A 71,710-nucleotide genomic window follows, 5' to 3' on the forward strand; every position below is an offset into this window, starting at 1 on the left:
TTTGAGACAGTCTCTCTATATAGCTTTGGCTGTCCTCCAACTTGTTCTGTAGACCAGGCTGGCCTCAAACTCGGGGATCCACCTGCCGCTGTCTCCCAAGTGCTGGGATTAAAGGTGTACACCAGGCTGTTCATCTTTACACATTGGTAAAGTTAAGCATTAAGTCCATCCTGTCTTGGGTTTTGTTGTTTTAAGTGGAGGACTCTTCATTACTGCCCTAATTTCATTGCTTCTTATGGTTCCATTTACGTAATTATGTCCTCCTGTTTAACTTTGGTGGGTCATATGTGTCTAGAAATTCATTAATTTTTGTAGATTTGTAAATATTGGGGCTGGAGAGATAGCTCAGAGGTTAAGAGCACTGATTGCTCTTCCAGAGGTCCTGAGTTCAATTCCCAGCAACCACATGGTGGCTCACAACTATCTGTAATGAGATCTGGCGCCCTCTTCTGTATACTAAATAAATAAATCTTAAAAAAAATATATTGGATATGCACTTTTTAAAGTATTCTTTAATGACCCTCTGAATTTAAGTAGCATCTATTATAATGTCCTCTTCCATCTCAGATTTCATTACTTTGGGTCTGCTCTTCCTTTTGGTTAGTTTGGCTAAGAGTTCATCGATTTTGCTATAATATAGAATTTACCAGGAGAATTGGAACATGTGATTACAGAAGCTGATGAGAGGTTGGAGCAAAGGCTCGTCAGTTAAGAATGCTGGCTGCTCTTGCAGAGGACCCAGGTTCGATTCCCAACACCCATTTGGTAGCTCACAACCTCCTGTAACTTCGGTTCTAAGGGATCCGATGCCCTCTTCTGACCTCTGCAGCCACCAGGCACACATATGGTAAACAGACATGCATGCAGGTAAAACATCCATACACACAATTAAGAATAAGTAACACTATTTTTTTTTTTTTTTTTAGGAAGCTGATGAAAGTTGAGATACATCTCAACCTGTCTGCCAACTGGAGACCATGGGATGCTTATAAGATGGCTCATTCCACATGCAGAGGTCTCAAAACCCTGGGAAACTTGAGGATTCTTGATGCAAATCTTCGAGTCCACGGCTGGACAGCCTGGAGGTCTGATGTTCAAGGCAGCAGAAAATTTCTACGCGAGATTTCACAGAACAGGTCTATTTACCTTCACTTATTGTTTCTGGGTCTCCAGCCAATTTGATGGCGCTCACCCACATCAGTGACAGATACTCCCCTCTTAGACCACTCCAGCTCACATAGTAATGTTCTCCGAAAGGCACAACTCAAATAATGCCTTATGGGGTGCTAGGAGTTCCTAAATCAAGTTGACATGTAAAATTTTCTGAAATTGAGTCACATGGGTTACGCCAGAGGTCCAAGTTAGGTCTATAGTATTCTGAGCATGTTTTTACACTGATCAATATTTCTGAGACTTCTTCCCATGTAAGCGGCTACAAAAGAGCCTCCTCACTGCCACCTGAGAAAAAGCACACAGATCAAGTCTTAGGAAGTAGGGGCTTTGTCTGTTTCTGCTCATATAGGGCCACCTAGTGGTTCAGCACAAGAGTCGAGGTCAGAATTAAAGATCTGATTTCTCTGGACTTAGAATAATTCAGTTAAGAGGACTTGAGCTTTCTACTTGAACACATAGCCCTTCTTTGCCATGTAGGGAAACTGAGGCTGACAGAAGGCTGATGGCTCGCTCCATCTCACCAAGCAATGCATTCCCAGAGTGAGGTCACCTAACACCACACTCATAGCAGTAGCAAAATGGTAGTTATGAAGTAGCAATGGAAATAATCCTATGGTTGGGGTCACCACAACATGAGGAAGTGTATTAAAGGGTCTCAGTGTTAGGACGGTTGAGAACCACTGCTCCATCTCCTTTCCTTGAGACAGGGTCTCTCAGTGAACCTGGAAGTAGACTGGCAACAAGCAAGCCCTAGGGATCGTCTGGTCTTCATCCCCCACCCAAACGCTGGGGTTACCGGCGTGCACGCAGCCACATATAGCTGTTTCATATAGGTACTAGGGATCTGAATTCGGTCTGCATGCAAGTGTAGCAAGCAATCTTACCTGCTGAGCCATATTTCCAGCCCCCAATTCTACATTTTCATTGGCTGTTTCCCAGTGGCCATTTTTTAGGAGAAGGGAGTGTATCTGCAGAGCCCATATATGGAGACTCTTGTGAACCCACAAAGAGATTGTAATGAACTTTGATTTTAAATGAACATTTTAAAATCTTTTCCAGACGCCGATCCAGAACTTCCTTTTCCCCCTATATCTGACAATTGAGTTCTTTAGCTAGGCACTCTGTTTTGTTTTGTTTTGTTGGTTTTTTGAGACAGGGTTTCTCTGCGTAGCTTTGAGCCTTTCCTGGAACTCACTTGGTAGCCCAGGCTGGCCTCAAACTCCGAGATCTACCTGGCTCTGCCTCCCGAATGCTGGGATTACAGGCTTGTGCCACCACCGCCCGGCTAGCTAGGCACTCTGAAGGGATGCCCCAATACTACCACATCTGACACCCCAAGTTCAGTTATAAGAAGCCAAATCATTCATTGTCCCAATCCCATAATGGTAGTTGGGGTTTCCTTTTCAGAGTTAAGGGATGATAAAAACAGGAAGTAGAAACTGACTAGGCAGTTTAAGGTAGCAATGTAGCCAGTTTCTTTTTTGACTAAAAGTCAGAAATGTCCTTAGAACTCTAAGCAGTTTCATCCTTACCAGAGGCCAATGATGTCATGCTGCAAGCCACAATAAATATATGAAGTGGGATTTCAGCTGATTATGACAAAGCTAACACCTGGAAGAAGCCAAGGGCTTCCAGAGGCCAAGCTGAGGCTCAAGAAGTGTTGGTGATATTGGCTTTTGATTATTAGCCGTTTCTTAATATGAATTTCTTGTGTGCTATTGTAGCTTTTCCATCATTCATTGGGCACAATCTCTCCTCTACTAAAGGAATATTTAGATAACCTTCTGTGCAGAAACGCAGCCAGGATCCTGAATTTCAGGCCTTCCTGTCATTATCGTCATTAGCAGCATCCGGCCAGGACCATCCCCGGAGGGGCTGAAGTATCTTATCAGAGATACCTCTGCACCCTCGAAGAACAGACTTAAGCATCCAGACCATCTGTTTGAGAAGGCCTGGCGGATGTGCTAATTAAGCTTAACTTTCTCCCTTTCCAAAGTCTTATCTCTGGTTTTATATCTACCTTTAACTATTAACTCAGAACGAAAGGGTTTCTACTTACAGGTACATCAAACTGACTCAGGCTGCCCAGCCACTGAGTGAACTCCCCCACCCTGCTAGAAGACCACACTTGCCAAGATAGCTTGGGCAGATAAGGGGCCAGAGGAAAATAAGGCAGTTTTATTTTTACTCGTCACTGATAGACTCCTAACACCTTAGCTAACCACTTCTAAGAATATAGTTGAGCACATAAAATTGCCCTTGCTCAGATATTAACCAAATTTAGCCCTCAGTTGATTCTATTCCCCATTAGTCACTTCCCTTTTGGGTTGCAGATGATGGCTGGCAATTACTGCTCTTTTGTGTGGATCTTACTGCCCCTCCTTCTGACCCTGAGGGAATTCAAGCCTGGTGACCTTGCCTTAGCCAGAGCTTTGCTATTACAGGGGTATATAACTGTAAGCCTCAGAGACTTCGGGGGACAAGATGGAGAAGAGAAAAGAGAATGGAAGAACTAGATGGGTAAGAACTGGAGAGGAACAAACTGAGATGGGGAAGAACTAGATTGAAGGACTAGAAGAGAGTACTGGAGGAACGAGATGGAAGATGAGGAAGAGCCAGATGGGGAAGAACAAGATGAGAAAAAAGGAGATGGGAGAGGAGCTAAGATGGGAAAGAACTAGATGGATGAGGACCTAGATGGGGCAGAACTAAGATGAGAGAATTAGATAGAACATAGAGGGGACAGCAGATAAATGTACAGAGAAATCAGGCAAGAAAGAGGCTAGGCATGAGAGCAGAATAGAAGCTGTGTAGACAGAATTTTATCCTAGAGGAACAAAGTAGACGGACAAAAGAGCTCGGTGTACTTAGACTCTTTTCCCGATAATAATTCCCACCATTCATAGCTTCTCTTCTGGGCCCCTGGGAAGAAGATTATTAAGGCTTGTCCTTAATTATTTTTGAGAATGTCCAAAGTGTTCTGTGAGCTCTGATACCTGATTTGGTTCCTCAGTGAGTCTAGGGCACAGGTTCTCAACCTGTGGATCTCAACCCCAAAAGACCATTGGAAAACACAAATATGTATTTACATTATGATTCATAACAGTAGCAAAATTAAAGTTATGAAATAGCAACAAAAATAATTTTATGCTTGGGGGGGTCACCACAACTTGAGGAACTGTATTAAAGGGTCGAAGCATTAGGAAGGTTGAGGACCACTGCTCTAGGGAAAGCTGGTTAAGACAAAATAAGGAGAGACTTGCAACCATGAGGTTCTAAAGAGACACTGGTGCCCTTTCTTTCAGCTATTTAAACAGGAACACTAAAACAATGAGCTCCAAAAGTACTTTGATCTAGGAGAAGGGGGAAACTAAAAACCTCTGGTGACAGAGCCCCAGAGAGAAAGGTATGTGTGCATGCGTGTTTTTACGTTACTTGTGTGCAGTTGACCTCAGAGGCCAGAAGAGGGCATTGCATCCCATGGATCTGGAGTTACCGGCAGGTGTAAATGGCCCATGAGTAGTGGGAACAAACTCAGGTCCTCTGAAAGGGCAGCGAGAGCTCTTAATTGCTGAATCATCTGTCCAGTCCCTCCCTCCTTTCTGTTTTAGAAAAGGATCTCACATAGCCCAAGCTTGCTTTAAACCTGCTATGTAGCCCAGGAAGACACTGAGCTTCTGATCCTCCCACCTCTACTTGATGAGTGCTGGGATGTATAGGCATGTGCCACTACACCCTGTGTGGTGGTTCATATCGCCAACTTGACAGTCTTTACAATCATCTAAGAGAAAAGATGGGCATGTCTATAGGGGAGTGTCTGGCTTGGGTTAGCCTCTAGGCATGTCTATATAGGGGATTATCTGGATTGGGTTAGCCTCTGGGCATGTCAATAAGGGAGTGTTTGGATTGGGTTAGCCTCTGGGCATGTCTATTGGGGAATATCTGGATTGGTTAGCCTCTGGGTATATCTATAAGGGAATATCTGGATTGGGCTAGGCTCTGGGCATGTCTATAAGGGAATATCTGGATTGGTTAGCCTCTGGGTATGTCTGTAAGGGAATATCTGGATTGGGCTAGGCTCTGGGCATGTCTATAAGGGAATATCTGGATTGATTAGCCTCTGGGTATGTCTATAAGGGAATATCTGGGTTGGGTTAGCCTCTGGGCATGTCTGTGAAGGATTATCCAGATTAGGTTAACTGAAGTGGGAAGACCCATCCTAATTCCTGACCAAATAAAAAAGAGAAATCGGGCAAGTCCTAACATTCATTACTCTGCTTCTTGACTCAAACCTTTACAAATTAGAGCACATCAAACTATGAGCTAAAAATAAGCTCTTTTTTTCTTAAACCACTTGATTAGTTTTTTTAATTTGAAATTAAAATATAATTGCATCATTTTCTCCCTTCCTTTTCTTCCCTCCAGCCCCTTCTGTACCCTACCCTCTTGCTGTCTCCCAAATCCATGGCCTCTTCTTCTTTGTTATTGCTACACATATAAACACATAAATATATAATAAATACAACCTACTCGGTCTGTAGTGTTACTAGTGCAGATGATCGAAAGGCTGACCTCTTGCTATAGGATAACCAACTAGGGGTTAATCCCTGGGGAACTCCCCTTCTCCTTCTCTCAGAAGTCACTGGTTGCTTAGAGTTCTGTGTCTAGGAGTAGGTGCCCATGGGACTTCCCTCTTCCGTGTTAGCATGTATATTGGTGCTGTAATTGTTTAGGCAGCCATAGCATTGACATAGATGAGGCTTGCCTGTCGTTTCTAGGAGGTACAATTTCACATTTCTGCGCAGGGTTGCTTGGACTATCTGGGCCTTTGTGGTTCCATATGAATGTCAGGATAGCCTTTTCTGCTCTGTGAAGAATGTTGTGGAACTTTTTATTGGGATTGCATTGAATATGCAAAGACTTCTGGTAAAATGGTCATTTTCACAATGTTGATTCTACCAATCCCTGAGCATGGGATGCCTTTCCATTGTCTGGTGTCTTTATATATCTCTCTCTTCAGAAATTTAAAGTTTTCATTGTAGAGGTCCTTCATTTCCTCAGTTAGCTTTACTTCTAGATATTTTTTTTCCTTAGAGGTAATTGGGAATGGCAGTGTTTCCATGATCTCTTTCTCTGTATGTATGCTGGTGGTGTTTAGAAAAGCAATTAATTTTTGCAAGTTGATCCTGCCACATTGCTGAAACAACGTGAAACAAGTTGATCATTTCTAGAAGTTTTCCAGTAGAATTTTTGAGACCTCTCGTGTACAATGTTGCATCATATCACCTGCAAATAGAGATAGTCTGACTTCTTTTCCTAGTTGTACTCCTTCAATTTCCTTTTCTTGCATTATTGCTCCAGCTAGTGCTTTAAACAAAATATTGAAAAGCAGTGGGGATAGTAGGCAGCCATGCCTCGCTCCTGATTTTAATGGGATTGCTTCAAGGCTTCCTCCACTTCTAATGATGTTGTTTGGAGTTTCTAATGCATAGCTCTTACACTGAAATTCATTGCCTTTAGCCCTACATTTTCTAGGGCTTTTATCATGAAGGTATGCTGGAACTTGTCAAAGGCCTTTTCTGCATCTATTGAGATTATCTTGTATTTTTGCCTTTAAACCCATTTATATGGTTTATTGCATGTAATGTGTTATGTATATTGAACTATCCCTGCATCTCTGGAATAAAGCCAATTTGGCCATGATCTTTTTGATGTATGTCTGTATTTGTTTTACAAGTATTTTATTGAGGAGTTTCAAATCCATGTTTATTGAGTATGTTGGCCTGTAGATTCCTGATGATGCTGTGTCTTTACCTGGTTTTAATATCATTTGGGCTTCTCTAGAAGAACAAAACTGATAAAAAAAATAATCTATATATGAAAATGGGATTTATTAGGGCAGTTTACAGGTTGTGGTCCAGCTAGTCCAACAATGGCTGTCTCCTGACTGAAAGACGAAGAATCCAGTAGTTGTTCAGTACACAAGGCTGGCTGTTGTAGGGCCTTGGCCCTTGATTTTGGTAGCTGTTGCCTTGCTTGCTGACCTTGACCTAGATGTCCTCCCTATGCTGATTCCCTGCGGGTTTCCACCCTCCTGAATGCTTAAGGGAAGCTACTTGTTTGTGTATCCTGCATATTGGGCGTTAACAGCTTAGTTGCAAGATTGTAAAACATCTGTAGCGAACTTCTGCCCTCCAGGGTTCTCCCATTGTGCTGTAAGCCTGTGTTTAAGGCCTCCTCCCTCCTTCAATAAATGGCATTTGGCATTCTGCTGGGGTGAATGACCCGCTGTCTCTTGTCCAGAACAGGCTGTCTCAGGTCTTCAGGCTACACTGGAATCCTGAAGAAGTAGGTTCTAACACCAGCAAGAAAATGTCTCAGCAGCAGGAGGGATAAACTTACCAGGCAAAGTGAGGGCAAGCAGGCAAAAGGCAAATCTTCCTTCCATGGTTTTATGTGAGCTGTCACCAGAAGGTGTGGGCCAGGCTTAGAGTGGGTCTTCTCCAACAAATGACCCAATCAAGAAATCCTTCACAGGTGTACCCAGACATTTGAGTTTTAGTTCATTCCAGATGTAGTCAAATTGGAAGGCTTTTTATTGCTGTTTCAATCTCTTCATTTGTTGAGTCTGTTTAGGTTGTGGATCTTTTTCTTGGTTTAATTTTGGTAGTTTGGCTGAATCTGGAAATTCATCCATTTCTTTCAGGTTTTACAACTTAGTGGAGTGCAATTTTTTAAAGTATTCCCTTATCATATTCTAAATTTTGTTCGTATCTGTCATGTTTCCATGTTCATTTCTAGTTCTGTTAATTTGAGTCTTTTCTTTCCTTCTTCAGATTAGTTGGGCCAACAGTCTGTTGACTTTATCTTCTTAAAGAACCATCTCTCTTTTCTTTTCTTTTTTTTTTTTTTTTAAGATTTATGTATTTATTATATATACAGTGTTCTGCCTGCATCTATGCTTGCAGGCCAGAAGAGGGCACCAGATCTCATTATAGATGGTTGTGAGCCACCATGTGGTTGCTGGGAATTGAACTCAGGACCTCCAGAAGAACAGCCAGTGCTCTTAACCACTGAGCCGTCTCTCCAACCCAAAGAATCATCTCTTAGAGCTTTTAGAGTTTTTTTTTCCTATGTCATTAATTTCTACTCTGGTTTTTATTATTTCTTGCTATCTTCTAGATTTATGTTTTATTCTTGTTTTTCCACAACTTTAAGATGCATCATTTGTGTTCTTTCTGTTTTTTTTTTTAACGTGGCACTTAGAGTAATAAATTTCCCTCATAGGAGTGCTTTTAATATGTCTCAGAAGTTTTGTTGTATTGTGTTTTCATTTTTATTTAGTACCAGGAAATTTTCTATTTTTTTTTCCTGATTTCTTCTTTGACCTACTCACTAGCCAAGAATGACTTATTTAATCCCCATGAGTCTGTGTGTTTGCTAGAAGTTAGTTTGCTGTCTGTTTTACATTTTATTGAATTATAGTCAGATAAAGATAGACAGAGTTATTTCAATCTTCTTGTAAATTTGTAAAGATTTATTTTGTGTCCCAGGATGTGATCTGTATTAGAGACATTTCTGTCCTGCTGAGTAAAATGTGTATTCTTCGGTGTTTTGGTGAAATTTATCAGAAGAAATAAAGAAGGGAACATTAACCAAGAAGACATTTCTGTCCTAACCATGTATGCACCAAACTCTAGTGTACCCGATTTCATAAAAAGTATACTTCTGAAATGAAAGATGCAGATTAAGAGTAGATTATTTTACTATCAGCCTTCTCCAATACACAAATAATATGGACAAAAAATAAGTAAGTATCAGAATTACAAATGACAAAATACAACAAATGAACAGATATTTACAGAATATTCATTCTTCTCTTCAGCCCAAAATATTGTTTCCTGTATTTTTTTGAGGTTTGGCCTGCTGAATATACATTTTGTTTTTTGGTCTTTGTTTCTTTTTCAAGATAGAGTTTCTCTGTGTAGCCCTGGCTGTCTTGGAATTCACTAGGTAGACCAGGCTGGCCTTGAATACAGAGATCTGCCAGGCTCTGCCTCCTGAATGTTGGGATTAAAGGCTTGTGCCACCACCCCCCTGGCTGAATATAGATTTTTATGACTTTTTTTTTTTTTAATCATGGAAAGTTTTTCTTTCTCCTTTAACTATGGCAGATAGTTTTGCTGAGTTCATGAGTCTAGGTTGGCAGGTGTGGTCTTTTACAACTTGGAGTACATTGTCCCAGACTCTTCTGGCTTTCAAAGTTCCCATTGATGAGTCAGCTGTTATTCTGATGGGCTTTCCTTTGTGTGTGATTAATGTTTTGTTTTGTTTTTTTCTCCTACAGTTTTTCAATACTTTTTCTTTGTTCTGTATATTTGGTATTTTAACTATGATATGCCATGGGATTTTCCTTTCTAGTCTTGTCTGTGTGCTGTTCTGTGTGCTTGTAATGGTATAGATGTGTCTTTCCTTAGTTTGAGGAAGTTTTCATCTATGATCTTGTTGAAGCTCTGTTATATGCCAGTGACCTGGGATTTTTCTACTTCATCTCTTCCTGTAGTTGAAAGGTTTGGTCTTTTCATGATGTCCCACACTTCCTGTATGTTTCTTTCCTGTATTTAAATTTTTTTTTTCATATTCTTTACTTATTTGGTCTAGGCCCTTGTACTGGGTGGTTTTGTGTGTCAACTTGACACAAGCTAATGTCACCAGAGAGGAAGGAACCTCAGCTGAGGAAATGCCTCTTGGAGGTCCAGATGTAAATGGACATTATCTCATTTAGTAATCAATGGGGGTGTGGGTGGTGCCATCCCTGGGCTGTTGGTCCTGGGTTCTATAAGAAGGTGGGCTGAGCAAGCCATGGGAAGCAAGCCAGGAAGAGCTCCCCTCCATGGTCTCTGCCTCAACTCCTGCCTCCAGGTTCCTGCCCTGTGTAAGTTCCTGTCCTGACTTCCTTCACTGATGAACAGCAATGCTGAAGTATAAGCCGAATAAACCCTTTCTTCCCCAACGTGCCTTTTGGTCATGATGTTTTCTTGCAGCAGTAGAAACCCTGACACGACAGCCCTCTACTCACCTTTAAGTCCTGATGTTCTGTCTCTACTTGATTCATTATAGCTCTAAGGCTTTCCCTGAGTTTTCAGTTGGGTTATAGGTTCCTAAATTACATCTTCATTTCAGCTTGAGTTACGTTCAGTGTTTCTGTTTGTTGAACTCCATTGTCAAATCCTGGATTGTCTTCACCATTCCCATCAGCCTTAGATCTGTGTTTTCTTGGGATTCACTCAGGCATTAACTTCCTTTTTAAGTTCATTGACCTGTTTCTTTGTGTCTTTAAACTCCATGAATTCTTTGAAGTTTATGATTATTATTTTAATTTCTGTGCCCTGGGGCTCAGCTCATCTAGTTAATTCTCATTGGAGAACATTCCATAAGACTGGTGGATTGGGGCAGGGGGTACTGCCTTGATCTTTCACATTTTTAAAATTTATTTTTATTTCATGTGTTTATTTCAAAACATTGGTGTTTTGCCTACATGTACCTCTGAGGGAGAGCATCAGAGGCCCTGGAACTGAAATTATAGACTGTTTTGAGCTGCCATGTGGGTGCTAGGAATTGAACCAGGGGCCTCTGGAAGGGAGCTCTTAACTGCTGAGCCATCTCTCCAGCCCCAATCTTTCTTATTTTTGTAATGAGATCTGGGTGTGTGGACTTCTTTAATTCTGTGTCTGATATGGCGGCCCCAATCCCTGGCCCCTGAGATGAGCGTGCCCCACATGCAGACAACGGGGACACTGGAAGGTGTATTGTCCAGCAGGAATCCCTGAGCTCCCCCAATCCCACCTTGACACCACTTCCCACCATCCACTCATGGAATTAATATAATGAGGAGGCCTGAGTTCAGCTCCCCTAGCCGGGGCAACTATGGCTCATTTGATGTCAGTGGTACAGGGATGGTGGCCAGGAAATAAGTCTCTTTTGTCCTGAACACAAAGGCTTTCTTCCTTTTCTGTGTTAGCTGAATGGCACCCAGAAGCACCCCTCCACTCCCCTGTCAATTTGGGTTTTTATCTCTAACACGTACATTTACAGTGGTGGCAAATTATCCCTTATCCTTCCTAGGATGGCACCTCCTCACTTAATTAAAAGCCTCTATTTACATACCCCTCTTAGAAATAACCTCCACCTTTTTCTTAACCGTAGAACTGGACTTAGACATTGAGCCATCTTCTCCTAAAACCCATTCTCATCCTATGCTGCCCTCTGCTCACCCTAGGGTAAGGGACACTCCTAATCCTTCCATAGCCTGCCATCACTCTTCATTCCTTGTCTCTCTGAAAGACCCTTCCTCCTACATAACACAAGAACAAAATTCCATATTGCTAAATCCATGGATAGGCACCCCTCTCCACTCCTCTGTTGACTCCTTGGTTTACCATCAAGGAAGGAGCCTGATACTCTAAACTCTCAACAACCTACTTGGACAGTAGCCTGTTCCAGGGCTTCTGGGACAAGCCCTGCAAAAGGACTTAGCTTCCCTTGACATTTCTCCTAGTTTCCTTGTGCAGTTTGTGGACGACCTTCTCCCCTGCAGCCCAAGTCTCCAGGACAAGCTCTGCCAATCCAGAGTCTCAGTGCTCTGGGTTCCTAGGGCTATCAGGTGTCCAAAAAGAAAGCACCGGTCTGTACCCCAACTGTTTGCTAACTAGGTCTTGTAGATGTAACCATCTTGTTAAATAAGAAACACAGAGCCAATTTCAGAGTTAAAAGCCAAGAGGTCAGAGCAATAGCTGAGAGCTGAAAACCTTACCCTTCTTGCGGAGAGGAAAGACAGAGCAGCATTGAAGGGTAAGGTTTTCAGCTCTCAGCTATTGCTCTGACCTCTTGGCTTTTAACTCTGAAATTGGCTCTGTGTTTCTTATTTAACAAGATGGTTACATCTACAAGGTCTCTTTCTTTCTCTCCAATAAGAGCTGTTCACATGCAGCTTACCAAGATGAAGAGAGACCCCATGGCTTTGCTGGGCCTTTAAATATGGAACCTCTCCTCTCCCCACAGTCTCACCAGAGCCTCTACCCTGAGACTCCTGGATGCCCTTGGACCCTTTTTCTTTTCCTTTCCTCCAATCAAGGACAAGTGCTAGCAGTTCCTCAAAGGCAGGAGATACTTGTTCTCCTGCAGGTTATTTGTTGAAGCAAATGGATACGGTCGCAAGAGGCTGGACCTCATGCTTACAAGACCTGGCTGTCACTGTGCTTCTAAGTCCAGAAGTTAACAAAATTCTGTCCCACAATCTGCTTTATACACTCACTTAGGGATCTCCAAAGTCACTCTCCTGACCCTCATTTTGGGAGTAGATCCTCCACGCCTTTCTTCTGGACCCCAACCTCACCTTTGAACCCTCAGCCCTACACTCCGCAGTACCCTATTTCCTCCTCAGCCACTGCCTCATATCACCCCTCTCATTCCCACTCTGAGACCCTGGGTCTTATTGTGAATCCTTTTGCACACATCCTTAATTACCCCTCCACACAGACTATGATTGGCTCATGATGGCAGTTCCAACATTGCCCCCCTCCCACAGCCAAATATGCCATTATCCAAGGACACCCACTCCTCCACCTCACACACACTCATCGAGGTCAATTCCCTTCCTCCCCTTACCATCTCTCCACAGGCAGAATTGACAGCGGCTTTCACAAGGGCCCTCACTCTGGCCAAAGACAAACAGGTTAACATCTGTACTGACTCCAAGTATGCCTATAACGCTAGCCACTCCAACATCCTAACCTGGAGACAGAGGGAATTCCTAATACAAAAAGGGACACCCTCTGCCATGGCCAATGCTACCATATACAGAGTGTTGCTACCCGCCACAGCCTCCATAGTACACTTCAAGGGACACCAAAGGATAGACAATTTATCTCCCTGGCTAGTAACTTGGGTAAACTGGCCTGGGAAGCTTTTTTTTTTTTTTTTTAAAGATTTAATTATTTATTATGTATATAATGTTCTGTCTGCATGTATTCCTGCAGGCCAGAAGAGGGCACCAGATCTCATTACAGATGGTTGTGAACCACCATGTCGTTGCTGGGAATTGAACTCAGGACTTTTGGAAGAATAACCAGTGCTCTTAACCGCTGAGCCATCTCTCCAGCCCCCTGGAAAGCTATTGTCACACTCTTGGATATCAAGAGGCAAAAAGGATCAGGAGCCCAACCCCCACACCCTATAATAGTAACACACACATTACTCCCCCACCGCCTCTCATGCCAGAGGTTCTTTCACTCCCTATTCTGCTCAGCTAAGCAGACTCTGCTCACACTCTTCACACAATACTTTCTAGTTCAGCAGGAGGATGAGGCTTTTCTTCAGCAGCTCTCCCAGACCTGAGACATCTGCTTGTGTACTGACTGACTCCTAGGCTAACCTCTCAGACCACCATCCTTCTCCACTCACCAGGTGAGAGAGCTCCCACCTGCCATACACTGGCAAACCAACTTCACACAATGCTCCGGGTAGAGACACAAATATGACTTGGTTCTAGCTAGCACTTTTCTGGGATGGATGGATGCTTTTCTTACCTCCAACAAGAGACACCATCTCCCAGCTCCTTCTCTCTGAAATTCTTCCCTGGTTGGCCTTCCAACCTCCACCCAGTCAGACTACAGTCCAGAATTCACTGCAGTGATCACCCAACACCCCTACCTCATTCTTCTTTTTTAATATACCCTGGAAGTTAGCACACCCCTTAGCACCCACAATCCTCTGGAAAGGTGAACCTTTAGGAAAATTCTGATCAAACTCTCCCTAGAACTGAACTTAGACTGGGAAAAGCTTCCTCCATTCCCTGTGAGAATCTGCTCTCTCTCCTCAAAAAAACCTACACACCTCAGCCCCACAAAATTATTCTCCTCACCCCCACAGCTGCTAGACTAGAGAGCTTCCCAGCCTGGATATGCCTACCTCATCTTTAAAGACCTTCCCCCTCATATAGAGCAGCCCCATCTGGAAAACTATGTAAAACTCACTTAGTTCCCTTCTATCCCAGAACAGCCAGGTGGCTGGCCCCAAGGTTTACCTCCCATCTTTCCTGAAGGATTACCAGAATGATGTCCAGTTGATGCTGGGACCTGTCACTGACCACATTCCTTTCAGAGATGCCATTGAGTAGTTGTGGCTTCAGGGAACTTTTATCCAATACACTTCTGACCAAATCCAGTTTTTCTCTATCTGCCTCCGCCCCAACACACACACACACACACACACACACACACACACACACACACACACCAGTGATGTTCTGAAAAACCTGGATTTAACTTGTTTTATGCTTTTTCTTCTGTTAATGGGCTTGCTGTCTATGACCCCCCCCCCCATCAGTAAGGTTGGGGAGAGAATCTCCTTCTGGCCATCTTTCACCTGATTATTGTTACAACCATTAGGGGTTATCTGGTCCCATCCCTACCTCAGAACTCTCAAGTATAAAATACTTCCTCCTTTACTCTCAGTCCAAGCTCTGACCTTACCCAACTGCAATTCCCCCCAACCCCCAACCCCACAAACAAACAGGAGATTCTGGCTACTGAATTCGATTATAGTTAGTAGAGGTAGGAGCCCACCACCAGGCACCTGGGAGGCAAAAATGGCACAAGATCAGTCCTGCAGAAAGAACTGGGGCAGGTCTTCACAGACACCAGAACCTGGCCCCGGGACCCTACCATGCATAGCTTCGATGTTGCGTGTTTCTATAGGAGTCATGACAGAATTCAGAGACAAGTACAGTTAGGGTCTGTGTAGTTGCCAAGAAGTTATAGCACTATCTGAAAGACACTAAACTGCCCTTCCTGTGTGCAAGTTGTCATTTTTCTGTGTAGCCAGGGCTGTCCTGGGACTAGCTCTTCAGACCAGGCAGCCCTCAAATTCAGAGATCCGCCTGCCTTTGCCGCCTGAATACTGGGATTAAAGATGTGAGCCACCATTGCCCAACTAGTCTCATTGAGAACTGACAAATGTCTTTAATCCCAGCACTCGGGAGGCAGAGGTAGGCAGATCTCTGTGAGTTTAAGGCCAGCCTGGTCTACACAGTGAGTTCCAGGGTTATGTAGAGAGACTCTGTCTTTGAAAAAAAAAGGGGGGGGTTGAGACATTTTTTTGCTTATTTGTTTGTTTGTGGGGGGTGAAAGGTGAAAGGGAGGGGAGGGAATGGGGGGTGGGAGAAGCTGCAGTTGGGTAGGGTCAGAGCTTGGACTGAGAGTAAAGGAGGAAGTATTTTATACTTGAGAGTTCTGAGACAGGGATGGGACCAGATAAACCCTAATGGTTGTAACAATAATGTTCCAGACATCCAGTAGAACACAGACCAGAAAAAAGCAAGGAATCGTATGGACAATAGAGTTTAAAGGCCTTACAAATGGGGGAAAACAAAAGTTTGGCCTCAGATGGCTAGCTGATGGCAAGGACCTCCCTCCAAAGGCCACTCTCTCCCTGGAGGTAAAAGCTATAGACGTCTCTGTCTCCATCTATACCTTGGATTCTTAATCTCTCTCTTCGATGATAAAATTCCTATTCAGAAAAACCCAGCTAGCCAAACGCTAACCTACCCCTTGGGTTCTAGTGCTCCCCTCTTTGAAATGCTTGTCCTCATAAATAGTAGCCACAAATGCTCCCTAAGATTTAGCCTGACCTAGGAAAAGACTGTTGGATCTGCCTGAGAGCAAGACGAGTTACATACTTGGGGCCAGGCTTAACTAAAGTCCCTTGAACCAAGGATCCCACATCCAAGCCCTACCTCCAGGCCTGGCCTACACAGACTGTGGCTACAGTCATTGTGTGGCCCCTATACCAACTGCTAATGTCCAACTCAAAAGTCCCTAACGGCACCTATTTTGAATGTGTCTGTGGCCTCTTCTCTTGCCACCCTATCAATTACCCCACGTGCCAAGTTGTATATTTAATTTTAGGTTTTATAATCATCCCTGGGCTAAAATAAACCATCAGCCCACCCCTATCTGAACCAAAGGGATGACATACTACTTCCACTCTTATTGGGAGTACTGGCGCCATTGGACTTCAACAAGTACAACATAGCCAATTTGCTCAACAGATCAAGGTTGATCTGATGCTGGTACAGGACAACATTGAAAAAAATGCCAGACTCAGTTGGACTCCCTGGCAGCCATGGTATTACAAAGTAGATGGGGATTAAGTCTCATTACCACAGAGAAGGGAGGGATCTGTGCTATATTAGGGGAGGGATATTACTTCTTCACAGATTTATCAGGCATCTAAGAATGCCAGACAGCTTAAAAAAAAAAAAAATCACAAGCCAGAGACTCCCCATCAGACTTGTGGAACATGAATAACCCTTTTTATTTTATGAGCCCGTTCTCATGATAGATCTAATTTCCAATCCTTGTGCGTCAAGGAGAAGCCATTACTTCCTCAACCACCATTCAATTCTTCCCGACTGAGGACTACCAACAGGTTACTCAGAGTCCTGGAACCAGATGAGCACGAAGATTCTTGAGTAGCTACTTGCTTCTTCAACAAGGTTCTACCAGGTTTTGGGTTTTTTTGGGGTGGTGGTGGTGGTGGTGGTGGCGGCGGCGGCGGCGGTATTTCAAGAGAGGCTTTCTCTGTGTAACCCTAGCTGTCATGGAACTCACTCGGTAGACCAGGCTGGGCTTGAACTCAGAGATCCGGCTCCTCTGCCATGCTGGAATTAAAGGTGTGTGCCATCACTGCCCAGTTATCAAGGGGCTCTTAAGACAAAGGTTTTTCAGTTGCAACTTAGTTATTTTGTAAAGAAAGGGAATGAAACGTTTTATAAGTACCAATCATCTTATGTTATGACTTCCTTTCATCCAATTTTTAACTTTCTTGGCGAAGGGAATCCAACCCGAGACCCTGCACAGGAAAGACGCTTTTGAGAGCTTCCTATAGTAATTCATCAGCGCTCCCTAACCTTTTAACTACAAGTCCCAGAGAACAACGCGCTACTTTCCTTCTAAACCAAGGGCGGGAATTGGAACTGGCCGAATGTTAAAACGTAATTTTAGCGAGTTTTCATTTTCCGCAGAAACTCAAATGTTCCTCAAAGCAAGCTCGGACACAGAACCAAGCGCGTAACATTACTCCTAAGGGAGACAGACCAAATCTGGCTCGCGGTAGGTATGTAACTACAAGCCGAACTTCCCGCTCCCACTCAATTCTCCCAGCAGTCTCCTTCCGGACGGTGCCATGGCGTCATATTACCATAGCACCTTCTGATTGGCCGACGGAAGGGTGACGGCGCCTGCGCGTTGCGTCTCCGTGAGGGTCGTGGGCAGACGCCATTTTGGCCCCAGAGGTGCTTCTGGGAAGTTGCGCGCGGAGCTTCACTTTGCCGGCCTGTGAGGTACGGCCCTTTCTGATAGCTGGGGTTTCCAGGGCGAAGCGTCTTTGCCTGCCGCTGCCCACGTCTCCGGACTCTGGGACCAGGCAGCAGCGCGGCGCCGCCGAGGGAGGTCACCCCGCCAGGAAGGACGTGACGGGGGCGGCGCGTGTCGCGGACACTCCCCGCCGAGAGCCCGCCTGCCATGGACTCGGAGTACTACGGCGGTGACCAGTCAGGTGGGTCGGGACGGGTAGGACCGCGCTGCGGCTTGGCCTCGCGCCCCAGCCAGGAGGGCAGAGGACCCGGGGGAGCATGTCCCCCCTCCTGCCTCCTCTGGTGTCCCGGCGAGCCGGGGCGGGAGCTGGAGCCTCGGAGAGGGAAGTCTTGAGGGAATCTGTCTTCCCGGTTCACGAAGGATTCTCGCTCAAGTTGTCGCGTCTATCCACCAGGGAAGAGGTCTGTCCTTTTAAGGGGATTGTCAGGAGATGAGTTTTTTCCAGGATCCTAAGGAACTGCTCGATGGGGGGCGGGGATCCTTCCTAGACTCTTGATCGATCAGTTAGGGCTGGTTTAATTTCTCCTTTAATACTGGCTTCCCGGGAAGAAAGCGCAGGCTCTTTAAGTGTACAGACGTATTTTAAAGCAAAGGGAGAGTCCCCGGTACTTAGAGTGACATTCGTGCCTTCTGCACTAAATCGGCTCCACTTATGCTGGGGCACGTTAGGTGTAAAGATGAAGCAGGCAAGGGCCTGCCTGGGTTAAACAGCTGTGTGCTGATTTCTTTTGGATTTTTTTCTGTATCGAAAAAAAAAGTACTGCAGTAGATGGTTAAGAATTAAGCTGTTTTCTGTTTTGACTGCAATTGCTAAGGACCTAACAGTGATGACAAAAAGACTCTGTCATCCTGGACCTCCACTGCTGTTTTGCTTAGAACATTTTTTCACGTTTTCAAAATATTTTTCAGTTCATTGGCATTTTAAAATGAAGTTTAAACAATTCGGTGTAATGTGGTTCGTACGTAGGTCGTGTTAGAAGAAAAATTGAGGTAGTCAAAAGATAGAAGTTCCCTAATACACCATCCTTTTAGTTGTTTTGGTGGTTGTTGATTTGTTTTTGTTTTTTTTGAGACAGTCTAACACTGTAGCCCTGGCTGGCCTGAAACTCACTTTGTAGACCAGGCTGGCCTGGAATCCTCAGAGTCAGAGATCAGCCTGCCTCCACCTCCCTAATGCTAGGATTAAAGGTGTGTTTTTAGCTGTTTTATTTATTTTTATTTTTCATGTCTGGCTTTTTGTTTGTTTGTTTTTCAAGACAGGTTTTCTCTGTTGCAGCCTTGGCTGTCCTGGAACTTGTTCTGTAGGCCAGACTGGCCTCAAAATCACAGAGATCCTCCTGCCTCTGTCTCCACCTCCCCAGCACTGGGATTAGAGGCCTGGGCCATGCCCAGCAATAAACTTTACCCTTTAGGTGAATAGAATATCTCATCAGTATGAAAGTCATCCATTTTTATACTACAGTTTTGGCTTTCTTTTAGTTGACTGTTTCATTTAATTTTTATTTATTTATTTACTTATTTCTTAAACTGCTCAAGTCATGTCTTTCAGTATCCCTAATACCTCTCCGATACTTTTACTTTGTATTTTTGAGGTATTGGTTGAGGTTAGGTGACAGTTCTTATTTAACTATTTATTCTATAAAATTATAGTTTATAATTAATTGCATTTTCAGTATTTCTGGGCTAAAGTTCCTTGTGCTCTCCCTTTATAAATAAGCACTTCCTGTATACCATGTAACAGACAGTATTCTGGCCTCCAGAGATTCAGTTATGGATCAAAAAAAGTCCATAGTAAACAGAATAACTTGTTAAGTCATATAGTACATTAGAGCATGGTCAGTGCCCTGGAAAGATAGACAATAAAAAATTGAAACTCTTATTTAGATGATTTTGACTTGGCATTTAGTGGTTTTTCTAGGCTTTGCCTTTATGAAATATTTTCACTGCCCTATGTGCCGCATTACATGGTAATAGTTGTTGGTATTTATGTGAGTATTCTATTGTTTTCTTCAGAACATTTGCTTCATTAGCTATGCTTCTTCAATAGTAGTAACTTTTGGCTTTTATATTAGGTGTGGTCATCTTAACTGTGGATGTTCATTTTAACTGTAATCATAAACATTATTATAGATATCATCTATCTTACACCCTAAGTGGGGTTTTGTTTTGTGTTTAAGCAGATGATGGTGGTGCTACCCCAGTACAGGACGAGCGGGATTCAGGATCAGATGGTGAGGATGATGTAAATGAGCAGCACTCCGGATCCGACACTGGAAGTATAGACCGGCATTCAGAGGTACAGTGTCTTTGGGGGAGGCTTTTCCTTATGTTTTTATGGTACCTATTTTACTTGGGAGTTTTAGAGATTGCCTCAGCCTTTAGGCTTTCAACCCTGAAAGTAAAGGAAGATTATTTTCAAATGAATAAGGATGGTCTGGTCACAACGGGAAAAGTTGTGGTGGGTCAGATTTTAAATACTGGGCAGTTTTCAACTCTGCCTCTTTATTCAGAGTCTGATCTATTAGTAGGCTTCACCATCCCTAAATAATATCAGACAAGGGCAGTAAGCATTTGCAGTCAACAGTACCACTTGAAATAGTCAGGGAAGATAACATTTATTAAAGTTTGTGTCAGGAATTAGACTTGTTGGATCTTTGGCAAGGTTTAGGGCTGTAACTCAGATGTACTGTTTTGCTGTGTTTGTTTTGTTTTGTTATTGTGTTGCTTGGGATTAAACCCAGAGCTTTGCATCTGCTAGGAAAGTAAACACTACCACTGAGTTACCTTTTTATTTTTCATTATATTCATGTAGGGGTGAGGGCTGGGCACGCCATGGTGTGGAGGTCTGAGGGCAACTTGCAGGAGTTAGTTCTCTCCTTCCACCAAGTGGAATCTGAGGATCGAATTTAGGTTGTGGCAAATGAATGCCTTTACCCATGGAGCCATCTCATACCAACCCTATTTTTACTTTTAAGGCAGAATCTTACTAAATTGCCTGGGTAGAGCCTTGAACTCTCTTTATGTAACCCAAGCTGGTCGTGAACTTTTTGATTCTTCTGCTTTAGTCCGTGTAGCTGGGATTACAGGCATGTACAACTGTACTTATGGCAAAAGTAGTTTTAGAAGCTGTTTTAGTTTAGTAACCAAATAGTGGTGAATTTTATATACATTTTAACATTTGTCCTAAATATTTTTGAAACTACTTAATATACCTTTCTAGTCATATAGCCTCTCAGTATTAACAACAAAAAATTGTACCTTTCCAATAAATCAGTATAAGTCTTCAGTAGATGTACACTAAAATAGGAATGATAAAGGTGGATGTATTTTCTAAGAATTTTATGACTGACATTTTTTGTTACATAAGCATAGAAAATTGTCTAATTTTACGTAGTAGATATGTCTTAGAAATTGTATTGATTCTCATTACAGTCATGTAATTTTTCAGTTTATACATTAACACCATTCATGTATACATTGAACTTAATTTGTTGAGCACTTGCTGTGTGTCATGCTTTTTTTTAAAGGTGCTTTGGACATACACATCACTAAAAGTCAAAAATCTCATTGGGCTTATTTTCTAATAGAAAGAGACATTAAACTATATATGTGTACTTTATATGTATATAACGTGTATGTATACATAAATTGTATAGTTTGTTAGAAAGTGACAAATAGAACAGAATTAGAGCAATGTAGGGTACAAAAGTGGAAGGTAGTCTTCCATGTTGAGTAGGTCCATGTAGGCCTTATTACAAAGGAGATCTATTTAAAGGGAATGGTTGGGGAAGGAGGCCAAGGAAATAGCCAGGTAGGCATGTGTCTCTAGAGGAAGAACATTCCTGCCACTGACCACCAGTGATAGTATGTTTAAAGTCCTCAAGGGACATCAAGAGCAAGTGTAGGGATTGTAATCTCTAAGGGACATGGGAGGTCACAGAGCAAATTACAAGTTCTAGAACGGTTTGTTATTTAGGTATTTTGATGTCATTCAGTGTTTTAGAGACTATTAAATAAGTTAAGTTCTATTTTAAATTAATGACAGGTAAGAATTATTGATAGTATAGGGACTGAGAAGATGGCTCAGTGGTTAAAAGAACCTGCTGCTCTTCTAAAGGACCCAAGTTCAGGTGGCAGTACCCTTGTCAGGTGTGCCTCTAGCTTCAAGGAATCTGGGATCCTTTTCTGGCCTTTACAGGAGTGTATGTGTTCACCTACACACACACACACACACACACACACACACACACACACACACACACACACACACCCCTATCATGTGGTGTTTTAAGTTTCTACCTTGGGGGACAGTATTAACTGTGTCAGCTTAGAACCTGTCAAGGTGGCTATTCTCAACCTCATACTTAGTAGTAAACAGTGACAACTGCTTATCTGTACTAGTACGTATTATCCTAAATAAGTAAATGCACATGGGAAAAACTTGGAAATTAAATCATTTTAAAGAAGAAATTAAGATCAACATGCTACTGTCTCAGAAGTGACCTGTAGAGATTTTGTTTTTGTGATTATTTCTCCTGCATATTAGCCCCCTTCTTGTGCACATAAGTTACTTAAGTACTTTTAAGTTACTTAAGATTTTATGTACATTTTGTGTCTGTATATTATCTCTTTGCTTAAGATTGCATATTAAGTATTTCTCTATGTCATTAAGAAAATCTTACCGAGTGTAATTTTAATGATTTCATAATATGGATATAACAGTACAGTTATCCCTTTGTCCATGGAAATTGATTCCAGGACTCTTTCCCTCATTCCTGCCATCAAGGATGCTCACATTGCTTATTATAAATGATATAAGTGATGGGGATAGCTTAGTGGTGGTGTGTATTCTTGCCATGTGTGAAACCTTGGCTTAGAGTTTCAGCACCAAAAAGTAACATATTTAAAATAGCAAGCCAGGCATGGTGGCTCATGCCTGAAATTCGAGCACTTTGGAAATGAGGAGGATTGCTGTAAGTTTGAAGGTTAGCCTGGGCTACTAGCCAGTTCCCCATCTCAAAAATAATTCTTTCTAAGGAATACTTTTTGTGTAGTAGGCACTTTGTTCTCTATGCTTTCAGTGGTTGCTAGACTACTTTCCATACCTATACAGTTGGAATGCTGTGTTCGGGAAATATGACCGAGCTACATAGTACATATCCACAAGGTACTGTTAGTTTCTTCACTTTTGCAGTGTGTACTCTGGTTGTTGAGTGCTTATTCAGTGATCCTCTAACTGTTGGCATGTAGAGGGTCAAAGCTCCTTTTTTCCTTCACCACACCAGCCTACTGAACTTCCTTGTTTACACTGTTTTGAATAATGCATTGTGGCATATATTGCTTTGTAAAATAATCCCACCTAATTCTGGCTCTTTGGAATGAATAGTTTCTAAGAACAGTGTGATCCCAGAATGACTACTCCTAGCTGTCTCTTTTTGTTATTATTTATGTGTGTTTGCCTGCATGTGTGCCTGAGCACCAGATGCATTCCTAGTACCTGCAGAGCCAGAAGAGTGTATGGAATCCCTTGGAATTGGAGTTCTGAGCCAGTCAAACGCAGGTCCTCTGGTAGAGCACCAGTTCTCTTATCGCTCTAGCCCCTCTCCCTGGATGTAGTCCCTGGTGCTGTCCTACAAACTAACTGGCCTGTAGTGTAGGTAGTGTAGCCTCTGTCTGAATCCCTTCCCAGTGCCTTCTGCCACAATTTCCTCAAGTCTGGTCATATATGAAGTCCATTTCTTTGGAAGTGACCAGGAGTGATTTAGTTTAAGCCTATGTTTTCTCTAGGACTCTGGAACTAGTGGTGGGAAAATTCACCATTTTCACTGGCTGACACCACAGCTATGGAAGCTGAGCTCTCAGCAAGAGGCAGGGATGAGGTAGCTCATTGTCATATTCTTAAGCTGGGGGAAGAGCGAGAAGAGCCCTTGTATTTTCTAACCGTTGTGCCAAAGGTATGACCTTTGATTAAGGATGAGACAGAAGATAGGACCCCTGATCTGGAATGCATTCACCCAGGATTTAGCGTCCACAAAGTCATCTTAAGGCAGGATATCTTACTTTCTCTAGAAAGAAAGCTGTCCCACTGAGGATGGGGGTAGGAGGGCCTGAATATGTAATTGGATGGTCTAGAATAGAATCTCTATGTTAGAATCATAAGCTTTGAGATTGGAAAGAAAGTGGTCTTGGTTCAGGTATTGCAGACTCTGGCCTCTTGCTGAATTTAGGAGTTTCATGTTCTGTTTGCCCTGGAGACCTTTTCCCAGAGACTTTAAATTTGATCCCACTGCTTTCACTGGGGGTTCAGCAAAGTTTAGTGCCTTCTGGAGGTCCTTGTCTACTTCTTTTTCTGGCTCTCAGGACCTTTCCATATTAAAAATGATCTCTACAAACATTTGACAGGAAATAAAGGGTCTGGTGTCATTAATGCTCATGTGCCTCCCCATTCAATGTTGGGCCCCAAACCTTCCTAACCATCGACATTTGAGAGTTGAGGAGAGCATATCAGTAGCAGCAGTTATCAGCCAGTCAGTGGGATTTAATTAGTGGTGACCAGATTGGTCTGACCGCAACATGGAGTGGCCACAGGTTTCTGTGAAAATAGCCTTAGTTACCATCTCCACCATAAGATTTACTTTTTGCTTGATTGAGAGGAGACTGGAGATTCCTGGCTGAAGGTCATTGACCTCACCTGGCCCATTCTGAGGTGTGAATGAGGACACAGGGTAGTTACTGCTGTTTGAAACTCTTGTAGATCCATCTTAATGGTTTTCTGAAAAAACCCAGATATTTTCAAATTATATGCTCCCTGGCAGGTTTGAGTGAACTTTGTATTTGAAACAGTCTCACTATATTGCTAGCCTGGAACTTGCTCTGTAGAACAGTTTGCCCTCAAACCATTGAGATCCATCTGCCTCTTTCCAAGTGCCGGGATTAAAGGTTTGTGCCATCACCAAGCTTAATTTTTTTTTTTTTCCCGAGGCAGGGTTTCTCTGTGTAGTTTTGGTGCCTTTCCTGGATCTCACTCTGTAGATCAGGCTGGCCTCGAACCCACAGAGATCTGACTGGCTCTGCCTCCCAAGTGCTGGGATTAAAGGCATGTGCCATCATCGCCTGGCCCTAAAAATTTATTTTTTAATTTTATGTGTATGAATGTTCAACTTCCATATATGTTTTTGCACCACATGTATGCAGTGCCCTTGGAGGCCAGAAGAGAGCATCAGATCTCCTGAAATTGGAGTTACAGATAGTTGTGAGCCACCGTGTGAGTGCTAGGAACTGAACCTACATCTTCTGGAAGTGCTTTTAACCATTGGGCCATCTCCCTGGCTCCCTTGTGTGGGCCTTTATACAAGTACTGTTCTATGAATTCTATAAAATGTTGTCAAAATGGGTGTCTAGAGAGATGGCTCAGTGATTTAGAGCACTTATTGCTCTTATAGAGGACACAGGTTCTATTCCCTAGGACCCACATGATGGCTCACAGCTGCCTATAACTCCAGTTCCAGGGGATCTGATGCCCTCTTCTAGCTCTGCAGGCACCAGGCGCTCGTGCTGGGATAAAAGGCGTATGCCACCACCGCCTGACTGGTAAAACTTGAAATTTTAAAACATTGCAATTCTCCCTGGGAGCTTACATTGGATTAATAGAATTGTGGTATTTAATAAAGTCTCCCCTTCTTTTTGTTTCCTTTCCCTCCCCTCATATTACAAGTCATTGCTTTACAGCTGTTTTCTTTTCACTTTAAGAATGTTAATTCAGGCTGAGAGGTGACTCAGCAGTTAAAGGCTAAGGCTCACAACTGAAAGGTCGCTTATTTCTGCTATGTACTGTGGACCTAGTCTGTAACAGCGTGATTGTTATTTGAATGCTGAAATGAACAAGATGGTTATGATAGATAACCAATAGCTATTTATAACTGCAGTATGAATGGTTGCAAAGAAAACTTGAGATCCAGACATTTCTAAAGCTTCCTAAGATCATTAAGTGCTCAGTTTTCTGACATTTCTAAGTGGTGATTTTTTGCTTGTTAAAAAGATGACATTTTGGACAGATGTCTCCATGACAGGTAAGGTGACCTGCTGACGTCCACGCAACCTAAGTCAGAAGCTCATTTTTTAGTAAAAGGGGGGGGCGCTGTAGGGCTCTGACACCCCCCCACCCGTTTTGGGTAACTGTTGCCTTGTTTGCTGACCTTGATATCCTCCCTATGCTAATTCCACCCTCCTGAATGCTTAAGGGAAGTTCCTTGTCTTTGTATCCTACATTGGTGTTAGCAGCTTAGATGCAAAATTGTAAAACATCAGAAGTGAACTTCTGCCCTCCGGGGTTCTCCCATTGTGCTGTAAGCCTGCATTTAAGACCTCTTCCCTCCTTGAATAAACGGCAGTGGTGATGGTGTCTTGGGCCTATGAGGATGCTGGACTGAAGTCTTTCAAATTTGTGCAAACAGGAAAATTGCATACTATGTAAATTATCTGACAATAAAGATCTTATAAAAAAATGACATTTCGTCTAGGGATGTACCTCAATTGATAGAGTGCTTGCCTAGAACATTATAATCCCCTCCAGTTCTTAGGAGTACAATTCCTTACTGTATAAACTGGATTGTAATCCCACTTTTCAGGAGGTAGAATCAGGAAGAATTAGAAGTTCAAGGTCATCTAGCTACATAGTAAATTTGAGGCCAGTCTGAGATACTTGGCCCTGGTTGGGGTTGGGGTAGGGGGTAGTGGGTTGTGTTTTAAGAAATTTTGGCCAGGCAGTGGTGGTGTATACATTTAATCCCAGTACACTCAAGAGGGAGAGACAGGCAGATCTCTGTGAGTTCAAAGCCAGCCTTTTCTACAAAGTGAGTTCCAGGACAGCCAGGGCTGTTACACAGAGAAAACCTGTCTCAAAAATCAAAAAAGGAAGAAAGAAACTTTGGTGACAATTTGTAATGTTCTTATACTTGTTTCTGATTTCTATTAAAAGAAAAGTTTAAGTTTTCAGTTTGATTGCTAAAAATAGACCAAAAGTTTAAAGTATTTTAGTAACTTTCAACCCTTTTAGCTATATAATTTTTAATACACTCTTCTCAAATTCTCTAATGTCTTTACCCTCTGCTTGAGTCTGCTTACTAGTTCTTCTCTATTTTCCTTTTGGTTTTGTTTGTTTTGAGACAGGGTCTCACCATGTAGCTCTGGCTAGCCTAGAACTCCACTATTTAGATAATGCTGGCCATAAGCTCACAGAGGTCTGAGTGATTCTGCCTTCCAGGTTCTGAGATAGAAGATGTGCTGTGTGCTTATGTGGCCAGAACTAGCTTTCTTGGCTGGGGCTATTGTTCTCCCCCCCCCCCCTTCATGCCACATAATGGATGAGTGCCCAGGTGTTTATGAAGCTAAAAATGATAAGAGCCAAGTGTGGTGGAGCACACCTTTAATCTTAACACTTGGGAGGCAGAGACAGCAGAAGCATCTCTGAGCTTAAGGCCAGCCTGGTCAACATAGCAAGTTCCAGGACAGCCAGAGCTACATAGTGAAATCCTGTTTCAAAAAAAAAAAAAAAAAAGTAAAATTTTAAAATGATGGGAATTCATGTTTCACAGTTAGTATCCTTGTAATAGTTGCTTATTTTGCAGTGCATATCCCATGTGTTAGGAAATCCAGGTTAGAGGGTAGCAGATACACTTTGGGAGGGCTACCCCGCTCATGTTGTCTCCTAGTGCTTCTGTGTTGCCTGTTAACAGATGTGAGTTAAGTCACATCCTACTTGCTTGGGCCAGTTAGCTTGTCTCTCTGAGGTTTAAATTTTAGGCTTTTTATTTATTTATTTCCCCCCTCTCCCAATCTCCATATGTAGCCCTAGATGGCCTCAAACTCACCACCTACCTCTGCTTCCTGAATTCTGTGATTAAAGGTACATGCTACCATATACAACTAAAACTTAGATTTTTGTTTGTTTGCTTGTTTATTCGGAGCTGAGGACCGAACCCAGGGCCTTGGGCTTGCTAGGCAAGTGCTCTACCACTGAGCTAAATCACCAACCCTGGTTTGTTTGTTTTTTACACGTTGAAGTTTAGGGTTTAGTAGTTAGAGCCATGTCACACTATTGGTGGTACTTCAGGGGAAAGACCCAATTATCTTTATTTTGAAATAACCTGTAGCATGTTAATTTTGACTTAATGTCCTGTGGTGCCAACTGCTACATCTGTGCACTTTAAGACCTAGCTCTCTTGACTCTTTTGGGGGGTGTTGTTGTTGTTGTTATTGGTGGTGGTGGTGGTGGTGTGTGTGTGTAGGTATCTGTAGGTTAGAGGACAAGAGGACAACTTGGAGAAGTCAATTCTCTCCTACCATGTGGATTGTGGGGACCAAACTCAAAAGTTACTAGGCTTGGTAGCAAGTGCCCTTCCCATTGAGCCATACTACTGAGCTTCTCCTTACACTTTTTAGGGCAGAATATTTTATTGGAAATTGAGGTTCTAAAAATAAAGTTGAAGCCGTAGACTACTCTAAATCTTAAAATACTTGTTTTTGGCATGTTTAATTTTTATCTTTTCATCATTTTTATATGATGTATATATCACGCTTGTACCTTGAACCCTGTTTCTCTCTGCGTCTATTGTGTTTTGACTTATGGTGGTCCTCTATAACTGTCTTCAACACTTGGTGCTCAGTTGATGGCCATTTGGGAAGAAGTAGACGGTATGGCCTTCTTGGAGGCAGTATGTCACTGGGGGTAGGTTTTGAGGCTTCATAAGTCTTGTGCCGTTTCGAGTTAGAGCTCTTTGCTTCCTGTTTGTGGGCAGAGATGTGAGCACTCAGGTACCGCTCCAGGTACTTGCATGCATGCCTGCTGAAGATGGTGGTGCTGGAATCACAACAGAAGTAACTAACATATCGTTTGTCTCTCTGAAGTCTTGCTATGTAGCTCTGGCTAGCCTGTTCTTCACTGTATATCCCTGACTAGCCTTGAATGTGTGGCTCTCCTTTACCCCCTTAGTTTTGGGATTTCAAGTATGTTCCACCATGACTGGCTTGGACTTTATTTTGAAAGAGTTATTAAAAAAGAAATCCTAGGGCTGGAGAGATGGCTCAGAGGTTAAGAGTACTGGCTGTTCTTCCAGAGGTCCTGAGTTCAGTTCCCAGCAACCACACGGTGGCTCACAACCATCTACAATGAGAGATCTGGTGCCCTCTTCTGGTCTGCAGGCTGAACACTCACTGTATACATAATAAATAAATAAATCTTAAAAAAAAAAAAAAGGAAATCCTGTTCTTGGTACTGGGTTTCTTTTTGTATTTAAATATACTTATTTATTAAAATTTTTTTCATTTTACATATCAACCCAGTTCCCCCTCCCTCTCCTTCTCCCACCTCCTCCTCTCCCTCCCACTCTGCCCCCATCCACTCCTCAGAGTGGGTAAGGCCTCCCATGGTAGTCAATAAAGTCTGGCATACCAAGTTGAAGGAGAACCTAGCCCCTCCCCATTGTATCAAGGCTGAGCAAGGTATCCCACCACAGGGAATAGGTTCCAAAAAGTCAGTTCATGCACCTGGGATAAGTCCTGGTCCTGCTGCCAGGGACCCCACAAACAGATCAAGCCACACAACTGTCACCCACATTCAGTGGGCCTAGTTCAGTCCCATGCAGGTTCCCGAGCTGTCAGTCCAGAGTCAGTGAGCTCCAACTAGCACCGGTCAGCTGTCTCTGTGGGTTTCCCCATCATGTTCTTGACCCCCTCTTCTTCTTCTTCTTTTTTTTTTGAATGCCAACTGCTGTTTATTGAAGGAGGGAGGAGGTCTTAAATACAGGCTTATACACAGTGGGAGAGCTCCAGAGGGCAAAGGTACTGGGTTTTTATTTGGTAGCATGTGGTATGTAGTTAGGGTATTGTCACACTGTTATATACTAGTTCCATTTAAACTCTTCTTTGTAAGTGTGTAATTCTAGGAAGCTTCTGCAGTAGTAGGTTTCCATATAACTTTTTCAAAAAGCCTTAAGTATGAGTTATCCCTCCCCATATTCCTTCCTCTACCATCCCTTCTCATTCATCCCCGCCCCTTTAATCTTTTTTCCTCTCTTTTTTTTTGACACTGGATCTCTTACTTCATCGCCCAGGCAGGCCTCAAGCTCACATCCCTCCTGCCTCAGCCTGAGTGCTGACAGGTGTACACACATCCTCTGTTTACATGGAAGCCTGTTTTCTTGTTATGAAGAGAAAGTGAACCAACAGGAAACAGCCAGGTGTAATGCTGGCTTTTAGTTTGTTGAGATTTTCATGGGTGAATGAATATATACCATTTGACTATTTGAATAATTAAAGTTTTTATATTAAAGCTTTTTTCCTTAAAATAACGCCAATTTTATAAAACTCGGGATTATACTTTTGTGAAAAACTTGGTTGTATGTTTGCTTATATTTCTATGGGTAACTAGAATTATATGAGGAGTTAAGGCTCTGATTTTAAAAATAGAGACCTCTACATATAGGTGTATGCTTTACAGATTTACTTCTCTTTGGGAACCAGACTATGTCAATCCATTTCACAGACTGGCCTTAAAGTGATCTTTCTTTATTGGTATAGGATGAACAAACACCTTTAAGTATACACATATTCCTACATTTAAAAAAAAAAAATTGCTGAAAAATTTTAAGGTTGCACTACCTTTTTTTTTTTTTGATAGTGCTAATTTTTCCTTATGTTTTCAGAATGAAACTAGTGATCGAGAAGATGGCTTGAACAAGAGACATAATGGAACAGACTCTGAGAATGATAAGCCCTCCAATCTTAATGCCAGTGACTCGGAAAGTGAGGAACTTCACAGGCCAAAGGACAGTGACTCTGAATCTGAGGAGCATGCAGAGTCTCCTGCCAGTGATTCTGAAAATGAAGATGTCGACCAGCATGGGAGCAACTCTGAAAACGAAGAGCTTCTTAATGGGCATGCAAGTGACTCAGAAAAGGAAGAGGCTAGAAAACATGCTGCCAGTGACTCTGAAGCCGAGGACACTCTGCAGCCTCAGGTCAGCGAATCTGACAGCGAAGATCCCCCAAGACCCCAGGCCAGTGACTCAGAAAATGAGGAGCCTCCCAAACCTCGGATCAGCGATTCAGAAAGTGAGGAGCTCCCCAAACCTCGGATCAGCGATTCAGAAAGTGAGGATCCTTCAAGGCCACAGGCCAGTGACTCGGAAAGTGAGGAGCTCCCCAAACCCAGAGTCAGCGACTCGGAAAGTGAGGAGCCTCCAAGGCCACAGGCCAGTGACTCGGAAAGTGAGGAGCTCCCCAAACCCAGAGTCAGCGACTCGGAAAGCGAGGAGCCTCAGAAAGGACCTGCTAGTGATTCGGAAGCTGAGGATGCCTCCAGACACAAAGACAAGCCCGAGTCAGATGATAGTGAGGGAGAGAACAAGAGAGAAGGTTCGGCAGTGCAGAATGAGTCAGCGGGCCGTACAGACAGAAAAAGACTCCACAGCTCGGACAGTGAGGAGGAAGAGCCGAAAAGGCAGAAAATAGATAGTGATGAAGATGAGGAAAAGGAGGGGGATGAGGAGAAAGTAACAAAGCGGAAGGCTGCTGTGCTCTCTGATAGTGAAGACGAAGAAAAAGCATGTAAGGAGTTACATCGGGCTATTATATATTATAGTATATCACTTTCCTTATTGTCTGTATTTGTAACTGAAATGTTGGACCCTTTTCTGGTATATCTTATTAGCATATATTAGTTGTAATGTGAATTTCATCATGGCCTTTTCACATACAAGTATATAGTATATAAATCACACTTAACCTCGTTATCCTGTCTTGTCCCGCTCCCACTGCCCCCTCATATCTTCTTATATTTCTTATGGACATTTTTTGTTTTTGTCCTGTTTTTATAACCAAATGAGTTTTATTAGGTTTGCTTTATAGAAGTCAAGTACCTTACCAGTGGCTCCACCACTGAAGAAAATAGTTCTCCTGAGCTGGGGTTCTCTGTGGCTGCTAATTCACATTTCCCTTGGACAGGAAATGAGTTTCAGAAGGCCTTCTCTTTGTTAAATGTTAAACCTTGTTGAGTACCCACATACATGAGGGTTTGGGGGGGATTCTGTTTAGAGACCATAACTTTGCTACCCCAGACTCCATTTTCACAAGTAATACTTTTTACTTAATACCTTTTTATGCAGCTTGTCTTTTTAGATAAAGAAATACATTTCTCTATAATGACAGTTGTTACAGGAGAAAACACTGTACATACAGTCATATTATTTGATTTATTGAGTTTGTGTTTCTAACATTCCCCCCTCCCTAAAATCTCAAGTTTTCTTGCTTTTTTCTTCTGTATTGCTTTTTCCATTCTGATTTCTCATCTATTTTGTAGACTTTTTCTCCTGTGTGTTGCTGACTCAGCTCTCTGGGAGTGAATTTAATTTATCTGCTTTGTATCCTTTCAGGTTATTGATCATTTTTACCAGAAAAGTTTTGAAATTTTTGTCTGGCATTTTAGCTGCTTCAGTGTGTGTCTTGTATTTCCGTGGTGATTTACGGACCTGTTGATTTGGATATCTTTCTTAGTCTGGGGACGGCAGTCATTTTACTAAACAGTCTGCTCTTGAAGACTCAATCCTGTATCAGTAAGTGAGAAGGGGACGGACTGCTGTAGCAGTGACGTGGTCAGACCACACGAGATCTAGAAAGAAGCTTGAGATTAGCCATCACACGTAGTACACCAGTGGGCAGAGGACTGGGGATGGTACAGCCACTGTGGAGTGTCTGTGAAGTTGGAAATTAGCTAGGGCAAGTGTGGAGGTAGTCAGGGAGGTGAAGGAAGGCAGCATAATAGACAGACGCTGAAGACGTGAGAACGTTCAAAACAAAATCAGAGAAATGGAAGAGTGGGAATTTGAAAAGATGTTGGGTGTTTTGTTTTGTTTTGTTTTTTTAAAGCTAGTAAGGTAAAACCAGAGTACTACTACTGACGGGGTAAAGAAAGACAGAGACATAGGGGCCAGACAGAAACATGAGACTAAGGAAAAGAAGAGATGCTGCTCAACAGTGGTAATAAAAATGCATAAACAAATTAAATGAATATGTAAAGGAGAACAACCAAAATTAAAAATTCAATACAATAAAAAAAATCCTGCTTAAATGTGGAGGAGAAAAAAATTACATGAAAAAAAGAAAAGAAAAAAGTTGCCGTATGGGCATAGTTTCTTTATGGTTCCTTAAAAATTGAAGATTGCCACTTCTGTGCACAGGAGAGGGTCCGTTGAACTTAGTTTATGCTGTGTGTGTGTGTGTGTGTGTGTGTGTGTGTGTGTGTGTGTGTGTGTGTGTGTGTTTTCTGTGATTTGTCTGGGTATCTGATGTCTGCCAGAGTTATCTTCAGTTTTTCATTTTGGTATATCAGAGCCTCTGACTGGCCACACTGAGCTTGGCATACCACAGTCTGTGGACTAGACAGGTTCTCAATCCTTACCAGACTCCCTAAACGGTCCCACCTAGATTGGCTGCCTGTTCTGGCTTGGAATGGGGAAGGCTCCACGTTCCTTGGCAGTGTAGAAAGCAACCGCAGCACTGACATTTTCTGTCATGGTTTTTGTTTGTTTTTCAAGACAGGGTTTCTCTGTGTAACCCTGGCTGTCCTGGAACTCTTTCTTTCTTTCTTTCTTTCTTTCTTTTTTTTTTTTTAAAGATTTATTTATTATGTATACAGTGTTCTGCATGCACACATCCCTGCAGGCCAGCAGAGGGCGCCAGATCTCTCATTGCAGATGGCTGTGAGCCACCATGTGGATGCTAGGGAATTGAACTCAGGACCTCTGGAAGAGCAGTCAGTGCTCTTAACCTCTGAGCCATCTCTTCAGCCCCATGCTGTCCTGGAACTCTTATCAGGCTGACCTAGAACTCAAAACTCAGATCCGCCTGCCTCTGCCTCCCTCATCCTGGGATTAAAGGCGTTCCCCACCACTGCCAGGCCAAGTTCCTGTTTTTAAGGCCTCCTGAGTACTGATCACACTACTGGGCAGATGCAGCTGTGGCTCTCGAGTTCTTGGCTTTCAGGGTTCTTGTCTGGAGCAGGAACAACAGATAAATGGTTCCACATTGGGATCTACTGCTGGCCGCTAGCTCAGAGCTGTCAGACTCTGGGCAACTCTCACAGATCAGCTCTGTTCCTTGTCTTGTCTCGTGCACTTCCTAGACTGATGTAGCCTTCTGCTGCCTGCACCCTTTGGTCCATTATGATCCAGCTCTCCTTTGTACCACTGTCCCTTTGGGCCTCCCTCATGCAGGGGCGACGGCAAGCCAAACAGCAATTCCGAGACCTATGGGTCTTCTTGATTTCAGGCCCCTGGGGTAGCTCAGTTTTTAACAAAGATTCTCTGAAGATTACGCCTGGCTATTGCCCTATGATTCCTGGGTTTCTCTTCCTCTGGAAGAATCATTGTCTTAATAAACCCCAACTGATTTTGGGGCTCATAAGAGCTGTAGATTGCCCTGAGGGTAAGACTACCTGGCTTCCATCTAGTTTACTTTTTGGAAGTATTTGGCTGGCTGCTCTGTATTCTTTGTCTTTGTTCCCATTCCTTCCAGAGTCCTGTCTTACCTTCAAGGATTTCCCAAGCTTTCCTTTATTTCTCTTGTTGAGGTACACTCATTTTTTTCTTATTTAAATCTAGGCTTCACTGGTTTTCACAGAAGCAGCTTTAGGTCCACCGTCTTACCCAGAAGTCTGCTACTACCAGAAGGAACATGGGGAAATTGCAGTTTAGATTGAAGGCAGCACAGCACAGAAAGGATGTCCATTCTGCCCTGCAGACTGTATTCAAGTTTTCTCAGTCCCCAAAGGAAAGGTGCTTACTGACACTCACTTACATTGATGATTTATCACTTAGCCACTCCTTCCTTGGTAAAGTAGCAGAAAATGTATAAAATGACTATCATGTGCCTGTTTATGTGTTTTTGAGCTGAAAATGGAACCCCAGGGCCGTGTGCTTGCTAGGCAAGTGCTCTACTACTGAGCTACACCAATTGTTAGCTATTTGATTTTTTTTCCCAGCGCTCACATTTTCACAGCACATTACAATTAGTAACACATAACAAAATAACGTGAATGATTGTATTTTCTAACAGCGGCAAAGAAGAGTCGAGTTGTCTCTGATGCTGACGACTCTGATAGTGATGTCGTATCAGACAAATCAAGTAAAAGAGAGAAGACAGTAGCATCTGACAGTGAAGAGGACATGGGGAAAGAAGAGTCATCTGTAAAGAAGAGTGAAGAGAAAGATCTGTTTGGGAGCGATAGTGAATCAGGCAATGAAGAAGAGTAAGTGAGAACGGGGTTTCCAGGGCTCTTCAGTAGTAAAGAGGGACTTTATGAGGTGCCAAACTTCAGCTGCCTAAGCACACACTACAACGTAAGTGGGTCTCGGGGTTAGGGTTAGGGTCAGTGCTGAAGTATTATTACACACTACAGCAGGAGTGGGTCTCAAATACTATGTTGACCAGAGGAGATTGAAAGGAATGTTATGGCTCCAATTATGTGACATTTAAGAGCTGGCAAGATTCATGATGCTAGGGTCAGTGATCTTATTACCTCTGGGTCTTGGTGGTGGAGGGCTCATTTGAAAGGGCTGAAAGGGGGTGTGGGTGTGGCTCAGTCAGTAGAGCAAAACACCCTCACCTGTGGGGAAATGGGCTTCTTCGATTAGGGCACTGGTTATATGAGTGTATACATTTGTTAAAGTCTGTTGAACTTTATGCCTAAGGTCTGCTCATTTTACGATCCATAAATAATACCTGGTTTGTAAAAAAACAGTACATATGCAAATATAAGGAAGCTGATGAGTGCTTTTATATTTGGTTTTCTAGAAATCTTATTGCAGACATATTTGGAGAATCTGGTGATGAAGAGGAAGAGGAATTTACAGTAAGTATAAGATGTGACTATTCCTTTTAACTATGAATTGTTTCGTTTCTGTGGGAGTAGTTCTCTAATACTTTCAGTGAAATAGTACAAAGTGAAATAGCCTTACAAAGAATAAAAGTATTTTAGGTTGTAGAATTTGAAGGTGCAGGACCGTGTCTCCTACCCTCTGTGAATAGTACGCTGACCTATGCATACTGAAAGGGAGACACTAAAGCCTGAAAGTGCTCACATGAGTATGGGCTTTTCTAGAACCAAGCAAACTCCCCACACTGGTGGCTAAGGAGGGAGCTTTTGCTACACCCCTTTTGATACCTAATCAGTACTCGTTGTCCTTTGTGGATACATTATTTAATGTGAGCAATCGGAAATTGTTTGCAGGAGATCTAGGTGGCTGTGGTAACTGGGCTAACTCACTGTACCTTTAGGGGTTTAACCAAGAAGATCTGGAGGAAGAGAAGAGTGAAACACAGCTAAAGGAAGCGGAAGATTCCGATTCTGATGATAACATAAAGAGAGGAAAGCAGTGAGTGTTTCTGTTGTTAGTTTTTAGATTTCAACCCCAGAAAGGTCTTGACGGTAGAGACTATTGAGCTTTCCTGTTGCTCATCTAGGTTCCCAGATGTGGAAGAGTGTATTTCTTTTTTTTCTCCCTTCATTTCCTCAAATAGTGTCAGGGAGTTGTTTGCTGTTATTTGCTGTATGCTCAGATGTCTTAAATTATGGATTATATGACACTTCTAATTTATTTCTTATAAGATAAACTCTACTCAAAATAACAATATAAAAATTTTTTCAGGGAGGGGGCAAAAGCTCATTTTGGGTGGCAGAGGAAATAAATCTAAAGTCAATACCAAAATGCTTTTTAATTATACTTGACTTACTTTTGTTAAAATAGTTGTGAACAATGTCCAGAAAAAGATAATGCCATGAATAGGGTGATTTATTCTTTTCAACTGCTCATAGTTGTAAAACTTATACTTTAAGAAATGTATGAAATTCTTTCAGTGATGTGTAAGAATTAAGAAGCAGGATTTGGGTGCTGCTTTTAGAAATTTGGATTTATTAGCATGTGGCAGAATCTCAGGTGTAAGTAATGAGGGCTGTAAAGGTCAGGCACTTAGCAACTTTGTTTTGACTTGTGCTCTTCATTACTAAACAGCAGCAGTTGATTTTTTTTTCATTTTTTTTTCCCTAGTCATGGTTCATAAGACAAAAGCATTCAAATAATCGAACATTTTCTATTCCTAAAAAAGCAGTACACCTCAACTGAATATGCTCCTGACTGAGGACTTGAAATGTTCGTTCTCAAGCTAATAGGTGACAGATGTGAATGTGGTATATGGAAAACTGAGGCCTATTTGTGATTCATATTTATCAGTATTATAGAACAGGAATTGGATATAAAGTGTAAGGCTCATTCACTCTTCTTGTGGTACTAAGTTATGCGTATTTGAGCTTTTTAAAAAAGTAGCACTTTTTTGACTGAAGACTAGACAGTTTGGTGTTCTCAGTTGTAATTAAAGGTGAGTGACTAAAGAGCTTGATTTTGTGTTACTGCCCAGTATGGACTTCCTGTCGGATTTCGAGATGATGTTACAACGAAAAAAGAGCATGTGTGGCAAACGCAGACGAAATCGAGATGGGGGCACTTTTATTAGTGACGCAGATGATGTTGTGAGTGCCATGATTGTGAGGATGAATGAAGCGGCGGAGGTAAGATGTCGCTTCTAGGTTACCTGCTCTTCCTCCACCAAACTGATGACCCCAGGCTGCTGTAAAAGATACCTTGCTTTCTCTAATAAAGTATGTACTTGCTAAATTTTAATCCTGTAAATAATCTTAATTTCCAAAATTTAGCCACATGGTTAGGAAAAAAAATGGTAAGCAAAACTGAATCTTTTTTAAGTGAATGGGAGGTTTGTTGTCATAGCTTCTGGTCCACTACCAAGGTTGATGTCTATTCAAACATAAAAATGCCATAAAGTCATTTGTTGGTTTGCCCCTGATCAAGAGAGTGCAGCAGACTCAGTATACTGGGAAATATATAGCTGTATCCATTTAAATTATTAAAAATTGGCAAATATTTTTAAAAACTTAATTCTGATCCATGAGAATCAGAGATTGATTGCAGAGATGCTTTTGTTTTTGTTTGTTTGTTTTGTTTTGTTTTGAGGCGCTGGGGACTGAACCCAGGCACTTGGCCGCCAAAGGCAAATGCTCTATGACTGAGCTTCAACACCAGCCCCTTACTGAGAAAGCCCATTGTTTTGATGATTTGTCTTGGATTTTTTGAAAACAGTTCAAGGGTGAAGGGAGAAATAGGTAGACGTATAGTTAAATGAAGACCAACCCTGTGTTTGCTTGTTGAAATGAACACTGGATATGCTGTTGTATATTTGTAGAATATAGTATTTTATGATTTTTTAAAAAAGGAGAAATTACCAAGTAATATTTTTGGCAATAGGTCCTACCCTCCTACTCATGGAAAGATAATTCTTGACAATAAAGCAGACTTTCCCAGCTGTATTTTGTTCCTTGAGTGAACTCCAAAACCTTGAAGACTTGTCAGTACTATCAATGAAATTGTCCCTTCCTGTTCTGATAATTAAAAATAATGTAACTATGGGTTTCATTGACTAGACAGATAAGAAGTTTGGCTTTGTGGAAAATAGCTCATCCTTTTCTTTCAGGAAATTATACTTTCTTTGAATAACTAGTTTGAGGTTCAGAATTGTAGTGGTCGTTATAATTGCATATTAAGAGTAATGCTGCTTTATTTTAAACCCTTTTTTTTGGGGGGGGGGTGTTCTGTTTTCTGAATAGGAAGACAGGCAATTGAATAATCAAAAAAAGCCAGCACTGAAAAAATTAACTTTATTGCCTACTGTGGTTATGCACCTTAAAAAGTAAGTATTTTGTTTTCCTGGAAAAAAATTTCCTTTTAATAAAATGATGTTCAAGTTGGATGGTGGTGGTGCATGCACTCCTTTAATCCCAGCACTCTAGAGGCAGAGACAGGTAGATCTCTGAGTTTGAGGCTAGTCTGGTCTACAGAGTGAATTCCTGGGTGACCAAGGCTACACAGAGAAAAATGACAAGAAAAAAGCAACAAATTCTGACCTATAAAATGATATTCAACCTGTACACTGTTGTTTTAGAACTATTGAATAATTATGGCCTTCTGTTGGACCACAGAAAATCGGAGATGAGTAAATTTTCCTCAATTATGTTTATTCATAAGTCTTTGTTTTTTGAGACAAGATCTCTCTATGTAGCCCTAGCTGTCCTGGAACTTCCAGGCTGGCTTCAAACTCAGATATCTGCCCACCTCTGCCTCCTGAGGGCTGGGATTAAAGGCGTGCTGTGCCACCACCCGGTACATGAGTTTTTCTTAAGCCTTAGTGCTTTTTGAACAAACAGAAAACTGGTAATATTAAAGAAAACCTGGAAATTTACTAATTTTATCATTTATAGACAGTTGAGACCTTGTAAACTTTCATGTATTTTTCCCAAGGTAGTAGGAAACAGCAAGCCTTGGGAGCTATTGCTTGCAGCTTGTCTGTGCTGTAGATTTATCTGACCCTGATCATCAGTCATTGCTCTTCCTTAATGGCGCTCTTCCCAAGTCCTTGTTGGGCAATTCTCTATAAAGTCACAGCCTTGTTTTGATAGGTGAAGAAATGCCTTAGTACACTGGGGATCCAACTAGAAAACTTCTCCATCGCCAGATTTTCTAATTCATTCCATTGCACAAAGCAGAATTTATATATGGTATTTGATTGAAATATTGTTCCCCCTGCTAGGAAAACTATATTTTCCATGTTTTCTGTCAGAGAATAGCATAGTTCTGTTTTCCCCACTCTGGAATGAACTATAGGTTGATATTTTTTTTTTCTTTTTCTTTTTCTTTTTCTTTTTCTTTTTCGGAGCTGAGAACCGAACCCAAGGCCTTGTGCTTGCTAGGCAAGTGCTCTACCACTGAGCTAAATCCCCAACCCCGATTTTTTTTTTTTTAGTTGTAATAATTGGGCTTTTTTTTTTTTTTTGAACTATCTGTATCATTGATACCAGTTTTAATCTATTTTGTAAAACCTGCATATCTTAGTGAGTTACCTTTGAAGTGTAAGCTAACTTTCATGATGCTTTTGAAACTAGGAAAGGGGTTGAGTAAATATTGAGTGTATAAATAATTTTTTAAAAGCAGTTTTTTTTTTTGAAACATCACTGTGTAAGTAAAATCAGAGGGTGATAGACTTGGCATTATTATCATGTTCATCATTATTTCAGGCAGGACCTTAAAGAAACATTTATTGACAGTGGCGTGATGTCTGCCATCAAAGAATGGCTCTCACCTCTACCAGATAGGAGCTTGCCTGCACTGAAGATTCGGGAGGAACTGTTGAAGATTCTGCAAGAGGTCAGCACAGATAATCTAATTCATTAAATATCCAATGTGGTTTCTTTTCTGTAGCCAAGACCTGGATTTTGTACTATTTCCTTATAAATTTGTTTAGCTACAGTCTGCCAGAAAGGGGGTTTTGGGAAAAGAGACCATGCGTAATAAAATGAACATAAAAAGAAAAATCTTACAAAATTTGGTTGATGACAGTTTTCAAGGAAAGAGTTCTTAGTGCAGCCATGGGTTTCTTGGAAGAGCAATCTAGTAGTGAGCCGGTAGAGAGGTAATTGAAGTAGAGAGTGTACCAGATTTAGAGACTATAGGCTTGAATGGACCTCTGACCGGGCCCTTTGTGTGATCAGGACACCCTGCTTAATATCTGAAGAAACTTGAAAGAAGCCTGTGTCTCAAGCACTGCGCTAGACGCTCTGTGTTTGCATTGGCTCACTGGTCTTTTGCAACAAACCTGTAAGATAGGGAGTGCCTCCATTTATAGATGAGACTAAGACAAGGTAAATGATTTATCTAAGCTCATACAGCTAGCTGGCTAGGTTCAGGCTTAGGTATGTTGGATTCCAAGGCCTGGGCAGAACTGTTGTCTTCTTAAGTATGCGTAGATGGTATTTCCTTGCATTATTATATTTTACTTCACTAATACTGAAATCTTGACTTTTGATGTCAGCACAAAGGATATTCCATGTCTTTATAGATCCTGAAAATAGAATCTTGTGGTAGTTCTCATAGGAACAAATAAGGCCTTGAAGATCTCTAAATTAGCATGCCTCCTAGCTCCTGAGTAATTAATGTGCATGTATTTTGTTAATGTTGTGCATGTTTTATGTTAATATGCATGTTAATATTGCATGTTTTTGTTCCCCAGCTACCTAGTGTGAGCCAGGAGACCCTGAAGCATAGTGGGATTGGACGAGCAGTGATGTATCTATATAAACACCCCAAGGAATCAAGGTCCAACAAGGATATGGCAGGGAAATTAATCAGTATGTAAAGTTTGCTTTTTATTTGTTTAATGTCTATAAAGGGAGAGATGTGCATATGTAAACTATATTTTTACCAATATTTGTTTAAAATGATTTAGTAAAGTGGAATAGAAGAATTTTAGTGCCTATGTACAGGCACTAACTTTTCTCTCTTAGACTTAAAATGCACTTAAGTTTATTTAAATATGCTTTCTAGTATTAACTACAGAGATTAAAAGCATGTATTCTAGCTCTGCACCAAGAACATGGAGAGAGGAGAATGCAGGCCCTGGAATTAGCCATGCTTAGTTAATAGTCTTGACTCCACCGCCTTCCTGCAGATCCTCAGCTAGTGACTTAATCTCCAAGCTTGGCCTCCACCTCTGTAATAAAGAGATTTTTGTAACTCTTTGTTTTCTTTGGGTTACTATAAAGATTAAATGAGAGGCTATATAGAGAGCACTGCTGTCAAGAAAGCCATTGTTGCTGTGGATAGCCTCCAAGACCTTTTCTTACACTTACCTGTTTATGCCAGAGAAGTCTAGGTCCTAACTGAAGTACATATTGATTATGAACTCTAGGTTTGTTTTCATCCTTCCTGTGCTCTACATTTTAAAAAGGAATGCTCTATAAATGCCTATAATACTGCCCAGTACTAGGGTGTGATTATTTAACAACCCAGGAGAAATGCTATTTTGTAGACTAAGTAATTACTATTTTTCCCTATTGCAGATGAGTGGTCTCGGCCTATATTTGGTCTCACCTCAAACTATAAAGGAATGACAAGAGAGGAAAGGGAGCAGAGGGATCTAGAGCAGATGCCTCAGCGACGGAGACTGAGCAGGTATGAGGGAACAGGTAGGAATGCACACGTGGACTCTCATGTAGTGTGTATGGGAGGACCTTTCTGGGACACAGTGCTGGAGTGCTAGAGATTGGAGTATTCTAGCCATTTGCAGAAAACAACTTTCTCAGCCCCGGTTCCAAAACCCTAGGGGGAAAAACCGGTTCAATTTGTCAGTTTTCTGGATCCTTCCTTGAGGATAGGGTTATCAGTTACAAGTATAGTTAGTTAGTGTAGATCACCCAGAATGAAACCTGCTTCGTGAGTGAGTATTAAGGTGAACAGTATTTTAAAACGGTTACAAGTTCTCAGGCCAGCAAGACAGCTCAGAGGGTAAAGGCAATTGCTGTGCAAGTCTGGCAACCTGCATGATCCCAAGAACCCAGGGAAGTCAGAAAGGAAAGTTTCCCTCTGACCACCACTGCACTCCCTCACATGCACACACATCATGCTTGCTGGGATTCAGCATAAAGGCACTCACCTTGGTATGAATTTAATAGTTGATTGTGCTTTTCCTAGTTGTAAGAATTTAAGATCCTGGTATTTCACTGTTTGTTCTTTTCCCAGCACTGGTGGTCAGACACCACGAAGAGACTTGGAGAAGGTGCTGACAGGAGAGGAAAAGTAAGGGGTTTGCCTTGATTTTCCTTAGCATGTATAGAGGATTTCTGTTTTTTACTTCATTGTAAGAACGATATTAAATTATGTGTTCCCATTGATAAAGGGTGATTTTTTTTTCAATTTAATGTTTATTAAGTAACTACAAAACAATATATTGGGTGCTCTGACGAATTAATAGTTCACTTAACAAGTATTTTGTGGCTGTGGCTGTTGCTAAGTATTAGATTGTTTTTACTCTGAAGCTTAAAGAATACAAAAGAAACTTAAAAATTTCCCGTGTTGTCAAGCATAGTTTTATGAAGGGAGGTAGACCAAGATGTGTAGGTTTGTGTACCGTCCTGGTTTCAGAATGGCGGGTGTGCTGAAGGAGTGTCAGTGTGAGGTGACAGGTGTGCTGAGACAGTACTGGAGATGCAGGTGTGGACCAGCAGGAGCCTAAGATCGAGTTGTGGAAGGTTTGCTTCTCTTCATGATTCAGTAGAAGGTCTTGAGCCACAGTGAGAAACTGTCATATTTGATTAGAAATGCTGGCTCTGAAGGCATCGTTTGGACAGCTAGAGCAGTGGGCCGAAGGCAGTGACACAGCTAAATGGGGTCAGTCGGAGGGTAGCAGAAGGCTGAGAAGACACTGTAGAGGTAGTTGCTTGGAGGTGGAGACATGTTTAGGGAGAATTACAACTGAAGATTCTAACCAAATGTTTAGACCAGAGTATGGAAACAATGATAGTACCATCCACTAAAACTAAGGATAAGTAGATTTGAAGAAATCAGTAGTAAGTTAGTTTTCAAGCTGTTCACTGTGATGTATTTAATGAGATACTCTTCAACACCAGTTTAGGATTTAGCGTATTTGAGTTGGAGAGATGGCTCAAGAGCACTTGCTGTTATTGCAGAGGACCTATAGTTGGTTCCCAGCTCTCACACTGTGGGTCACACTGTTTGTAACTCCAATTCTAAGGGACCTGACTTCCTTTTTTAGTAGTACATGTGCATATAAGAAGGCAAATGTGCCGGGCGGTGGTGGCGCACGCCTGTAATCCCAGCACTCGGGAGGGAGAGGCAGAGGCAGGTGGATCTCTAAGTTCGAGGCCAGCCTGGTCTACAGAGCTAGTCCAGGACAGGCTCCAAAGCTATAGAGAAACCCTGTCTTGAAAAACCAAAAAAAAAAAAAAAAAAAGGCAAATGCTCATACATAGAAATTTAAAAACAAAGTTTTCTTGAGACTAGCCTTGGAAAGGACAGGGCATGATTACATCTGAAGCCGAGGAGAAGCAAGAATTCATATAAAAAGGAAATTGACATCGAAGAGTGAATAGTTCATACACTAGCAGTGTGATGGTGGGATGGCAGAGGATTGAAACATTGCAGCTGAATTTGATGGGCCTGGGTTTTCAAGGGTGAAATCTCACTTAGACTCCTCTGTGGCCAGCTAAATAAGCAGTTTTTCTTCCCTTTTTCAGGGCTCTTAGACCTGGAGATCCTGGCTTCTGTGCCCGTGCTAGAGTTCCAATGCCATCAAACAAGGACTATGTCGTCAGGCCCAAGTGGAATGTAGAAATGGAGTCATCCAGGGTGAGTGAGCAGAGGAAGAGCAAAACCATTTGAATTTCCCCCTTTCTTTATGTTTAATAAGGTGTGTAGCAGTTATGGTTTATTTGATTCACAAGATCTGTTTTGGGATCTCTTAGGTATTCATTCACTTGAAGAATCATGAGAAATAAAATTTACCTGCTTTCTCAAAGCCTTCTCTCTCTTTCTCTCCATCTGCTTGAACATTTGTTGTGAAATTGTCAGAATAGACACTTGCTCTGTCATCAGTGAAGACATTACCCAAATGCTGTTTTTTGGTAATCTTTTTCTCCCATCAAACCACTCTTTCTAGCCTGGTATTCTTAAAAAGGGCCTAAGTCGGTTGGAAAAGCATAAGAGGCGGTTTGCAGAACAGAAGCGGCTCAGCAAAATGCACCGTGCTGTCAAGTTCAGCATTGAAGGCAACAGAATGCCCCTGTAGTCCTGGCCCTGCCAGGGTGTATACAAGAGGTATTCCCAAGGAAGCATGAGCTGTGCATGGGCTTGAATTTGCCAAGAGAATATGTGCTTTCTTAGCCAGAAAAGGCCTGGCCTGAATTCATCTTCTGAATTAATGCTCCTGGGCAGCATCCTGAGACATTAAGGCCTCTGACTCCTTAGGAGTTCACACTGAGGTCCCCATCTATATCAGTATCCTAGAGACTAATATATCATTACTTTCCCAGTAAACATATTTTTCCTGATTGTTACCTATTTTTATGAAAAAGTCTTTAAAAAAATTTTTTTTTGTGACAGGGTTTCTCTGTGTAGTCTTTTTTAGTTTTTCAAGACAGGGTTTCTCTGTATCCCTGGCTGTCCTGGAACTCTCTCTGTAGACCAGGCTGGCCTTGAACTCAAAGAGATCCACCTGCCTCTGCCTCCCGAGTGCTGGGATTAAAGGCATGCGCCACCACTGCCCGGCTCTCTGTGTAGTCTTGACTGTCCTCAAACTCACTCTGTAGACCAGGCAGGCCTTGAGCTTGAAGATCTGTCTGCTTCTGCTTCCTGAGTGCTGGGATTAAAGATGTGCACCACTACTGGCTGGCTGAAAAAAAGCCATTTTATTTGGGCCCAGAATCATAGTCTGCATTACAGGTATACAAACTGCTTAGTGGGTTTTTTTGTGGACAGGAAATGACTTTTTTCCTATAGCATTTATCGAGAATTATTTATATAAAACATTTTGCTGGGCATGTAGATGTACAGGTACCCATCACCTGGCCATAAGCTGCTGACACTGAGGCTGGAGTGACAGCTTGCTGCTGGGTGTAGTATCTGCTGCTGCCTTTTGTGCTTCTCCCTCGGCTTCCTTCAGTCCATTCATGTGCTGCTGCCACTTGACATTGCTGTGATGTGCAATTAACTACAAACAAATACAGGACTTAATTTTATGCAGAGGACATCCTCCTCTATTTGTACTTCCCTTTTTTTTCTGGTTTGTTCCATATCTAAATCAATGTCCATTTCTCCTTGTTATCCCTTTATTAACTTTTTTTTAACCTTATATTTTCTCTCTGTAGCCTCCCTCACTTTAGCTACTTCATTCATATTTCCTTTCTTAGTACTTTTGGTTTTCAAAATTGAAAATGACAGTGTAGCCACAAAAATGTAATAAAAGTGTGTTGGCCAGTCTGCTCTGGAAGTATACTCCATGTTCTAGGGGCTGTGTGCCTATCTGCTGTTGTGGCTGGCTGTGAGCCCATATCCTCACGGGTAGGAGGGCTATTTGTCATTTTTTTCCAGTGTAAGAGAGAGATTCCTTCCTGTATTTCCAGTCATAATTTGCTGGTATTTATCTAGGCGACAAAATATAGCTCCACCAGCCAGACTGACATATCATTTTGTTCATTTCTCATTTATCCACATTAGAGATTTATAATTTTTAAGTGTAATGGTCTCTATGATTTATGTGACTATATACTAATTTGTTTCTGATTTTTAAAACTTCTTTATTTTGAGATACATAATTTTAGCTGGCCCAACATTTGCTGTGTAGAGCACACTGGCCTCAAACTCACAGAGATCCCTATCTGCCTCTGAATGCTGGAGCTATTTACAAAAAAAAAAAAAAAAGTAAAATGGCAGAGGCAATGCATATTTTTGTCTAAAGTTTTAAAATACGGGCATTACAAATAAAATTAATATAACATACTCTCACTATAAGTTACATTTTGGATTATTGTTTTTTGCTCCTTTTTATGCATGCATGAACATTAGCCTTTTAAAGAATTTTCAGTCTGCAATGTGATCATACTCTTATAACTTGAGTTTAAAGGTTTGGTTTTAACTTAACATGGCAAAATTCCATTTGACTCCCATTCTTAGTGACTTAATGTGTTGTCATACTCCCTTCCCCCCCCCCCCCCCCCCCCCCACCCCCCCGTTGATAAAAAACATTATAGCTTTCCTAATGTTCAAAGGAATGTTACAGAACTGATGAAACAGGAAATGAAGATCGTTGGATTTGCGTGTTAGGTACTGGATGTCTGTGATGAACCTTAGAGCATTGAGCAACTTTGCAGGTTACATATATGCAGTGAACAGGAGTAGTCTGGCTCTAGCCTGGTGTGTCTTTGGTGCTGATGCCGAACAGATCATGTAGGGTTCAGGCTGTTAGAGAAGATCCTGGGAGTGAGCAAAGAGAAGTCTAGCTTGGTGTAGGGCTTCAGGGAGTCATGTAGTAGTCAGAGATTGGAGTGGTAAGGCCTCCACCAACTCCTGGTACAAAAATGAAGGGAAGACTAAGGATGTTGTACTGGCAATACAACATTTTCTCATCTGACAGTGAATTTTTATGCTGAGAGTACTAGTGCCAAGTATTGAATAATGTGCAATTGGAATATTCCTAGAAAACTGCAAGACTGCCATAGAAAGCTTGCTCCTTGGCTAGTAAAGAAATAGCTTCATATAGGCCGAGACCACGAATGGACTAAGGCGGCTCACAGTGCACAGCTTCAGGAGAGTCTTTGGCTTGCACCTTCTTTGGTGTTTCTGAGACTATAACTTTGGAGGTGATTTAGTAGTAAATACTTGGGGAGAAGTAAAAGAAAAACACCTGTCACTAATCATTCACCATTTTTTTATTTTTTAATATTCTATGCCAATTCATACATGTATACAATATATCTTCCTAACCCCCCATCCCCTCTCTTATCTTTGTGGATGCCCATACACCTTTCCTGCATTCATATCTTCTCCTTCTGTAGACTTTTGGTTTTGGTTTTTAATTTCCTTGTTTGTGCATGTGCTTTATGTGTATGGGTGTGTGTGCCACATGTTATGGATGTCCGAGTACATCTCTTAGGAATTGGTTCTCTGCTTCTACCACTTAGGTTCTGAGAAGCAAACTCAAGTCATCAGGCTTGGCAGAAAGTGCCTTTACCTGCTGCGCCATCTCACTATCCCCCATTTATATATAGTTTTTGTAAGTCATTGAGTCCAGTTCCTGCTGTCTGCTGGAATGCTGGCTGATCCTATTGGCATAATCTTGGGAAGGTAACCATAGCTGAATGAGCTCATGAATGAGTACAACGCTCATGCCATGTCCACAAGACAGCATTTCACAGCATTCCTCCCTATCTTTTGGCTCTTAACATTCTTTCCACCCCTCTTCCTCTGTGTTCCCTGAGCCTTAGGGGTGTTGATACAGCTCTGTCATTTATGGCTAACAACTGAACAATCACTCATTCTCAGCATTGACTGATTATGCCTCACTACATTAACTACTGCCCACTGCAGAAAGAAGCTTCTCTGACCAAGACTGAGAGCAGGACTAATGTTATGAGTATAACCATGGATGTTTAAAGGCACTTTGACAACATGACAGTGTAGCAACCCACTGGTAATAGATTCTCCTCCTAGGGCAGCGTATGGCCTCCCAAGCTGTGGATTATGGTCAGGTTTAAGTACCACACATAAATTCTCTCAAATGGACTGAGAAAGTGGTTCTGAGAAAGATAGTCATGCCATTTTTGCACCAGTGCACACATCTTGCTTGGCAAGTCAGTGTTGTGGCATTCATTGTTCATTGTATAATACCATGGATGACTATTTCTCCTCTTTCCCCCTGCCCCATAAGCCACTGCAGCCTTCATGGCAATGTAGCCAGCAGGGAAGGTCACTCACTGTCTTAGTCACTGTCCTATGCTGTGAAGAGACACCATGACCATGGCAACTCTTGTGAAAGAAGGCATCTAATTAGGGGCAGGCTTACAGTCTCAGGGGTTAGTCCATTACCATTATAGGAGGGCATGGTGGCACTCATGGCACTGGAGCGTAGCTGAGAGTTAGATCCTAATCCACAGGCAAAGAGAAAGAATCTAGGCCTGGCATGGGCTTTTGAAACCTTGGACGGAACCCACCTGCAGTGACACACTTCTTCCTCCAATAAGGCCATGCCTACCAATCCTTCTAATCCTTTCAAACAGTTCCACTTCCTGGTGACCAGGCATCAAACACATGAACCTGTGGGTACCATTCTCAACATCTGAATGTTTAGCTACGGTTAGCAAGAACTCACACTGGTCTTTGACAACAGTGATAGACTTTTCCAGATTTATTTTATAAAAGCTGTCAGTTCCTTGGGAACCACATATAAGACATGCAATATTCAAAATATTTTTTAAATATATGTTTTTAACAAAGTAAAACAACAACAACAGAAAATCTCAATTAAGCCTTTAACTGTAAAAGCAAGTAGGAGATGTCCTGATAGCAGTAGAGACAGACCACCAGGTAGGTGTAGTTTGCATAGGAGTCTGGATCCTGCTGAAGCAGAGCAGAGATGAATCTAGAACTTCAGCACCTCAAGATTTGCCTGTGTTGGTTAGTTTAAAGTCTTTCTCTAATGACTTTTCTTTGTTTTGTGTTTTTTAGTTCCAGCACTGTTTGAAATCATATGTCAAGTAATTAGCACATATAATCAGATGTCAGTGATGAAATTCTGTCATCTAGAAGTTTCTATGGGCTGTGGCAAAATTAAAAATAAAGCATAGACAACAACCAGTTGTCATCACTGAGAAATCGATAGTTTCTTTCTTTCTAACACTTGCTCTGTTCTGCTGGTCACCAAAGTATGTTCTGCTTATTAAGCTTCAAGCTCTCTGACTGCTAGGTTTACATATTTCAATAATTTGTTCTTCAATTTTCCCCAATCTTAGTTTCAGGCAACCTCCAAGAAAGGTATCAGTCGACTGGATAAACAGATGAGAAAGTTCACAGATATCAGGAAAAAAAGCAGATCTGCACATGCAGTGAAAATCAGCATCGAAGGCAATAAAATGCCATTGTGACCTTGCCTGGGATGCGTCCCCATCTCTAAAAAATGCACAATGGACTATCGAGAAAGAAGATACTTTTCAATGTTTTAGTGTGCTCTACCTGTGGTCATAGGACTGACGTTTTTCTCCGTTGTATTTGAGACCATTTGTTGTCTACTTTGTACAGAAGAGTACTACTCCTGCTTCTAGAAACTGTACGTAATAAAATTTCATTCTGGTTTTGGGGGGTTGTCTCATCATTGTCTTAGAGAAAATCTCTGTGAGGACAAAAGAACAGTCCTTTCTGCTACTTGTGTGTGATATAAAGAGGAATTTGTCTGGGTTTTGTCCCTGGCTCCCAACAAGGAATATTTCAAACTCTTAGGATTCTTGAAGTATCTTTGTTATACTCTTGATTTGGCTTATTGTAGGCCCTTGAGATTGCTCTGTGGTAGAGGCTGGTCACCAGAAATACGCTTGGGGTAGTCACATTGCCTGTTTGATTAGTCAATCATGCTTTTGTAGTGAGGCCCAAGTAAAGAACTCTGGACAAGCCAGGTGCCATGCACACCTGTAATTCCAACATTTGGGAGACTGATGTTGAACTGAGGGTCATGAGTCTGAGGCTAGCCTGGATTACGTGGCAAGACTTAAATGCTCTGGACACTGCAACTGTGTTGATGTGCCAGGAGAGCAAGGGCACAGAAGCTCTGCATTACCTCCATTGACCTGGTTGGCCGAATTTGTATCTTTTTTAGTGAGACTGGTCATAACTACAATTTTTTATTGAAAGACATAGTGCTTTTCTGAGTTGTGTGAATCGTTCAGCAAATTGTTAAACCAAGAAGTTCTTGGGAATGTCCCACTTTATAGCCATCCTGGAATGTTGATGGCTTGAAGATATGACTTGCAGCTCATGTCTGAGGTCAGGGCAGTCTTGTGGAAGAAGCCTGATCCCTAGCACTGTGAATTCTTACATTAATCCTGAGCATTTGGTATCAGAAGTGAATTGTGTAGCACGCTGGAAGTGGAGGCGGGAGGATTGGGAGTTCCCCCACCAGCCTGACACTTAGCAAGACCCTGTTCAAGTAAAGATTATGGTATCCCAGTTGGGGTTGAAGTACACCAAACTTACTTCTTGTTTCTCCTAGTAGGGATTTTTTTTTTTATTTTTTTTTTTTTTTTTAAATCTTGGGAGTTAAACTGTGGAGAGAAAAGGTTAAGAAACTCTTAAAAGAGATGTAGATGTAATTGGAAGTTGCTTAGTTACATATAGCAATTGGGCAAATAGAAAAGGGAGGAACACAGTTTACAGTTTTTTGTTTGGTTTTGAGAATTCTTAAAAATCATGAGAGATTTCTGTAGATCAAGAAAGTTATCAGTAACCCATTAATTACAAAAAACCCCTTTTTCTGATATGAAGTGAGGCCTTGATTTTTTAAAAACAGAGTATTATGGGCCTCAGTGACCTTTGGGCAGTTGAAGGAATGTGGATTTCATGGACTAAAACTCTGCAAGAACCTCTCAAGCCAGGTGTGGTGGTGCACACTTTTAATCCCAGCACTGGGAGGTAGAGGCAGGAGGATCTCTTGAGTTCAAGGCCAACCTGGTCTACTTAGAGAGTTCTAGGACAGCCAGAGTTATACAGAGAAACCGTGTCTTGAACCCCCTCCCCCATTAAAAGGGGGGCTAGAAGAAAGGATTCAGTGATAAAGAGCATTTGCTGTTCTTGCAGAGGATCTATTCCCAACACCCATGTTGAACAGCTCACAATTTCCTGTAATTCCAGCATTAGGGGATCCAGCACCCTCTTCTGGCCTCTGCACCTGCACACATGACTCAGCCCTTAAAGGCAAGGCTCACAACCAGAAAAGTAAAATCTTAAAGCCAGGCCCTATGGTTCATGCTTTTAATCCCAGCACTGGGAGGCAGAGGCAGGTAGATCTCTGAGTTCAGTCCAGCCTGGTCTACATAGAGAGTTCCTGGACAGCCAGAGCTACACAGAGAGACCCTGTCTCAAAAAACCAAAATGGGGTTGGGGGTCGGGAAGAGCCTGTCAAAGCCCATGAGTACTCTGCATAGGAGAGCAGGTGGGCTGATGCAGAAGGACCTCACAAAGCAACTCAGCACTAGGTGGAGGCAGACCACCCCCAGCATTGTTTGATTCCATTAGCTAAAAGTGATAAACAGTATATAATGAACCACAAAACAGTTCTAAACATGAACAGAAGGATTTTGAGAATTATTTTGAGTTTTGGTGTCTTGGGATGAGCTCCACTTACCACAGTGTTAGGTAAGATAAATACAACAAGCAAGTGATGAAACCATACCCTGAAGTTCAAGGGGATGGGAGGTTCTACACTGTTTAAAGAGAAATTACTAAGTTTAAATTATCTCTGTTGTGTGTCTTTTTAGGGGCGTCCCAAGCCTGACCCATTGCCTTTTTAATTCCTATTTACTGAATTTTCAGAATACTGAAATTAGCTCCTATATAATAGACTCTTCAACATTTCCCATCCTGCCACTTTCATTATGTTCTCTATATGATTTCTTTTGCAACCCATGTGAGTAGCTTATAGGCAAGCTTTCCTCTTAAGCTCCAGATATCTAAGCATAACATGGTTTTTAGGGCCTGAATAATGCAGCTCGGTTGGTAGAGTGCTTGCCTGGCATGCACCACGGACACCTGGTTACATAATAAGTACAAAGCCAGCCTGGACAGTTTGTCTCAGGACTGGCCATGTTAACTTTGACCTCTTTTATGGAATGTTGCCTAGTCACTCAGGTTGTTTGTTTGTTTGTTTGTTTGTTTTTTGAAAATATTTTCATTTTGGCAAAAAGATTGTATCTGAACTGTACAGTTTAGGTGCATTGGCTGAATTCATATTGTGAAAGCCATCTCTAGAAATCTTCATTTTAACAAAATTTAGCTGTAGACTGGGCATGGTGGCATGCACCTTTAATCCCAGCACTAAGGAGGCAGAGGCAGGAGGAGTTCTGAGTTCAAAGCCATCTTAGTCTATATAGTGAGCTCCAGGACAGCTAAGTCTGCATAGATCCTGCCTCAAAATGAACAAACAAAACCCTTAGCTTCTTCCAGTTCTTGGCAACTTCATTCTGCTTTCTGCCTCTGATTTAGACTATTCTAGGAACCCACTTTTTAATTTATGTACCATGGTATGCTTATGGAAAATCATGAGTTTATAGAGTTCTTGCCTTCCACTTTTACGTAGATTCTAAGGATGAAACAGGTTACAAGACTTGCAGCAAGCACTTTGGCCACTGAATTATCTTACCGGCCTTTTTAGATATACATGTATAAATGCCTTGTCAGATGCATGATTTACAAATAGTCTCCCCCGTCCTTTTGACTCTTGATCGTTCTTGTTCTTTGGTACAAAAGTAATTTTAATTTTGATGTAACTTATTTCCTATGCTGTGGTATCACCAAATGAGTTATGTAGCTTTATGTGAGGGCTATGTAAAAAAAGTTTTGATCCATTTTTGAGACAATTGTATGTTATGAAAGGGTCTGCTTTTATTCTTAGGAATATGAATTTCCTTACATCATTTGTTGAGAAGATTGTCCCTTCCTCATTGATGGCCTTGGGCCCCTTCTCAAAACTGTCTGTATGAGGGTTTGTTTCTGTAATTTACTTCGTTCCTTTTGATGTTTTGTTCTTTCTAAACTCATGATACTGTTTTGACTACTGGAGCTTCATAGTAAATTCTGAAGTAATATGATCACTATTCACTTTTCAACATTGTATGGATGTGTGCAGGCATAGGCCACAGCTGCATGTGGAAGTCAGAGGATGACTTTTGGGAGTAGATTCTTCTGCCTGAGTTCTGTGGTCATCAGGCTTGCCCAGCAGACACTTACCTGAAGAACCATCTTCTCGTCCCCTCCACTTTTCTATTCCATATTGTTTTGGCTATCTGGGGTTCCTTGAGGTTTTATATGAATTCTGGGTGACTTCTCTGTTTGTAGCCATCAATGGATTTTTAACAGATTGTTTTAAATCTGCCATTTGAAGTAGTACTGAGTTTTAACAATTGTAAGTATTCTGGTCCTCAAGCAGAATATGTCTTTCCATTTGAAGTCTTTGGTTGAATTTATTCCCAAATGTTTTAATTCTTTGTAATGTTATTCTAAATTGAATAATTTTCTTAATTTCCATTTAAGGATCATTGTTCATTAGTATGAGCAAATGGAACAGGTAATTTTATCTCTTCCTTTCTCTTTGGATACCTTACTTCCTCTTCTTGCCTGATGGTTAGAATTTCTAGGAGACCATTGAATACAAGTGATAAAAATGGGCATTCTTGTTTTCTTGGCTTTAAAGAAAAGGCTTTGTCTTTATTCACTGAGTATTGTAGACTTTTGTGTTTTTGACTTTACTTCTACTTTTAATTTATTGAGTTTTTATCATGACAGGATATTGAATTTTGTGAAATGCTTTTTCTGTATCATTTGAAATCATTGTGGATTTTTCTTCATCTTGATACCATGTATTTCACTAATATGTGTGTGTGTGTGTGTGTGTGTGTGTGTGTGTGTGTGTGTGTGTTTTCAGTTATACATATGTATGCATGAGTGCCTGGTGCACAGGTGCACAGGTGGTGTGGAGGTCAGAAGAAACCCCTGATGATCATTCCTCAGGCATCATCCATCTTGTTTTCTGAGTCAGGGCCTCTCACTGTCCTGGAACTCTCCAAATAGGCTTGGCTGGCTGGCCAGTAAGGCCCAGGCATCTACCTTTCTCTGCTTACCTGTGTTGGGATTATAAATGTACACCATCACATATGACTTTTCCTAGATCCTGGGGGCTCGAACACATGTCCTCCTGCTTATAAGGCAATCTACTTTTACCAACTGAGCTCTCGCCCCAACCCATCATCGATTTTTGTTATTGTTATGCCAGATCATCCTAACATTCTGTCAGCAAATCCTTTTTAATTGTGTCATAATACCTAATACTTTTGAAAAAGTTTTATTTCATTTTATATGTGTGGATATCTACTTACATGTATATATGTGTGTTTACTGTATGTGTGCCTGGTGCCCATAGAGACCGTAAGAGGTATTAGAGTTGGAACTAGAGTTAATAAGATGGTTGTCATCTGCTGTGCAGGTGCTGGGAATTGAACCTGGGTCCTCTGCAAGAGCAGCCAGTGTTCTTAACCACTGAGCCATCACCTCTCCAATCCCACATAACCCCTTTAATGTATTGTTGAATTCTGTTTGCTAGTAATTTTTTAATTTTACATTTAGTGTGTATGTGTGATTGTGTAGCAGAGGATAACATAAGTCAGTTTTCATTCTACTTTGTGGGTTCTGAAGATCAAACTCAGGTTACCAGGATTGGTAGTCCATGTTAGGCTTTTTTTGTTGTGATTATGGTTTGGTTTTGTTTTTAAGGATTTTTGTAGCACTTTGACCTGTAGTTTTATTGTGCCTGTTTGGTTTTGGTATCAGGGTAGTGCTGGCCTCATACTTTGGAAATGCTTCCTCCTTTGTAAGTTTTCAGAATAATTTGTCAGAATTAATTTTCATTTGGCCAGGCATGGTAGTGCATGCCTTTAATTCCAATACTTGGGAGGCAGAGGCAGGAGGATCTCTGAGTTCAAGGCCAGCCTAGTCATCCAAGACTCTATGTTGAGAACCTTTCTCAAATAGAAAAAAAACAAAAAAAACAAAACTGTTATTTAGATGGTTGGTAGAATTTACTGTCATGTGGTCCTGGGCTTTCCTTTGTTGGGAAGGTTTTAATAGTAGGTATATTCTTACTAGTTAGAGGGCTGCCTATTTAGATTTATATTTCTTCATGAATCAAAGTTGGTGTTTTTTCTATTTCATCTATTATCCAATGGATATATTGATGATACAGTTTATAGTGCTTCATTTTCATTCTTGGAAAACCTGTCATGATATTCCCACCCCTTTTTAAAGGTACATCACTGTGTGTATATGTGTTCATGTGTGTGCAAGTGGATGAGGTCTCTTCCTTTATCTTTATTTATTGAATACAGAGCCCCTGACTGGCTAGACTAGTTAGTCATGTTGCCCTAGGGATCCCCCATCTCTGTCTCTCACATCCTGGGATTACAGAGAGCCACACCCCTGCCTAGATTTTTCCAGATATCCAGACTCACTATCTACTAAGCCATCTCCCTAGCCCAGGGTCCTCATTGGTTTCTAACTTTAGTTAGTTGAGCTTTTCCCTCCTTTCCTAGCCAATCTAGCTGAAAGTTTGTCAGTTATGTTAGTTATTTGAAAGACCAATTGTTGATTGTGTTATTTTTCCTCTGATCTGTTTGCTTCCTTGCTCTTTTCCTTGTTCCTTGAAGAATAAAATTCGGCTATTGAGAACCTTGCTGCATAGCCATGAATTTCAGCATTGCTTTTGTTGTACCCCAACACCTCTGCTATTTTGTGGGTTGTTTGTTTGTTTGTTTCAGGGAGTGTTCTGATTTCCCTGGTGATTTCTTCTTTCAACTATCAGTTGTTTAAAAATGTCCTATTTAGCTGGGCAATGGTGGTGCATGCCTTTAATCCCAGCACGTGGGAGGCAGAGGCAGGCTGATTTCTGAGTTTGAGGCCAGCCTGCTCTACAGAGTGAGTTCCAGGACAGCCAGGGCTACACAGAGAAACTCTGTTTGGGGTGGGGGTCCTATTTATTTTACACATGTTTGTGGGGTTTGTAGTTTCCCTTAATGTGTTAAGGCTCTTTGTGGCCCTGATGTATCTGGGGAAGTGTTCCATATGCACTTGAGAAAAATGTGTTTTTTTCTTACTGGGTGATGGGCTCTGTATATGTGTTTTGAGGTCCAAATAGTCTATGGTGGTGTTCAAGTTTTGTTTATTCTTGTTTATCTGCCTTACTAGTCTATATGTTACCCTTGAATCGTTGTATTTCTTCCATAGTTCTCTGTCATAGTTTCTTCATACACTTAGCAATTTTAGTTGGCATGTCTTTGTTGATAATTGCTGTGTCTGATTGATGATATAAATATCCTTATTTCATTATGTGATTGCCTTTGTCTCTTGAAGCAGCTTTGACTGAAGTCCTTTTTTTCTGTATCCTGTGTGTTACTTCCCTCTTTGGGTTACTGTAGTTGAATGGGACATGCTTTTCATTCTATCAATTTAGTGTGTTTACTTCTAAAGTGAGTCTCCTGTATAATATATGTAGTTGAACCTTGGGTTTTGAACTTATTCTTCCCAGCTGTATATTCTATTTGGTAATTAAATCCATTGACAAAGTAAAAGTAACTCCTGTAACTATTAAAGGAAAGGGCTCATTCTTGCCATTTTGTTGTTCTCTATTACAGTTATTTGTCCTTCATTTCTTCTTTTACGTGTGTGTGTGTGTGTGTGTGTGTGTGTGTGTTTGATATTTATAGTGGCTCGTTTGATTTATTTTCATTTCTTTTTGTGTATATTATATATGCGGTTTTATGAGGTTTACATGAAACATCCTAAAGTTACAACAATCTATTTTAAACTAATAGCTTCGATCACATACAAAGCTTCTTCTCTTTATAGCTCTATTCCCCTTTTTTACATTATCAATGTCATAAATAGCATAATGTGTGTCCAAGAACAAGTTTATAACTTTCTATGCTTTTCTATTTTAAATACTGTTAAAGAATAAAAAGAATTGTGAACCAAAATTACAATAGTACTAGTTTTTCTGTTTGTGTGTTTATTATTATAGGAAAATTTTATATGCTTATATAGCTTTGAGTTTATGCCTGGTATCCTTTCTTTACAACTTGAAGGATTCCCTTCTGCATTTCTTAAAGGTAGGTCTGGTGGTAATGAACTTCCTCTGCTTTCTTCATTTCTCCCTTACTAAAAATACATATTATTTCATGTGTGTATGATGTATGTATGCAAGGGCACTGCATAGCATATGTAAAAGTCAGAGGACAACTTGTGTAGAATCAGTTCTCTCCCGCCTTTCATGGATTCTAAGCATTGAACTCATTGTTTTAGGCTGGCACAGTTAACACATTACCTACTGAGTCCAGCAGCCCTCTGTTTCACCAGTCAGTCCTCTTACTCCTTTTTGAAGACCAGTTATGGTGTGACAGATGTTCCTGGGGAGATGTAACACACACCCGTCTGCTCACCACAGATAGAGTCCATGACAGACCAAAAATATGGATACCACTGAAATCCAACTTGGTGAACCAGTGAGTTTTATTGGGGTCACAGGAGCAGAAATGACTCAAAGACAGCTGCATGACCAAAGCCCACTCAGCATGGGTGACAGCTCACAAAAGCTGGGAACTCAACAGGTTAGAGAGTGTCCTTACCAATCTAAGTCCCTTCTTCCAGACCGCTCAGCCAGTCTCTACATCCTCCAGACAGCTGGTCTGGTCTAAAGTCTTCTTTGCAGCTTAGCTTGTCTCAGTCATCTTTGCAGCTTGGCTAATCCAAGAGTGACGTTTAGCTGACCTTATTTATGCCTGGAATGAAAGGGCCTAGTAAATCTGGTCAGTCTCAGGGACTTCTTGAAGCTATTTTGAGTTATTTGCTTTCTATTTTAAGGAGCTTCCCTGGGAGATGGACTCTGCCGATCTCAGAGGAAATTGCTACTCAACACCCATAAATCTGGGTCATTTAAATATTTGGTCTGCAGTTGGTGGCTGTTTGTGGAAGGTTAAGAAGTGTGACCTTACTGGAAGTATATTACTGGAGGTAGGCTTTGAGGTTTCAAAGGACTCGTGCCATTTTGAGTTACCACCTTCTGTTTGCTGCTCGTGGTTCAAGATGTGTGCTTTCAGCTGCTCCTCATGCCTGTCACCTGCTGTCCTCACTGTGTCATCATGGATTCCAACCCTCTGAAACCGTAAGCCCAAAATAAACCACCTACAAGTTGCCTTGGTCATGGTGTTTTATCACAATAGAAAAGTAATGTAGAAGTTGGTGCCAGGAGTGGGGTATTACTGTGATAGACTTTGACCATGTGGTTCGGGGAGCAATGTGGAAGCCTTTGGAACTCTGGACTAGAAAAGCCATTGGATGCTGTAAGCAGAGCTTAATGGGCCATTCTAGTAGAAACTTTCAAGAAAGTACTGAAAGTAGTGTGAACTAGCTCACAAGTTCTCAGAGGGGAACAATATAAGCAACTGAGCTGGAAACCATTCTTTCAATATTTGGCAAAGAACATGGTGGCCTTCTGCCCTTTTTGTAAGAACTTGCCTGAGGTTAAATTTAAAAGTAATAGACTAATGTCTTTGACAGAGGAGATTTCAAAACAGCCTAAAAAACTAACTCTGTTTTGTGGTTGTTAGAAATTATTTTTTTGCAGGTCTACAATGAAGAGCAAATAGGGCAGAAAGAAATACAAAATGTAGAGCTTGGAGAGGAAAAGGATACTGGCAAAGTTAATGTTACAGTCAAGGCTTGTTCTGGAAGACAGACTGTAACTGTTAAGGGAGGCCAAATCTGCATTGGAATGGATGCCCTCTTGCAAAGACCCCACTCATCTGAACTTCCAATTTGTGAAAGGAAAAGACCTAAGGAATTAACAAAATGTCAGTGTCAGCCATCGAGTTCTGGCTTAGAGTCATGAAGGACACACATGTAAAGGAGTTGTAGAACCTGCCTCCACAGTTAAGGAGAGCCACTGGGGCCAGGCATGTGGAAGTCAAGTATGAATTGCACTGAAGACCACAAGATGTTAGAGGTGCCCGAGCCAAGGCATATCTGCCAAAGAGAGCTTCGTACAAAAAGTGGAACCCACTCTGAGAAAGAAAGATCTGTCTTAGAGGCAGCAAAGCCAAAAGGGAAGGGCCATTTAAGCCCTTTGACATCAGACACGGAGCTACAGGATATAAGAGGTTGCCCTGCTGTGTTTTGGCCTTCCTTTGGTGCAGTATTTCTTCATATGCTGTGATTCCTCAATTTTGGAATGGTAATATATATTTTGTGCCATTGTATGTTGGAAGAATGTGATTAATTGCTTTTGATTTTGCAGGGGGTTCCAATTAAAAGATTTTCTTGAGTCTCAGAAACTGGACTTTTGAAGTTTGACTAAATGCATTTTGCACTATGATGTGGCCATAAGCCTGTGTGTGCCATGGAGCGGAATGTGGCGATTTGAATGAAATGTTCCTCCAGAAGCTGAAGGCATTTGAATACTTGGTCCACAGTTGGTAGCTGTCTCTAGAGGTTAGGAGGTGTGGCCTTCCTGGAGGAAGTATAGCACTGGGGTGGCCTTTGAGGTTTCAAAAGATGGATGCCATTTTGAGTTAGCTCTCTCTTGTTTCCTATTTGCAGATCAAGAAGTGAGCTCTCAGCTGCTGTTCCTGCCTGCCACCTGCTACCTGAAAAATTTCTGTACCCTGATACTAAGTTTCTCTGCTGACACTGTAATCCAAATCAAACCAAATTAAGAATTAAAAGTCCAGGTTTAATGAGTAAAATGCTTCCAGATGATTTTTTGACCCCCAGAGAGGAGACGGGAAGAAGAGACCCCCCCACACACACAAAAAAAAACCACCACATGGCCGTTCTGTGGGACAGTTTACACTTACCCTGTAAGTGTGGTCTTGAGCATCTCTGGGGGAAGAGCCAAATTTCAGCAGGTTTTCTGAGATGGGGCAGGGTTTGGAGAGAGAGATAGAGATGGGGGAGTGGGGGACTGAGGTGGAGCTTCCACCCGAACATCCCACGCTCTTTGGGTATATGGACGCTGGTTTAAATCTACCTACTTCCTGTGGTAATTGGACGATGCAGGGAGGGGCAGTTGGGAGTCAGTGGGCTCACTCACACTCAGTGGGAGGTATAGGTTTTGAAGCATCTAGTTAACTGCCATCCTGGAAACCTCAGGAATCTGTTTCTTGAGGAAGCAGGGAAGGCAAATTGCTAGAATATAAAATATATTATTAACACCTGCCCTATGACTGCCATTAAGAATCCTGGTTCTACTGACAAAGATGAATGTGCAAGGCTGAAGAGTAGACATGTCCTTCACTAGGATATCTTAGAAAATCAGAGGCTGGAGGGCTCCAGCTGCTGGGTAGACCACGTGCCCTGAATAGGTTCCTGCTTGAGCTGAGAGAGATGGTACCAACATTGGTGTCTGAGGAGCTTGGCAGCCAAAAGGGTGGTAAGGATCATAGTGTAGGGTCCTGTTCATCGGGTTCAAGAGACTTAGGAGCTAGCTGTTTGAGGAGTACTTGGTCCCCCCAGGAGAGTGGGGCAGGCTCAGGGCTAGTTGGGTCCATTGGCATGGGGCCAGGGAGTCAGCTGTCAGCATGTGGATGGAGAAGGGACCTCAGGAGGGAGAGGTAGGGGGAGGTACCTGACTAGTGGAGGAGTCTGGGCCAGGAGGTGGTAATTGAGGAGGAAGGACCTTCATAAAGGATCTCAAACAGGCTTAGGCCTGTTGGAGAGTATGGGGTGGCTTGGAAGCAAGTAAGGGCCATAGGGAGGAGGGAGGGCCAAGACAACCCGAGTTCAATGAAGAGTTCATTGGCCTTCTTAACCTTTCCCGAGGATTGTTGATGGTAGATGTGGAGCTTCCAGGAAATGTTGAGAAACTTCCAACGAGAGCTCCACGACCTTGGCAATGGAGACTGGCTCCTTGTTGATTTGTATGGTCTGTGGCAGGCCAAATAGATGATGTGGTCCAGACGTACTCGAGCCACCACATCTGCTGTTTCCCTGAAAGTGGGGAGGTTTCTATCCATCCTGTAAAGGTGTCAACAAAGGTTGTTGACAACAGAGCTTTTTATGAGTGGGCATGTATCCTCAAAGCTGGTGCAGACGCTGACATATCTGGAGGGACCCCTGTGGGTTGGCCTCAGCACAGGTCTGGCAGGAGGAGTAAACCTGTGAAATTCAAGCTTAAAGATGGGTGAGGTCAAAGAGGGGCTGTAAGAAATGGAACAAAGCTTTGGGCCTATTTGTAAGGTCTGGTGGATGTCTAAAATGATGGACAGTGCCTGGTCCTGAGGGAGCTTGTGGAGTTATTTAAGTAGAACCATCCATCCTTGTCTGCATGGCCCCTTTTTCCAGGAGTTCATCCCTCTCCTCTGATTGGTAACAAGGCTGATAGGAGGGGTCAAAGACAAGGTATGTTCTGTTGGTCCAGAGGAGCTGGAGACCAATTCCTGGGCTACTGAGTCAGCCTTGGCATTGCCTAAGGCCACTGGGTCCTTGGAGGACTGATGTCCCCGGCAGTGAATTTTGGCTACTTCTGCAGGGAGCTGTGGGGCTCCAAGAGCTTGGGTCTGTTAACTATGGGAATGCCCCGGTAGTGAGGAAACCCCTTTTCCTCCATAGTACAGAATGAGTGTGGGCTATTAAAAAAAAGGTATATTTAGAGTCAGTATAGCTATTAGCCCATTGACCCTCGGCTATTTGGAGCGCACTAGTCAAGGTGATTAATTTGACCTTTTGTGAAGAGGTCCCAGTTGACAGGTGGGTCGCTTCAACTGTTTAGTGGAAATGACCACTACATACACCACCTGGCAGTTTCCTTATCTATCTGTAAGAGAACTTATGTCAACAAAGAGGGTGAGTTGGGGGTTTGTGAGGGGTTAGTCTAGGAGACCAGGCTGGCATGAGTGTAAGGCCTCCACAGACTGGGCAGGAGGGAGAGGAGATACCAGAGGAGGGAAGGGACAGGAAGGAGGGTTGCGGGGTTTAGGGCAGGGCTAGAGGCCATGGTAATTTGGGAGGTTTCTAGAAACAGTGAATGAAAGACTTGGTCTAGTGAGGGTCCAAGGAGCAAGAGAGAGAGAGGAGTGACTCGGAAGGTCTGAGAGGCGGCGGATGGAGTATATCATGATTGGCTGGAACAGGGTGGTCTGGAGAGCCTCTCGTGTATGTTCAGCCGCTGCAGCTAGGCCTCTCAAGCATGGCTGCCATCTGCAGATGGTGAGGTCTAGTTGTTTGAACAGAAATGTGATGGCCCAGTGGGAAGGCCCAACCAGTTGGACTAGAACCCCAGTGGCTACTACCAACCTTTCATCTGTATAAAGGTTGGGAGAGGTCTGTAAGAGCTAGGATGGGGGCTGTTAGAAGGGCAGCTCACAGTAAAAAGAAGGGGCAGTGGACAGTGATGGTGGGTGAGGAGCCCCTTGGGAGTCTCTCTGGCTGCATGGTATCGGGACATGGCCATAATGGTAAAGCTAGGGATCCAGTGATGGAAGAATCCCACAGGCCTAAAAATGAGAGAATCTGGTCTGCAGGCTGTAATCCGCTCAGGGCTTGGACTCTGTCAGAGGTGAGGGTCTTAGGCCGTGGGCTGAATTGAACACCTAAATACACCACAGTGGGAGAGCATAGCTGAGCCTTAGGTGGGGAAACACAGTGTCCCAGGGAGCCGAGGTAGTTCAGGTGCAGAGGTGGCCTGTTGGGACAGTGGCAGAGTGGGGGTGGGCTGCAGAGAAGGAGGAGTGTGCTAGGACCAGGGTCAAGGGTGGAAAGATCCTGAGCCAGAGCTGGGCCAAAAAACTGAGGGTTGTCCTGAAAACCCTGGGGGAGAACAGTCCATGTAAACGGTCTGCAGGACGGGTGTCGGGGTCCTCCCAGGTGAAGGCAAAGAGGAGGTATGAGTCAGGGTGTAGAGAGAGGGTAGTGAAGAAGGCATCTTTCCAACACACCCAGAACAGCAGTGGGAGGTGGCAGGAGGAATGTTAGACAGGAGGTTGTAGGGGTTGTTAACCACTGGGTGTGTTGAAATAACTGCCTCATTAATGAGGTGGAGGTCTTGAGCTAAATGGTAAGCTCTGGAGGGCTTACATATGGGAAGAATGGGAGGGTTTTGCAGGGTGAGTTGATAGTAATTAAAAGTCCCTGAGGTAAAAGTCAGATGATAATGGGCTTAAGGCCTTGGCGATAGGTTTTAGAAAAAAACAACAACTGGGGTCTGGAAGGGAAGGGGGAATCCTTAAGGTAAATTAGAACTCGCTGGTGCTAAGTAGCCACTACTGAAGTGGAGGTATTCCATATTTGGGGATCTACTGGATCTGGGAAGGTAGGGACAGGACAGTCTGGAGTAGGAACATGTAAGGCTATTAAGGGGAGAAGAAGGTGGGAATCAGGACAGGTTGTGGCTCCCACTGGGGAGGCTGGGTCAAGGCGGGTATTACTGAACATGGTCTCTTGTAATCAACTTAGAAAGATGACCAGATTTTCATCAACATGCTGCCTAATCTCTCAGAGCTTATCAAAATTAACGACTTTGTCCGAGACCATGGCCATACCCTGGAGAGGCAGCTGCAAGACCATGAGATCTCACCTTTGGTGGCTTTTCTGACCTGCTTGGTAGTCCCAGTAGGGCTCTGCAGCTGGCATTGCCACATCACCCACAGGGACCGTATTGTCCTCTAGGTAGGTTGGGTCTGCATACTGTCTCACTGCTGCCTGACCTCAACCTTGCTCCTGGGGAGTGAGAGTAGAGGCCTGAATGACATAGAGGCCATTAAGACCAGGTATGAGAAGATACCAGAGAAGATTGCCAGGCTGAAGGGGGGAAGCGGGAGAGGGCAGGGGTAGGGTGGGGGCCTTAGACCAGTGTGTGGAAAAGGGTTGCCCCTGGTGTGGCCACGTCTTGGCAAGGTAACCCAAGATCGGGAGGGGTCACTGACCAAAAGTTGATCCAGTCAGGCAGAGAGAAAGTATGGGGAGAGAGAGTGAGCATAGCTTCCCACGGCCATGGTATGTGGTCACAGGAAGACTGGATCACCTCAGCACCAGATGAAATGTTTCCTTTCTCCGTTATTAAGCCTCTCCCCTGATGCAGTAATCCAAATCAAATCAAACTGAATTAAGAATTAAAAGTCCAGGTTTAGTGAGTAAAACACTCCCAGGTGATTTCTCAGCCCTCAAAGAGGAGATGAGGAGAAGACACCAAAAAACCACAAGGCTGTTCTCTGGGAGATGGTTTAAATACCCTGTAGGTGTGGTCTTGAGCATCTCTGGGGGAGGATTTTCTCAGATGGGGCAGGGTTTGGAGAGAGAGAGAGAGAGAGAGAGAGAGAGATGGGGGAGGGGAGCTAAGGTGTAGCTTCCACCCAAACTCTACCTTCAGTCCGCCATTGTGGATTCTAACCCTCTGGAGCTGTAAGCCCCAGATAAACTCTTGCCTTGGTCCTGGTGTTTTATCACATCAACTAACTGAAGCAGACCCCAGTTGTCAGTTAACATAGGTTTTCTTGTGATACAGAATTCCATACTCAAGGTTTGAACATCAGAGAGGGATGATTTCTAATTCTCTGGTGCACATTTTGTGAGCAGTAAGAAGGGTTTTGACTAGAAATAAGAGGGAAATAGAGTGAGTTTTCCCAGAGAAGTTCTATATTAAGACCATCAGAGGCTAGTAGGTAGTAAGCACTGGTCTTGTGGAAGTCAGCCAGTATAGTCATACACAGCTATTCCAAGCCTCTTTGAAAGTCAAGTCAGGGAAGAAGAAAGGCCAAGCCAGAAGAATGAGCTCCTGGCTGCTGTGGAACTTACTGTGTGGACCAGGCTGGCCTCAAACTCACAGAATTGCCTGTTTCTACTCCTTGAGTGCTAGGATTAAAAATGTACCACTACACCTGGCTCTGTCTAATTTTCTTAATTCAGTTTGTTGAGCTGAGCTACAATGTAATATTTCACTTTTGACATTGTGGCAGGTTAGTTTTAATTATCAACTTGACAATCTACAATCACCTGGGAGGGGAGTCTCAATGAGGATTTGTCTGGATTTGTTTGGGCTGTGGCATGCCTCTGGGAAATTATCTGATTATATTAATTGAGACTGGAAGGCCTGTCTACTATGGGCATCACCATTCCCGGGGCCACGGTGGGTCCTAGACTGTAAGAGTGACGGAAGCCAGCAGAGCCCAGGAGGCATGTGTACATTCATTCTCTTTGTTCTTGACTATGAATGCTGCTAGCCATTTCAGGTTCCTGCCTTTACCTCACAGTGATGGGCTGAAACCTGGAATTATGAGCAAAAATAAATGCCCTCTCCCTTAAGCTGCTTTTTGTCAGGGTAATTAATCACAGAAACAGACACAAAACTAGGACAGAAACATATCCTAATTCTGTATGATTCTATTCCTGCATTACAGATGAGGAAAATGGCATAAAGACACCGCTCTTCTACCCATTTAGTTGCAGAGCAAGTGTCGAGACCAAGGTCTGATTCCAGAGCCTTCCTGATTGTGCTCCCTTGGCCACCTTAGTAACTGGATCATTACTACATGAAGTAGAAAGTTGTTTTTTTTTTGTTGTTGTTGTTGTTGTTTTTTATGTTTTGTGCGTGGGTTTTTTGCCTGCCTGTACGTCTGTGTGAGGGTGTTGGATTCTGGAGTTACAGGAAGTGGCCATCTCTCCAGCCCCGTTTTTAAAAATGTATGCCAGCACATCTGTGTCACTTTCCTTTTTGTGTGTTTTGATTGTCAAGACAGGGTTTCTCTGTGAAATAGCCCTGGCTGTCCAGGAACTCACTCTGTATCCAGGCTGGCCCAGAACTCACAGAGATCCTCCTGCCTCTGCCTCTGCCCTGGGATTAAAGGCGTGCACCCCCACCCGTGTTGTAGTTGAAAGTGCGTTCACTTTCATTATTCGAATTTTACATTCCTTGGCCTTGACCTCGAGATCTTTCTTAATAATTGCTATTATTGATTTATTGGTAGAAGAAAGAAAACCCCATGTCTTAGTTAAATACCTGACAAGACCATCTTAAGGGAAGAAGGTTTATTTTGGCTCACAGTCTGAGGGTGCACCATGGGAAGGAATACAGGGAAGCAGGGGCGTATCACATCCACAGTCAAGAAACAGAGAGGTGAATGCTAGTGCTCAGCCCACTCTCTCCTTTGACTTAGTTCAGGACTCTAGCCCAGGGAATGGTTCCATCCAAACACATTCAGGGTAGGTCTTCTCATATCAATTAACCTGAACTAGATAATCCTTTACAAATATGCCCAAAGGTGGTGATTCTGATCTCGTGGGGATTCCAAGTCCCCTCAAGTTGACAATCAAGATTAACGTGGATAAAGCTACTCAAGTATTTCTTGAGAATGATGTTTAAGATGAAGTAAGAAGCTGGGTGTAGTTTGCGTATTCCTGTAATACCAGCACTGAAGAGAGTGAGACAGAAGAATCACACATAGACCAGCTTGGGCTATGAAGTGAATTTGAAGATACAATCTAAGCAGTATGGTAAGACCCTGTCCTAAATGAGACAAAATAATCTGCATAATTATGTTAATGTTAAATTCAGAATGAAATCAATCTTTTATCAACAAACTCTGTTTTTAAAAATCTTTTTGGGCCAAACATGGTGGCATACACTTTTAATCCCAGCACTGGGGAAGACAAAGGCAGGTGGATCTCTATGAGTTCAAGCTAGACTGGCTGTTATGCATAGTGAGTTCCAGGCCAGTCAGGGATATACATTGAGACCATGTCTTAAAAAACAAACAAACAAACAAACAAAAAACCCGGGTTGGGGATTTAGCTCAGTGGTAGAGTGCTTGCTAGAGGCCCTGGGTTCGATCCTCAGCTTAAAAAAAAAAAAAAAAACCACAAAAACAAAAACAAAACCCAAAACTTTTAGGGCTGGGTATATTGTTTCCCTAATGCCTGCCTAATGAGTGTGAAGCTATAGGTTCAATCCCTATAACAACAAAAAGCTTTTCATGGAAAACCTTGCAAGCCAACCCCATGGCACAGATGCATGACAGGAACTATCATCCCAACAGAGAGAGGAAGCAGAACTGCCCTGTGCCCGCTGCACACTAAGTCCATGTGCTGGAGCTGATGAAGCTCCATAAGCAGTAGTTGTCATTACCTTTTAAAAGTGAGGAAGAGCCGGGAGGTGGTGGCATACGCCTTTATTCCCAGCACTTGGGAGCCAGAGCCAGGCAGATAGATCTCTGTGAGTTCGAGGCCAGCCTGGTCTACAAAGTGAGATCCAGGAAAGGCATAAAGCTACACAGGGAAACCCTGTCTCGAAAAGCAAACAAAAAAGTGAGGAAGAAAGTTAGTTACTCCTGTCAAAAGCCCCACCAAAAGCAGTTCTTTGAATTGATTTAGTACTTGTATGTATATAGTAGCAAAGTGCACGTGAGCCACAGCACACATATGGAGGTTGGAGACCACACATTGTTCTTGAGAAACAATGTTTCTCTCATTTGTTCTTTACATGAGTTCCAGGGATTAAAATCAGGTTGCCAGGCTTGTCTGGCAATTGCCTTTATACACTGTGCACTGATCCATCACACTGACCCTAAGGCTAATTCATTGTCTCCAGAGTTCTCGGTTATGATATATGTTTTGTATAAAATGCTGATATTCAAAATGCATTCTTAGAGTTGTTCTTAGATGGTGTAAACTTTTACCATCTAAGTAATATCTATTTGTAGTCTTTCCCAGCTCCCCCCTTCCCCTCCTTTTTTTTTTCTGTTACTGCTCAATACACTCATTCCTTAAATGATAAATGGGAGACTTTGCAGTATCAGTAAAGCTAATAATCCTAATGAAACTCCTCAGTAGTGTACAAGTGGGCAAGAGATAAGATTGAGCCATATGCCGGGGTGGTGGTGGTGGTGGTGGTGGTGTGGTGGGCACATGCCTTTAATCCCAGCACTCGGGAGACAGAGCCAGGTGGATCTCTGTGAGTTTGAGGCCAGCCTGGTCTACAGAGCAAGATCTAGAACAGGGACTAAAACTACATGGAGAAATCCTGTCTTGAAAAACCAAAAAAAAAAAAAAAAAAAAAAAAAAAAAAAAAAAAAAATTTCAGCCATATTCATACATGGCTAGGCAGTTGTCTTCAAACATCAAATTCGGAGATTTTTGTTAGGACCTGAGTAGTCTTAAACCCTTTCCACTGTTGGGTTAAAGTATCCATGGGTTGAGTCAGTTGCGGTAGCCCTGGCAGAGGCCACTTGTAAAGACTATGGGAATTCCCAGAGCAAACACATCATTGAGAGAAGGGCCAATCCAACAGCAAGCCCAAATGCCCCAAGCAGAAGCAACTGTGTAGGTGGGCTATAGTTGCAGGTTTGTTCTCACCCAGCCTATTCGGAGTCTGGTACACACCAGGGAAAGGAGGGATGTAGATGTGAATCTTGATAAAGATACTTTAATGATGTTCAGAGTTGTGCAGAGCCCAGAAAGAGCCTTCTCACCTGACGAGAGTAGGACCCAGCGGTAGCCTGGATCCATACCTAGTGATGCTCTGTGACATCCCAGAAATGCAGATTCTCTGGCCAACCCAGGAGGTGGGAACATGAGTGGAGCTCCCTGTGCTGTCATGTGAGGAGCAAACAATACATGGGACCTACCCAGCACTGGGGGACAGGCACACATCCTTGGAATTCTCAGAGAAGGCTTTTCTTTGCTGTGCAGTGTTCTGTCTGCATAGGTGAAAATGCAAAGCCCTTGAGAAGAGATTTAAGACTGAAACAGTTTTTCTTTCTACTGCATCTTATCATTGGTTTGTTTAAGTCATGATCTCCCTGTGCTGCCCTGGAACTCCTGAATTCTAGAATAGCAGGTGTATGCCATGAGACCTGGCTTTTGCTGCATTTTAAAACAGAGATTTTTTCAAGATGTTCAAGAAAAATAGTTGATATCTTTTTGTTGTTTTTTGAGACAGAGTTTCTCTGTGTAACAGACCTTGCTGTTATGTAGACCAGGCTAACCTCAAACTCACAGAGATCCACCTGCCTCTGCCTCTTGAGTATTGGGATTAAAAACATGCACTACCATGCCTGGCTAATAGTTTGCATGTTTATTAAAGAATTATGTAGAGGCCAGCAAGATGGCTCAGTGAGTAAAAACACTTTCAGACAAGCCTTTCATTTTGAGTTTGATCTCTGGGACCCATATCACAGGAGACAACTAGCTCCCAGAGTTGTCCTCTGCCATTTAAATATGCACCTGTGGCACCCACACCAACAGAATATGTACATTTACAAAGGATGTGCTAGAGAGATGGTTCAGTGGATAAGAGTACATGCTGCTCTTCCAGAGGACACAAGATTAGTTCCCAACCCCTAATATCAGGCAGCTCACAACTGCCTGTAACTCCAGCTCCAGAGAATTCAATGCTCTATTGGAGCCTCCACAGGCACCTCCATGCATGTGTGTGTGTGCCTGCTCACAGACAAACACATACGCTAAGTAAGTAAATAAATAAATAAAAATAAATTTTATTTTTAAAAAGTAATTTAGCTGGTATAGTTGGCACATTGGTGCACACCTTTAATCTCAGCTCTCAGAAGGCAGAGGCAGATGTCAGTTTGAGGCCAGCCTGCTCTATATAGTGAGTTCCAGGACAGCCAGGGATCTGTAGAGAGATACTGTCTCCAAATGAATGCATGAATGAATGAAATGAAGAATGAGTTACACTGGAAGTGTAGGTTGGTGAGAGAACCCTTGCCTAACATATGCAAAGCCCTTGGTTTAATCACCAGTACTCCAATTAAATTGTTAATTCACCCCTTGCAGCACACGATCTATATCCCTATGCCTGTTCTGCCTTATGCTTCTCTGATCTTGCCTTAACCTCTCCAGTTCCAGCACTCACTCTCCAGCTTCCTGCTCACATGCACTCAGAATTTCTGTGCATCAGGACTCTTGTACTTGTGCATTTTCTTGATCTGGATGATATTCTTTGCACCCAGCACCCATTTCTGCATTCTCAAACGCCCATGCATCTTGCTTCCTCCAGGTCTCTGTTCAAATGTTATCTTGCCTGTGCTGCTTTCCCTTACTTTGTTACTCCTTAATCTGCTTTATTTTTCTCCAAGGTATTTTGCAGCATTGAGGAGTTCCCATGAGGGCAGTAGCTCCATCTGCTTTTCAGTGATGTGCCCCTCCACCACCAGAACTCTATCAACCAATCAGAGCAACACATATTCACAGCATACAGAAAGACATCCCATAGCACTTTCTCTTTTCTTTCTAATCAAAAAGGAAAGTTTTAATTTTAACATAGTAAAATTACATATAATAGAACAGTTATCAAGAATTACAGTTAGAATATCTAGTCTATTTGTATTGGGCAAAATTAAAGAAAATATTCTGTCCTATATTTGTGAGTCTGAAGTTTCATATCTAATTTATCTTATCATAACCAAGGAAAATTATAATTATAACTATCTAATCTTCAACTACATCAAAAAACTCAGAAGGATATAATATTACCTAAGTAAGTAAACAAGAAATGCATGGGAAGCAACTTCCAAAATTCTGGAAATGACAGAGACAGCTACCCGCCTGGACAGTCATCCAAAGTTCCTCTGCAATGTTGGGGCATCCATCTTCAGCCTATAGGTCTAGAGTCTTTTTAGTCTTTTTCTCCTTGTGTTCTGTAGAACATCTGTCAGTCTCCTCTGTGAAGCCGGAACCTGAAGAACCATCTCATCAGTGGTCACCTTTCTATGGGTCCTGCATGTCCAGTTGATACAACATTTTGTCAAGAAGTCCAGGCAAGAACAGTTTCTTGCTCAAATGCCTATTTTTGCCAAGAAGAAAATAAATTCCATATAGAGTGTCTTTGATGCCCATCTTTCTCTTTGAAGTAAATCACTGCTGCCAGGAGCAGATGTGTCTCACTGTTGAGAAAGTCTAAGTTTTTAAAACATTTTAAATGCCATATTCTATACTTCTTTGAAGTGTTTGAAGATTATCTACCTAACTGAAATATATCTATGTATACCTAGAAAACTTAAGTAACATGACTATAAGTTTGACTATCATAGATGACTAATTATTAATCTGTATTCCTTAATTATACATTATAATTTCAAATGAGCTGCACAAATATAATATGAGTAGAAATATACATACAGTATAACAAATTTAACTTTAAATTTGTATCAATAAACTAAAATCTATAGCAATGTAAAACATTTTAAACAAGTTGTTGATCTTTAGCCTAGTATATCTATAATATCCTCTTTTTGTCTAATCAAAAAGGAAGGTTTTTAACTTTATCATAGTGAAATTACATATAATAGAACAGTTATCAAGCAAGAATTACAGTTACAGATAAGGAAGCTGATTCAGAAAGGACCAAGATCATAGAACTCACTCACACTTGGTGGATCTGAAATTCAAACATGGTTCTTTTGGTTCTAGCTTATTCTTTAACTAAATGCTGGGCAGACAAAAAGAACTGTTAACATCCCAGACCAGATGCTGCTTCTGTTACCTACAGCTCTCTACCTTCATCCAGTAGATGATTCTGGGATCTATGCTGCCTACATACTGAGAGCCTATAGGTCTGTAAACAGACTGCCCACATACCTAGATGTCACTTTCCCAAGTTTACAGACAGAGCAACTGGTGTGGTGGTGCATGCCTATTAATCCCTTCACTGTGTCCAACACTTAAAAGATTTCTCCAATAGTCTCAGAAATGGGCCAGAGTAAATATCATTCAGCTAAATAGGGTAGTGGGACTAGCTGGAGAAGCATTAGCTGTAAACACGAGATACTCAATGCTAGACAATACATGTCTGCAGAAGCAATGTCACTTTTACCTCATGGCAACTTG

At 42.2% G+C, this 71,710-nt stretch overlaps 1 protein-coding gene across 4 annotated transcripts; it reads left to right on the forward strand.

Moving 5' to 3' along the window:
* The first annotated feature begins 17,515 nt into the window (after positions 1-17,515).
* Positions 17,516-59,616, forward strand: Iws1 (interacts with SUPT6H, CTD assembly factor 1). Of its 4 annotated transcripts, none has more exons than XM_036204453.1 (17): positions 17,516-17,790; positions 19,787-19,905; positions 30,311-31,214; positions 34,719-34,911; positions 35,457-35,514; positions 35,940-36,037; positions 37,077-37,227; positions 38,338-38,420; positions 39,802-39,931; positions 40,794-40,911; positions 41,623-41,734; positions 42,302-42,358; positions 43,816-43,927; positions 49,084-49,397; positions 56,904-56,991; positions 57,743-59,111; positions 59,477-59,616. In XM_036204453.1, exons 1-14 carry the CDS (start codon positions 17,757-17,759, stop codon positions 49,213-49,215), a joined length of 2,301 nt encoding a protein of 766 aa, XP_036060346.1. In that variant the 5' UTR covers positions 17,516-17,756; the 3' UTR covers positions 49,216-49,397; positions 56,904-56,991; positions 57,743-59,111; positions 59,477-59,616. The 4 variants fall into 4 exon arrangements, with proteins under 4 accessions (XP_036060346.1, XP_036060347.1, XP_036060348.1 ...); XM_036204454.1 differs by lacking the exon at positions 59,477-59,616 and adding an exon at positions 59,175-59,375 and having other exon boundaries at positions 57,743-58,043; XM_036204455.1 differs by lacking the exon at positions 59,477-59,616 and having other exon boundaries at positions 19,790-19,905; positions 57,743-59,375.
* Positions 59,617-71,710: the final 12,094 nt, after the last annotated feature.

The sequence above is a fragment of the Onychomys torridus genome, chromosome 13 (genome assembly GCF_903995425.1).
Source record: "Onychomys torridus chromosome 13, mOncTor1.1, whole genome shotgun sequence".
In the NCBI taxonomy this organism is placed as follows: Eukaryota; Metazoa; Chordata; class Mammalia; order Rodentia; family Cricetidae; genus Onychomys; species Onychomys torridus.

Bases quoted from the DNA above. Each gene is read 5' to 3' on its own strand.
- Iws1 (XM_036204453.1), top strand. From the start codon at position 17,757: ATGGACTCGGAGTACTACGGCGGTGACCAGTCAG. The intron at 37,228-38,337 runs GTAAGATGTCGC...TTTTCTGAATAG, and splicing joins GGATGAATGAAGCGGCGGAG to GAAGACAGGCAATTGAATAA. The intron at 39,932-40,793 runs GTCAGCACAGAT...TTTGTTCCCCAG, and splicing joins TGTTGAAGATTCTGCAAGAG to CTACCTAGTGTGAGCCAGGA.